This window comes from Archocentrus centrarchus (genome assembly GCF_007364275.1).
Source record: "Archocentrus centrarchus isolate MPI-CPG fArcCen1 chromosome 18 unlocalized genomic scaffold, fArcCen1 scaffold_23_ctg1, whole genome shotgun sequence".
NCBI classification, from domain to species: domain Eukaryota; kingdom Metazoa; phylum Chordata; class Actinopteri; order Cichliformes; family Cichlidae; genus Archocentrus; species Archocentrus centrarchus.
The window spans coordinates 3700542-3772630 of record NW_022060145.1 but is presented as its reverse complement, the minus strand read 5'-3'; the positions used below and the strand labels follow the sequence as shown (position 1 = coordinate 3772630).

Below are 72089 nucleotides of genomic sequence, written 5' to 3'. Positions count from 1 at the left end.
TAGATAGATAGATAGATAGATAGATAGATAGATAGATAGATAGATAGATAGATAGATAGATAGATAGATAGATAGATAGATAGATAGATAGATAGATAGATAGATGTTTATTATACAGACATTTTGGGAGAGAAGTGAAAAGTTTAGTTTTTTAATGTTTTGTCTAAATGGGAGTCCTCTGATGCTTACAATTCCCAAGTGCATCACACAAAGGACTTGTTTCAAGGGCCAAAAACAAGCTTTAATAGCTGATGCAAAATCACATAGCATGGGGTAAATAGCACAGGGAACAGACACAAAGCACAAAAGAAAGGTACCAAAAAAATTTAACAAGACATAATCCAAGATTCAGATGAGGAACACACACATAAAAATGAAAAGAAAGGGAGATTACAATATATACCAAATTCATACACACGTAAATAAAAGAGTTATAGAGAGCAAGACAAAGAAAACAGAGACAAAAAGGGAGACAATAAATAGAACACTGGGCTGATTGGATGACAAGATGCAAGTGAAAGTAATCAAGGCACAGACGACAAACACAAATACAAAAAAACAAACAGATTAGGAATGAAACAAACATTGGCTACATTTACATGAAGCCTAATCTATTTGGTTTTGAAAGACCAAGTAGAATAAAAATAGTCCACACAAAGACCTCAGTCAGAATATAGAGGCTGAAACTGAAGGGTTTCAGAAAAAAAAGGGCAACTGGACTTCTTAAGTTTCATCCAAGAGGCTTCAGTTCTACAACAACTGGTGGAGGGTCCCAGGTAATAAACCTCTAGTGGGGGCTGTCGGCTTGGAGGTGGTCCTGAGGGTTGTTAACCCACTACTGATCATACTAGTCATCACATGAGCCAATGTGCGAAGAAAAACATTGGGGCCAACAGGTGAACCCTCTGTGTGACATTGCCCCCACCCCACCATCATGTGAGCTACTGAGGGCACCAGAGGTAAGATGTGAACGGAGATTAAAACACATTGGCATCCTCGAAAGAGTGGCCTTTGCCCTTTAGGTGCACATGTACAGCCGAGTTTCGTCCTGTTGGGGTGGCTCTCCTATGTTGTGCTATGTGTTTGTGGAATGGTTGTTTTATTTCTCCTAAATAGAGGTCCAAGCACTCCTCACTGCACTGCATAAACTATGCTGTTTGTACACCTGCACTCTTTGCACGATGAGCTGGATGACTGAGAGCCTACTTTGTAAATGATTCAGCCATTCCCTTACTGGCTGCATTCTTTCTTGTAACTGCACATTTTAATGTAAATGCAAGTGGATGTATCCTTCTGTCCTCTTACATCAGGGGAGCTAAATGCACATTTTTAAAATCACTTTTACACACGTCACACTGTTCAGATTAAGCATATGTACATCTGTGCATGTAAACAATAGACTACTATAAATCACGTTCTATGTAAAAGTTTCCCCAAAATCTTCAGCCAGAATAACATCAGTCACAATCAGGAAAATGTGCATGTAAGCACAGTTATAGACACACGAGGAAAGCAAGTGATTCTAAAAACTAATAAAACAGATCACAATGCAAAGAATACCAAACTGAATAATAAGTTTGCCATGCCACTGAGAATAAGTATAATACCTTTGTGGTTGGCCTTAAAGTAACTTATTACCTCAATGTCATTGGAATGAGTCAGTTTTATTTCCTGTGTTAACATGAAAGGCTCTTTGGAGTTAACGGCTGCCAGCTTCAATGGATTATCAGCTGAAGCAGGCAGCCATTGCAGTTGGTACTGAAGAGGCTGTTTGCATGCAGAAAGCTGTTTGTGTCACAACCTCATTTGCATAAGATTCAAAGTGAACACAACCGTGCTCTGTTAGACTTTCATCTCTTGCAGCTGAGGCCGAGGTAAAGCAAACATCACACCTCAAACAACTCCTTTGTGTAGTCAGATGGCTCAGCCTATTTACAGTCAACTATTTCTTCAAAACAAAATCCTCCATGGGTGGACGCCAAGCCTACAAACTGATGCCAATTTACTTCTTTTGAGATTCTATTAACTCTCTCTGACACCACTAATCCATCCTCCTCTGCTTCTTGTTCTGTAGATTTATAAGAGTCAGCCTGGATTTGAAGGGCTAAGTGTGGGTTAAGAACTGCAGAGACAGCAGAGACAGGCAGCTGCTGTGGGCTTAGCAGAGGGTCAGTGCGGGTTTCTCTGAAGCGAAGATGACATTGACAGGGAGGACACGATGTGACTGGCTGGTCATATAAAACACCGACAGTTTAACAGACTGTGGATGTGTGAATGTGCTGATGCTGATAAAGCACAATTTTCCAGATATTCTGAATGGGCAGACAGAGAATTGGGTATTAGTCCCTCCTTCATATCCCTGGATGTTTTCCTAAAACTTCTATTCTCAGCAGGCTGCTGTCATCCATTGCAATCAGTGGTAAAGAGAACACAACACACAGGTTAAGTAGTCATCCAGCAGATGTGTGAAAAAGTGCACAAAAGCCAACCTTGTGATATAAGATTTATGTTGTAAAAGGGTGTATTTTAACTCAAACCACATTGTTGCCTAATTACCTCTTGCCACAGTAAGTAGCTCCTCATGTTTGAGAGGTTTAGACCAGATGCCCTTCCTGACAGAACCAAAGGGGATTTGTGTCTCCAGCTGGAATCAAACCAGTAACCTTTCACTTGCCAAGTAAATGTGTTAACCCCTACACCATCGGAGGCCTAAACCTAGCTAAACTACAAACCCCTAAGGTGACATATCTTAAACACAAAAGATAATTACAGAGCTGTTTGAAGAACTTTATACCTCATATCCTGTATATTATATAGCAGTTTCCACTATAACTGAGCACTCAGTGCTTTTTACTACAAGGCACATTCAGCCACTCACACACATTCACAGTGGTTTGTTTTTTTTCTATTCATGCACATTTTCTTCCGCTTATTCTATTCATGGTCGCAGGAGGGTTGGAGCCTATTCCAGCTGCCACAGAGCGAGAGGCAGGGTACACCCTGAACAGGTCGCCAGTGTGTCGCAGGGCTAACAGAGATACAGACAACCATTCAGATGCATTCAGTGGTATGAATATTTAAATTATAAGACTTTAAGTGCTAAAGTTTAAATTAATTTCTGGATTGACTGAATCAGATTCAGCCTATGGAGTGCAGGATGGAAAGTATGAGACAGAATGGAGGAGCCTAGCTAAGTCTAAAGCTTTTGTGTTTCTTTTCCTGTGTCTGTGTTTACCGATGCACGTGCGCACACACATGCACACAGACACACAGACCCTCTGTAATGATCTAGTGTCTTCATCTGCAGCTGTTTCCTAATTACTCGGCCGCTGGAGAGCACAGAGGATATCGACCCATCTGACACGATAGTGTAACTCAATCATACAAATCTCTAAGGAAACAAAAGGTGGAAGCACATTGAGATTAAAACATCTCTTCAAGGTCTTCTAAGAAACTCTCATAGTGTGTTGGTTTTAAATCATGTGTTCATGTCTTTACTAAGATCAGACCAGAGAACATTAAGAGCAGAAGGGTCTGAAATCAAGTATAAAAAGAATTTTGACATCACATTGCTTCCATAAGTTGATATTTGCACAATCCTAGGGTAAATAAATCAGTTTCTGGTTAATCAAATTTTCATTTATTATTCATTGCATCATCGCTGATTTAACCCTTTATCATTCCGGGTGTTTTGTGTCATAAACGCCTAAAAATGTACTCAAATTTTTAACTTAAAGCTGTTCCTAATTGAATATAGTGGATTGTTTAATAAGTTTAATTCAATTTAAGATCTCCATTTCTACCTCTTAATCTTAAAGGCTGCACACAAATTAGTCATAATATTTCATTCATGAGGATGACTAGAATCAGCAAAATGGGGGATTTAATCATTAACATTAAAAATAATACTTTAAAAACTGAATAATACAATAATTAGAAACTGTTTCTCAGCTGGATCAGTTTGCCCCAAATAGTGAATCTCTTTTCTGTCTATTTGCAAGGGTTTCAGTTGATGGTGCACATTCTGAAGTATCTCAAATTCCTGCAGGCCAGCTGAAGAAAACAATGTCTGATCTCCCCCTACTCTGTCCCCTTAAGTCTTTAATGTCAAAAAGAAAATGAAAACAAAAATATCAGTATACTGTGTCTATCGAGCCATCTTTGAAAACCACAGCACCCAAAGGAAACCCACGCAGGTACAGGGAGAACATGCAAACTCCACACAGAGACCTTCTCTCTGTAAGGCAAGACCAACAAAAATATGTCTTTTAAAGGCTCAGAGAACACAATGAGGCAAACAAGACAGCAGAAAACACACTTGCAGATGCAACACCAATGGCGAAACTGCTGCTTTTCAGCAGTGTTTTCAGACAATATTTCACAGTTTTGCCATCAGAGTTTTGAAGGAAGCATGTTGGTGTGGGTTGGATTGTAAAGGTGCAAGAGTTTTTGCTCCTTTCAAAGTCTTGGAGCTTTGAATCCGGGTTGTAAAGTGATTGTGGTTTGACATCCCATCTTCCACTGGAGGTGCATTTCAGTCACGAAAATATCTCCTGTTATTGTTTACTTCCCTGACGGGCTTTGCAAGAAATGAAAGAAACCATTTTCAAGGCAAGAACATTCTAGCAAATTCACCTCTCAGGATTTGACATGTTTGCCAGATGAATAAAGAGGTTCAAAAAAATAAGAAAATGCGAAGTCAAATTCAGAATTAGACGTGATAGTTTTCTCCCAATCCAGGCTTCAAAACATTTAGGCATTTCAATCTTTATTTGCAGCAGCAGCTCTGAGAAAAGAAGATAAAATGCTGATGTAACATGCGGCCTTTGGGGAAAGGCTCCCCAAACCCCCTGTCAAGCTTTCACTGAAAGCTGCTGTTTTCACATGCTGAGATCAAACAGCTGACATAAACTCAATACAAACTATTTTAAGATCAAGGACTTCATATCAAGGCTTTGAGTTTTAATAGGGTACATAAAACGGCTGGAAATTTTAACAGAACATGAGCGGTTTAAACTGAGCAAATATCTAACAGCGCAGAGAACACATTTTATTGAGTTCTTTGAAAAATAAACTCTTAAATTAAAGATGCATTCTGCCCATGTATTTGTCCCATAAACTACTTTTTTTATTAGCTTCTGAAGTGATAAGAAAACGTCTGCAATACCACCAGTAAAAATAAAATTGTGTGACTATTAAATGATCCTGATCCTCCTGGTTGAGGTCTCTTAGTGCAGTGGCTGAGGTAATTTTAGTGTGTGTTTTATTTGGTTTTATATTTGCATGTTTTTAAATTACATGCTTTTATTTTTGAGGGGTTTTTACTTCCTCCCACATAATCAGGGGTTGGCAACACCTGTTGGTCACCTTTTAAATGATGGACACAGCAGAGAAGAGAGGAGGGAGAGGAAACAAAAAAAGAAAATGGACTGAGGAATTTGAGCTGAGCCAACCTGATCAGAGCTGGTCCAGCAGACTGGACACACAGATGGCCGGGGAGAGGAGACGATGGACTCTGTGGGTTTTGGTGTCAGGGTAGCTGGAGCGAGCCATGGAGCTGTGGTTGAACTGCATGTTTTGACTGATTCTTGGTTGAGTGTACTCCTTGGCTGCCACCTATTTTGGTTTGTTAGGTTTTTTTTTAAGCTGGTCTCCACCTGGTGATTAAGAGAAGCACCCCCTCTTCCACATAACATTGTTCTAACCAATTAAATTATATTGTCAGTTCTACAAAGCATCAAACATTCATGGTGAGGTCAGAGTCCCTTTGATCGGTGTTGTGTTCAAGGGCATGTTATGAGAGAGAGAGAAACTGTATCCACTGTGGGAATTTCAAAGTAAATGGCTACAGTGAGAGCCACCAGGAAGTAAGTGCAAACTCCAGGCTATTTAATGGAAATTATTTTGGAAAAGAGTCAGGCAGCAGAGTCTGGTTTATTTTAGTGGCTGTGATTTTAATCTGGTGATGTGTATTAGAGCTTCATTTTTCTGTAGACACTCAATTTCACCACTAGATAAAATCCAAGAAGGTTTCATTGCTCTTAAGATCAATGTGGTTTTTCATTGTTTTTCTAACCTTTAAGGTTATTTCTTCACAACAAAACTATTGTAAGAGTTGGAACAATTTGATTTAAAAAGAGGCAAGAGTCAAATGAGAAAAATGTTGACACTTGTCTGTATACTGAATCTGGTTTGCAAACTACCCTCACATATAATACAGTCCAAGCTATGAATTGAAGATTTGGATTTTATTTTGTCTCCTGGTGTTGTGCATTTAAGTCCTTATTTCCTGTGAAACTACTATAGAAAATGCATTTTATCATCCCTGAAGTGACTGGGGTTAACCTTTTTTTGGCCAGGTGTTGGTTGGTTTTCAGGCTCCTCAGCTCGTGTTGGGATGGCTGACCTCTGGCAGGGTTGTCTGCCCGTTACCTCCGGTCCTGTGGGGCTCTTGTCCTTTTGCTGTCGGGGCTCCATCTGGGCCCTCCCTCTTCCTTCTGCTGGGGTAGGCATGCAGTTGTCTTTGGGATGTGTGGCCTCAGGTCTTCAGTACTCATGGGCCATTATTGCATCTTTTCACCCTCATTATCAACCTTTCATGACACGCACACACATATCAAGATTTCTTTATAGTCACTCCCTCTTCTCCAATTCTGGCATTGTTAGACAATACATATATTAAAGTGACTAATCAAAAATAATTAAATTAAATTAAATTGACTAGCAAGAGGAACCTAAAGCTGTTCGTGTTCACACAAAATATCCAGCAAATCAATACAGTCTTATGCATAACACACAACTGGTGTACTGCATTCTGCTCAGCAGCTCACAGTTTTCAGGTGGTGAGTCAGAAAGACTCGGCAGTATCCACTTCCATGACGTTTGGTCTCTTTTCCTTGTGTATTAATTTGATTGGATTTATTTTGGATGTCCTCATTTCTGTGTGAGCCAAACAAATTAGCAGCCATGACGAAAGGATCACAAAGGGAAGGCTATTTTTATAATCCTCCTCATAGTTTCCAAACTGGAGTATATTTAGAATAGCTGCACAATCAGTGACCATTTACCACTGTGTTTCAAGGCTGCAGCATACACACATTAACTGCACCCAACCAAGGGGTTATACATTAACACACACGTTTACAGGAACCACTGACAATCAGTAACAAAGCATTCATTTTCAGAATGAAATATATGTGCATCTTACGGATATATAGAAATATTTTTTTGTGGCTTTTAAGCATTACAGATGAATATTTATTTAATGTTATTATGTTTTTCCAAACAAGCTGCAAATGATTTGTTTTCTCCAGAATGTACCACACTTTGTTCACAAACATGGCAGGATTAACTTCTATTAAACCAGCAATGAACAGTATGTTTATAACAGTGGTTAAAAAGGAAAGTAAAAAAAATGAGATAACACAAAAGGGATCAAAGTTATGACATTAAAGACAATTATTTGTGAACCTGAAGGGAATGTGAAACTGAATTGTTCAGAATTCCACTACAGGTATGTACTGCCTGCTCAGTACCAAGATTAAAGTGAGAGAACATGGTGGAGAACATCGCCTTTAGACAAAAGAATCTGATTCATCACAAGACCACAAATGGAGCACAATTTTCTAAGGAAAAAATTATGCTATATAAATGCCATGCTTTCCTAGCTGTTATAGCATGAGAGGCTGGGTACATCCTGGGTGTTTAAAATATTGCAACACTTATGAAAGAGCTAATCATAGATGTACAATATTGCCAAAAATATTCATTCATTCATCCATCCAAATGATTCAGTTCAGGTGTTCCAGTCACTTCCATGGCCACAGGTGCATAAAACCAAGCACCAAGGCATGCAGACTGCTTCTACAAACATTTGTAAGAGAATGAGTTGCTCTCAGGAGCTCAGTGATAGGATGACATGCCACCTATGCAACAAGTCCAGTCATGAAATTTCTTGCTTCTAAATGCCACCACTGGACTCTAGAGCAGTGGAGATGTGTTCTGAGTGATGAATCACGCTTCTCCATCTGGCAGTCCAATGGATGAATCTGGGTTTGGCAGTTGCCAGGAAAATGGTTGTCTGGCTGCATTGTGCCAAGTATAAAATTTGGTGGATGGGGGGATTATGGTGTGGTGCTGTTTTCAGGAGTTGGGCTCGACCCCTTAGTTCCAGTGAAAGGAACTCTTAATGCTTCATCATACCAAGACATTTTGGACAATTTCATGCTCCTAGCATTGTGGGCACAATTTGGGGATGCCCTCTTTCTGTTTCAACACAACCAGTGCACAACACAAGGTCCACAAAGACTTGGATGAGTGAGTTTGATGTGGAAGAACCTGACTGGCCTGCACAGAGTCCTGACTTCAACCAGACATGTTTGGGATGAATTAAAGCAGAGACTGCGAGCCAGGTCTTCTCGTTCAACATCAGTGACTGACCTCACAAATGTGACCCAGAACAGCCTTATATATATACGTAAGAGTATACCAGTGATTCAGTTTGCAAGTGGACAAGGACGACCATCCAACCCAGGCATACAACACACAGTGATGTGTCAAGGTTTTAAAATTGGTGCTAAAATGCAGCGCTCCATGTTAGACAGAGCCCAGTGACTGTAACCACTGAGAAGATGCATGCACACTTACCCATTCATTTGAACGGGTGACTGGTACTGAATAAGACATCATCATAGTCTAGTACTGACGTAAATGTAGATGCAGCAAGTTGTTTATTTGCCTCAAAAGAGAGGCAAGACTTAATTCTAAAATTAAAAACCCAACTTTAATTTGAGTCTTCTAACAAGTATGTGAATATGTTCCAAGACTCATATTTGCACTACATATTCAGTTTGCTGAATATGTAGTGCAAATGAGAGTGCATCATCAATTATAAAACCTAAATATTTATACTGAGATACCTGTTCAATTTTAATGCCTTGAAAAGTGGTGATCGCTGGATCATCAGATTACTTCGTCTTTGAACTGGAGAACAACATCAGCTTGGATTCATCTGCTTTTAAAATAAGGTTTAAACTATTCATGTTTCTCTGAACAATGTCAAAGGCCAATTGTAGGAGGCTTGAATGCTTCGCTCAGAGTAGGAGCAGCACAATAAATAACAGTATCATCAGCGTAAAAATGAAACATTGCATGTGGCACATTATGATCTAAACAATTTATGCAAATAATAAAAACTAGTGAACAAAGTACTGATCCTTGAGGCACACCCTTGTTTATGTTTATGAGAGGTGGAGGTTAGACCTTCAGCTTGAGATCTGTTGGACAGCTAATTTACAAACCAACCAACTGCTTTATCTGACAGCTCTGTGCTCATAATGTTGTGATCAACAGTGTCAAATGCTTTGGACGGATCCATAAAAAGGGCTGCACAATGCTGTCTAATATCTAAAAAGTCAATGAAACCATTTGCTACTTTTAGTGCTGCTGTTGTGGTACTTTGCAGTATTCTAAAACCAGATAAAACCAGTGTTTGAGTGCAGGTAACAGGAGGCAAAAAAGGAAAGGAAAACGGAGCTTCACTCATCACCCAAAGAGCTCTGCATTGGATCTGTCCATCACTCATTCACCAACCTTCTCTAATGTTTTACTCTCCGGTGCTTTTCTTAATAGAATGGGAGGAAGAGGAGTCTATTGCAATGATACCCATGCTTGAGAAGTCAGTGTAATTAAAATACTGCTGTGCATGTGTACTCTAATAAAGTTATATGGGAAACATCTTCACAGAATTGATTAGCTGGGCTGATAAACAATGAAAATTTCATCACTACTTTCTCAGGTCTGCTTATTTTTAGTGTAAAGTCAGGATTATAGGCTTAGAGTGTGAGAGTGCAGGAAGTGTGAATATTTTGCCTTGAATGAAAAATGCAAGAAAGGGTTTTTACGCTCTTGAAATATAAATATGTATTTGTTTTCAGTTTAAGGTCACAGTTGGATCCCAGTGAGCCAAACAAACAACAGAAATAAAATCTTATCAGCTATAGTTTTAATCTTTTTGTATGTGTATATTTATAGACTTAATCAGAAGTTGTCAGAAGTTCCACCAAGAAGCTGAAACAGTTCCCTCTGGCTTTAAAGATGCACTCAGCCACATTGCATTCAAAGTTTGAAACAATGACAATAAAGTCACATAATGTCTCACAAATTTAAATAAACAACATATGCATAATATATAGGGATATAGTAGTGTTGGATTCAGACTTTATTTATGACCAGTCCTCCTCATTCACTGAGACAAAAGTAACTGCATAGGCTAATATAAACATACAGTTTGTTGGTTAGTGCAGTACAGTCACACTCCATAACAAACCAATTCATATTTTATTAGCTTTGCATCTAGCGAGCCAGTTCCCTGAGTGTACTATTTCAATAATATTTTTAGCACTGGAAGGCCTTGAGTGCTGAATTCATGAACTGGAATACTGTTTCTCAGATACTGAGAGAGCAGACACACGTGAGCTATAAATGTCCACTTCCTGATATATGGCACATTTGCCATAGTGCAGTGTATAAGGGCCTGTGTTGCAGCCATCTTTCAACCATCTTCACTTTCTACTTGAATTTAGCCTTTTTTAGACTTTAGGGACTGAGGCTGGGTGAGTGAATGGTCCGGCAAGATCATTTTTATGAGCATTTTTTTCACTAAAAGCTCAGTGAATGCTCTATCTGCAAGTACGGTTTCAATGCTCCACCCTTCTTTTAAAGTAAGCTGTGTACAAACATTTGTAGATTGCAACAGTTTTACAGCTAAAAGGGAGAACTTTAACCCCAGAGTCTCTGCTCCCTTTTTAAATCCATCATGCAGAGCCAAAATGAATACTTTTTGATAGAGCTCAGTGTTTGCCTTGACTCATTTCTGTATATATATATATATATAAATCATATATAAAGTTCTAAAGGTTTTTGCAATTATTTTAGAATCTCAACTTTGCTTGATATGAGATACCTACAGACGTCCAGTAATGCACCAGTGATCCAGGCAGGGAGTGTCTTTGTGGCTCAAATGGTGGTTATGAAGTCCAGTATTTGCTATTTCAGTGTTTTACAGTTAAGTCGGGATGTTTTTCAGCGGTCACCTTGACCCTGAAGCACTCTGAGAAACTGATTAAATTCCCTAGCATCAGGTTAAGCTAAAGTGGCAAAATAAAACCAAATCTGTGCATGTCAGTGTGTGTGTTTCGCAAGCATACACAAGCATACACAGAAAGAGAAGACGATGAAGAACAATGAGGAAAAGTGGCAATCACCATGGTAACAAGGAGAGAAAAAAAAACTGCCCATTTTCCTCTGCTCTCCTCTAATCTTCAGGATAACTCAGTCATCCTATGTCCTTCCTTTTATCAGTGTGTTTCATATGTGCCCTGCTCTCATGTCCCAACTGACTTATGTGGAGATCTAATAATTTATTGTTTAGACAGCTATGAAATGTTAGAATATTCTAAGACAGCCCTTCAGTGGGGCTTCTGGGAAAACTTTGAGGCTAAGCACCATGATGAACAGTATGAACTCTGCATCTTGAAGTCCAGATGGGCTGTAATTTCTGCGCCTCATTTGTGATGTTATCAGGGCCTCATGCTTCATTTGCTTTGGAGATTGGATTCTTTCAGCCACTTCAGTAATTAGGTATTTTAGTGGCTGTAGGGCATTTCTGCAAACTGATTCAAACACTTGCATTAGTTCCGATTGCTATCTTGTTTTTCTTTATTCAAAACCACAGATTAATAACATTAAACTTGCAAAGAACATAGAGCCCTTTTGCTGTGGCAAAGAGGCTCTATGCTTCTGTTTTACTCTGTTTTTGGCTCTTGATGTGACATTAATGCTGTGTAGTTGGAAAAAAATTATTGTAATCATCCACTTTATCACTTAGTTAGTCTAAGAAGACATTAAACTGTGGAAATGTATTGGGTAAGCTCAGACAATATGAATCTAAGTGAGGACTCTGCTGCAGATATCTCTAACTGTATACAAAAGATGGGTATAGCCACCACGATGCTTCACAAGGCAACAAGAAAATTAAACCTAGCAGACAGCTAGCACCACTCACAGTAAAAATGGCCATGCAGTCAGTCATGTATAGCTTTGAATCTTGATACAATTTAAACAAATATGTTAGGATAATGGATGGATGGATGGATGGATGGATGGATGTTACAAAGAGAAAATCACCCTGGTATAGCTATCACAGTCACAGGAGTACAGTATATAAACACACAAGAGTAACAGGTGAGTGAACAGATGATCTGAAAGAAGACAGAAGGAAATATAAGAATAGCCACAGTATACAGAGAGCTGATTGGGAAAACAATCAGCTGGGGACAAGGCCCTTTAAGGTGGTGCAGATAATCGGGAAAGGAGGCAAAAGAAACAAAGGCAGGAAGTAAAAATGACAGTAAGATATGTGCGAAAACTAAACTTCAAAGTAAAACAGGAAGTAACCAAAAGATAAATGATTAGCACTTGGAAATTTGCAGGACAGGAGGAAAAGGAAAAGCACAGAAACACAAAGGATTGCAACAAAACCAGGATAATGACCCATGTCTTCATTTTCTGTCAGTATTCCACACAAATGCTAGAGTGTAACTTTTCAAACTTCACACACTTCCCTGTGTCACTGTGCAAACAGTCAAATAACAGACACCTCTGGTGGAACTATATTTTTCTTCAGAAAGGTCTTTTGGTTGATTCATTCCACATGGGATCCGTTTTCTGTTACTAAACAACACACAAGTAACACATTAGTGCAGATAAGCCCATGATTTATAATTCACTGTAAGGCTCCACCCTCTGAGTATGATGCATTTATGCAGTCAGTGACACCAAAATTAAAACCTAACAAGAACAATGATAACAGTGTCTGCATCGATGCTATAGTGACTTGTCCTTACATGCTACATACCAGTGGCTGCATGAGTCTTTATAAAACCAACACAGTTTGCAGGTCCAGCCTTTTCCTTCCTTTCTCTTATTACAGACCACTGTGATGTGTGTATCCATCTGCAGTTCTCATGGTCTGTGATTGATGGAATGAGCCAAGGAGCAGCGACAAGCAGAGGAAAACGGATGTATTTATTGAAGCAGATAAAAGATGGATAGAGCGTGGGAGACAGGGGAAGCAAGAGAGAAACAAACGAGCTGTCAGGGGTTCTTGAATGGTGCAGCATTTCCCACCTGCAAACACAAAGCTTTTGAATCCTTGCTTTTCTGCCTCAGATGAAGTGAAAAGATTCACTTTTGCCAATAATATCTGCCATTCTGTTGCTGCTTTCACTTGCTCCATTTTGTGCTAATGGACGTGCAACAACTGCCGTGCATGTTCACACACAAGTGCACAATTTCTTTTGCACTCATTACAAAGTCATGTTCTTCGGTTTCTCAAGCTGAAGTGTCAGTCAAAGCATTTTCTTATATTTAGGTCACTCAGTGAGTTGTATGCCACTACAAACCTGGAGACCGCAAGAGGGAGATTTGCAGGTATACACACACTTGAACAGCTATACACAGTTTTCTCTCGACTCAGAGTGCTCTGAAATTAAAGTGGGAACAAAATACCAGGGAAAAAAAGACTTTTCAAGACAGCAGTAGAGTATGGATCTTGTTAAAAAAAACTATGTCAACAGGGAGTCAAAAGCAAAGCATCCTTTTATTCAGAGAAGGCACAGCAGCACAGATATCTGGATTATATACCACACCTTTTGGAAAAATGTCAGATCATATGAGGCACACTAATGGCTTTACAAATGCAGGAAAGACAAACAATCTCACACCATGCAATAAAAAGTGAATGAGTAGCTTAAATGAACAAACAATAGGTGATGAGATGTGAGAGTGAGGCTGACTGAGAAGAGGGAAAAGAGAGGACAGCGGAGCAAGGTGGCAGTGAAGTGTGAAAAACAGATCAGGAGCAAGGGACTGGCCAGTCTTCCTCCACCAGACCAGCGCTGATGTGGTTGGACTTTGTTCTTCTCTGGCACTGTGGTCGAAAGCTGAGTGAATACACCACCCACCAGTTTATAAGTTACCCCCTGAAGCCTCACAGGAAAGGGAAGGGGGAGAGCGGGAGGAGAAGGGGAGAAGAGATGAACCAGAGGGAATGGGAGAAAGACGCAAGAGAAAACCAAACAAAGGCAAGAACATTACAAAAAGAGGTGGAAGTAAAGAAGAACCTCGAGGTATTCCAGCATAATTACAATTTATTTGCCACATTTGTAGTGGTGCGGCCCAGCAGGTGTAGAGATGTGGATGGAAACCAAAACAGAGGTGGAGGAGGCCAGCAGGACTCATGCCAGCTTCAGTCAGCGTATTTTCAGTGGCCTGCTATTGTTCAATGGAGACATGGAGCACTTGGATAAGTACATGGAGGGTAGGAAAACACAATAAAAGTCATCTCGGAACTTTTTCTTTTACTACTAATGTTAATGTAATTAATCACAAAACTTTGCAACTAGAGGAAGTGCTAAATTACCATAATTATGAATAAATGACTCAGAAATGCTTACATCGTCATTAAAATACACAGATGTAATCATCATACGACTCCCACAGAGAATGCTGCCGCGGTTTTTCTCCAACTCGGAACATAATTATCATTAAAGTCCCATCTCAATTCTGTCATAAACCCTGAATCGACATTAAGAAATCCAACTGAGGATTAAATTTTGTGAAAGCTGCTGCTTGCCTCCTTGATTCCACTTTTACATCTGTGAACATCTTGCTGTGAAGCACTGTTTATTTATAGGGACCATTTCTTTCCTTGTGTGTCCTCAGACAAGTCATTTGTGCTGCAGCTGGGGGTGTGGGGCCTGAGAGGGGTGAGCAGAGTAATCCTGGCCAACAACCCGCTGAGCGGTGGTCTCATCCTGGCTGCCCTGTACTGGGCTTCCCCCTGGCAGGGACTGCTGGGAACTATAGGAATTCTGGCCTCCACCCTAACAGCTGTTATCACAGGACAAGACAGGTGGAATGACATAAAAAAACACAAACGCAGACCAAAATATAGAAGCTGAAAACAGTGCAGATTTATGTGCCCATATTTAATGATTTGGTGATTCTAAAAGGACATAAATAAAAAATATCTCCTTTAGCCTTTAACCTTGTAATCTACTCAGGCCTACTACTAAAATTGATTTGGGCTTCTACTTAACATTCATTAGAATAAGAGCTCCATCACTGTAAGCCCTGCATACATGCAAGCTTGCAACTATATTTCTGGATCTAACTCCCAATATTTATGCTGAGAACAGTGAAATATGCTTCTAATGTTTTTTGAAATAATTCCTGTTGAGCTGGAGTTCCGGATATTTTTAATTTTGACATGTTTAGTAAATTTAATGTCATCCTGGGGCCTCAGCTCATTAAAACTGAATATTTTATTTTTCTTAAAAACCCATTAAAAGCCATGCTAATTTGTGCTGTAATCATTAAAGAAGAGCTTTGTATTCTGTGTAGGATAGATACATTACTCTTTTGTTTATTCTCTTTTTTAAATGCAAGATGTAATTGTGACATGCGAAGATGCCTGTTCTGTGTTTGTGTGTATAGAGCTGAGGTGTCAGGAGGTCTTCATGGTTTTAACGGCATGTTGGTGTCTCTGCTGATGGGAGTGTTTAGCTCAGCTGGGGACTGGTACTGGTGGCTGCTGCTGCCTGTCTGCCTGGGGTCAGCGACATGGTAAGAAACACACACGGGGCTCATTGCTTCACATTGCCTTCCTGTGTGTCCATTTCAGAATATTTCTTGAGACTTTTTTCTCAACTCCAAAACTATACAGCCAAACAAGTTATTGTAAGGTTAATGGTTCGTGTAAGGGAATGACTGTCATTCTTTTTGCCAGTTCAGTCAGATCCACTGTAGTGAAAAGTCAGTTTTCCCTTTCATCTGCAGTCTTTAACATTTTATGGCATGATTCTATTCTGGGACTTTCTTGTCTTTCCACATGCACAGTATATGTGAAAATAGCTGTGAACAAATATGTCACTGATTAATCCAGATATGGCATGAAAGGAGGAGCTGAGGTGAAGGTGGGTTGCAAAACAGCTTGCAAATGCTAAGCAGCTGTGGGCAGGCTAAAGCAGCCAAAATAGCATGCTGTAAATGTGATTTGCCAGTTGGGTGCATAAAAAGTGTTTCAGATAAGGCAGCAGGCGATGTGGGTTAGCACTGAGGTCAGCTGATTGGCAGGGATTTTTTATTCATTAGACGATGCTTTACTGCTCAATAATAAATCAGCTACAGTAGTGGGGATTCTTTTCATGGGGTAATTTTAGGTGTCACTCACATACCCACCACCTCAGCCATTTTCCAGACTTTAACAGGAGTTTGGTTTAAGGTCATTCAGAAAAATAGTACTTCATCATAATCTTTTTCTTGTCAAAAATGAACAATGGTGAAGTTAAATTAGTTAATGCAGTAATCCATATTTTGAACAGGTCACACTGGACTAAACCTTCCCCAGTATCATAGGACAGGAGCAGAAATGTTGTCTCTGCTTACATCTAACTGGCTAATAGTCAATCAACAGGATATAAAGAGAAAGAGTATCATTTCACTTTTAAATATAGGGTAAAAAGCCAAATATTAGAGCTTAGTGAAATAATGAATGCATTTGTTACTATTTGCACGGTACAAAACATTTTTAAATGTCTGCATTCTCTATGCGTAAAATAAATCAAACACGTGTACATCTTGAATGCAACCAGTGTAATTTGAACTACAGTACCAGTCAAAAGTATGGACAGACTTAAGTGTGTTGCAGTATTTCATTAAAAACAATTCTATCCACTCTTCTCTTCCTTTTTCTTTTTTCCAGTGTCTTTCTGTTTAGTGGTCTCTCTTCATTTTTGGACCGATGGGACTTGCCTGCTGCTGTGTTTCCCTTTAATATTATTTTGATCCTCTACCTCCTGTGTACTGGCCCAGACAACCCCTATTTTCCACACCACTCAACAACACCACCAGGGCCCTTGGAGCCAAATGCTACTGAACTCATAGCATTACAGGTAAAGAATGGGTAAAAACCTCTGAAGTGTGATTCTGTCTCCTAAATAGAAGTAATTAAGCAAAGGCACAGAGATGCAACTATAATATGGAAATGAATACAGCGCAATATGTTCACCACTGTAACCTTTGGACTAAGAATTACCACTAGATTACATGAAGTTAAAGGTATAATGTGTAAAAACTCACCACTAGATGTCAGTAGACTGAAGATTGCAGAAAACAGTTCTGTTTTCTTACCCCTCCCAATTCAACCACATAATCCTTGCTAGAGTGGCTGCTGTAGGACAAACATGTTTTAGTCAACCAAGAGCGATCAAAAATTCTGACTGCTGGCTTACTTGTGGCTGCTAGGATACTTAAGAGTATCCTTCAGCTTTCAGGCGCCTCTTCTGTGGAACCAGCTCCCAGCTTGGATTCGGGAGACAGACACCCTCTCTATTTTTAAGATTAGGCTTAAAACTTTATTTATGATAAAGCTTATAATAAGGGCTGGATCAGGTGACCCTGAACCATCCCTTAGTTATGCTGCAATAAGCCTAGACTGCTGGGGGGTTCCTATGATGCACTGAGTGTTTCTTTTCATTCACCTTATTTACTCTGTTTATACCCCACTCTGCATTTAATCATTAGTTATTATTAATCTCTGGCTCTCTTCCACAGCAGATCTTTTGTTCTGTCACTCCCCTCAGCCCAACCGGTCGCAGCAGATGACTGCCCCTCCCTGAGCCTGGTTCTGCAGGAGGTTTCTTCCTGTTAAAAGGGAGTTTTTCTTTCCCACTGTTGCCAAGTGCTTGATCATAGGGGAGCGTTTTGACTGTTGGGTTTTCTCTGTAATTATTGTAGGGTCTTTACCTTACAATATAATAACTATATTGTTGTGATTTGGTGCTATATAAATAAAATTGAATTGAACTGAAAAACATTAAATTTAGACCATACCCTATATCAGCTGTGGCCAGCCTGCATGTTTCTACTACTGTTTGTGTCAAAAAAACAAAAAAAATTGTACACATTATGGTTTAACATATTTGAATAAGATCAACAATAAATCAGGAATAATAAACAGAAACATAACAGTTAAATATTTTGCATTATTTTACATTTTTAGGACATTCAAGCCTAACATTAGCTGCAGTAATGCTAGCTTATAACCAGCTGTTGTTGTTTAGCCAGCTCTCTGTCTGGATGTCTAATATGCTTACAATAACTAATTGCTACTATATCAGGAATAAATAAGCACGTTTATGCACATTTTTATGCGTTAGAGCCCTGACTTCAGTTCAGGAGAGTTTTAGTTTGAGGTGAGAGGGAAGAGGAGGACATTTTATGCAGATGCCAGTCCTGTTGTCACCTTCCTTTGTGTTTTTACTTCTTTGGTGAAGGGGAACTCTTCTCATCTGCTGTATTCAAGATGTTGGGGCAACATGACAGCTTCCACAAACAAACTCTCATGTATTTTTATGAGTACAATTTAAAAAAAAAAACAATTGTGGCAGATTTCTTACCTTTCACCCTTTTGACTTTTGAGTCACTATGATTCTGGGACAGAAAGTTGTCCATAAAAACAAAATGAAAATGGATTATTCATTTGTTCTGGCCACTTGCAGGTGTATTGCCTGCCTCAGGCTTTAGATCACTGAAGTTCTCCACGTGTGCTCTGTGAAAATGTGCAGGTTATTGAAACAGATTTCTACATGCCACAGTTCATATAAGTGTTGACGCCTTGGCTTTCAGTCTGACTATGTTGATCTCAGTCCCAGCCAGCATAGTCACCAATTACATCCTGTCTCTACACACGTTTTTAAGCCCTCCTCAGTAAATCTGATGTAACATTTCAGCAATAGATCCCCCCCCCCATTCCCATGAAGTTTTCAGAAAAGTTTTAATTCAAGTCATCACACAGTTCACAATATTTTGAAGGAACAAGTATGTGGTGCTATTTAACAGTATTTCATTATATAAATGAGGTGGGGGGGTTTTCTGGCTGTCCTTAGTGAGTAGGGGTGACTGAGACAGAAAAACAGTTAAAACAGATTATGAAATAAATGTACCTGGAATACAAATAGTACCTATTATTTTTTCAAATAAATTATATAAAAGTACACAAGCAATGTTATATAGGTTTTTTACATTCAAATTTTATATGCAACATCTTGTATGTAATGATGTGACATATTCTTATCCTCGTGAGAGGATTTTCATGCACAACTTTTAATTTTTTCAAGAAACTCAATTAAATCCCATTGTACTCTAAAGATGACATCCTGGGCTTTCTGGGGAAATGTCATATGACAGGCCGGCATTTTGGGAACTTTATTTTGTTCTCAATCCAAAATGGCTGGCATTGCAGCAAGCACATTTTATGAAAATACTTATTAATTACTTACTAAATAATTGCTTTTTTGTTGTTTTAATCATGGTTATCATATATGATTTTTTTTTTTTTTTTTTTTTTTTTTTTTGCAAGGGTTTCATGAAAAGTATTTTCAGTTTTAAATGGAGTTCAATCATTTATGTTCTGAAATAATGGTCTCTGAATAAATGTCAATTGAAATTGATATCAGGACCATCTTACTGTACTTTAATACCTAATCTTTGTAGGCAACAGGACTGACGCAGTCAGGGTTCTGTACAAGATTTTGCACCATCCACTAGGGCTGGCTATGTGCTGGCTGGGCATTGTTTGCCTCCTGGTGTGCAGTCCACCAGACTGGCCCCTCTGAGCCCACAGCCAGGATATCCTGGCAATTTCTGCAGTCCCAGCTGGAGGTGGGCAAATCTGCAGTTACCCTGTGTGGTATGGTGGCAGCGATTTAGGCAGTTCATGTTGTTTGCTCAGCACTCAATCGAGATGAATCATCTCTGATTTCCCAGCTTCTTAAAGGTGCCCACAGGCTTACAGTTCACATGTCTGGACCCTTGGTTCCCCCATGGAATCCCTGTGGTCCTTGGCACTCTTCAGCATCCTCTCTTTGAACCCCTCAACGATGCTAATTTTAAATGCTTTTCCCTTTAAACAGCTTTTCTGATAGCCATAACATTTGCCAGGAGGTTTCACAGCGATTGGTGAAGGTTCAGCCAAACCTAAGACTATCCAAGTCCTCCTGTCCCAGTCTGTCGCACTACAGTCGCTTCCCACTAGTAGCTTAGATCAGGAGGTAGCTCTGTGCCAGGCTGCCCTGTGCCCTGGCTGGATCTTGACAGAGTATATCAGGTGCACACAGACTTTTAGCAAGATGGACCACCATTTGTGCTGCTGCAACATGGTCATGTGAGTCCACATTTTCCAGATTTTACCATCTTAATGTGGCAGCCAGTCCCTTTGGAGGGTGGGTGCTGGGTGCATCTCAGTGGTAGCCAACTGGGCATTGTCTCCATGGTCGATCTAGTGTCCTGTGGACCAATCACAGCACCATTATGGCTTTTCCTCTGCGTCTTTGCAGGGTCTTCTTGGTGCCAGTCTTGCATTTTGCAGACTAATAGCTCCTCTGCCTCTCAGGCATGGCATTCACATCTTGTAAGGTCCTGACCTGGTAACTTTGTATGAGAAACTCTTTTGTTTTAAGGCCACTCAGAGACGCATTCCCATTAAACTCCCAGTAACGTCACACCAGCCCAGCTGTTTCATGGATAAGCTGATTGATTAAGGACCACAATTAGTTAAATTGTTTGCTTTTTTTGGCCACAGCAGCTTTATTGGCAGTAGAGAGTGACAGGAAAGTGGGAGGAAGACACACAGCGAAGAGCAACAGGTTGGCACTCAAACCTGCGCTCCCTACACATCACCTCATGGTCGCCTCATACATGGTGACCTGCTCTTCCACTGAGCCACTGGGTGCCCCTGGCTGTTTATCTTCTATAAACATCATCCTGTTGTCCACTACAGTGGACACGCTGAAAAAATGTATTTAAAAATACATTTTACAAAGTCTGAACTGTGAGATGTTTCTTTGACCCCAAAGATGTAGGAAATTAGAAAGAGAAGCAAATTTGATGACACTTATTTTTCTCGGTTCCCAGGAGGACATTACTGTTTTACAGATATTTAGGGTGCTAGTTATATTTCACTGGTGCTAGTGATATTGTTAACTTTAATTATGATTAACACATGGGAGAGTCAGATTTGCAGCAATATTACTTTGAGATGTGGATAATTTTATGATTCAAAACATGGGTGGGCTGTGCTCAATGCATTTGGGGAATTTTATTACAGCACTTTAAGAGCTCACTGACACCATTTGGAGTTTATTGGAATCCAGCATAGATGAAGTCACACTTTCTTAAAATCTGCTGATAGTTAAATGGCGCTGTGAGACCAGAAGAGAGGAAACTAATATTCTTATCCAGGATGTGCCAGAGGTGTGAAGTATGCTGACAAGGATATCTGAGTTTTTTTGTTTTTTTTAATGGATGGATGATTTGGAGTCCAGTGGTGAAAGCAGTCTCCCTGCACAGTTTTCATGACAGTTAGCTTAGTATGATCCCATTTCCTTCTAGATAGAAAGAAACATACATAATGACAAGTACAATTACAGGATGAAAGTTGTACAGTTTGTACAGTTTCAACTAACTCTTTATTAAGTGCACTTTGCTAGTTACTGGGTTAACCCCCCCTTTATTCCTTCTTTGTGGTGTAGATTCAACAAGGGGTTAGAAACATTCCTCAGAGAATTTGTTAACTCTGACATAACAACATCACACAGTTGCTGCAGGTTTACTGGCTTCACAGTCATGGTGAGAATTTCCCGTTCCATCACATCCCAAAGGTGTTCTGCTGAATTGAGTTCTGGTGACTGGAGGCCGTTTGAGTACAGTGAACTCATTGCCATGTTCAAGAAATCCATTTGATATGATTTGAGCTTTGAGACATGGCTCAGTATCCTGTACACTGCAGTCACAAAGGGATGGACATGGTCAGCAACAACACTCAGTTGGTGCCAAGAAAATATCCCCCACACATTACACTACCATCACCAAGGCAAGATGGTTGCCACTGTTGCCAAGTTGTCTGATTGCTGAGGTTTTCTCTGTATTATTGTTACAATATAAAGCACCTTGAGGTGAATGTTGTTGCAATTTGGTGCTATAAAAAAAATCGAATTGAACTGTAATTAAATGAATTGAAAATCCCGTTAGATCAGCAGTTTCTGTAATACTCAGACCAGCCACTCTGGAACCAACAATCATGCAATGTTCAGAGTCACCTAAATCACCTTTCTTCCCTATTCTGATGCTTGGTCTGAACTTCCATGGGTTGCCTCTTACCCTGTCTACATGCCCAAATGCACTGAGCTCTTGCCATGTTATTGTCTGATTAGATATATGTTTTAAGAAGCAGTTGAACAGGTGTACCTAACGAAGTGGCCAGTGAGTGTATGGCCACACTTTTAGTCTCATCAGCACATTAGCCAGTTGATGGCTTTTATAAAATTTTACCTGAGCAGTAATAAACTATGTGAAGGTAAATTGTTATATATATATATTTTTAACTTGATTTCTTTAAACAAGTGAACTGATATCATGAGAATATCCAACAAAGTCATTTAAAAAGAAGAGGTGCTGCTCCACAAAAAGGAACTATTAGAACTGGCAGGACATATGATGAAGAAGGAAAAAGACCAAAACCAAGCTAAACTAATTCCACGGTTATCCGAAGTGTGAGCATCACGTTGCATCCTGGTCTCCAGAGTGAACAAGTAACTGGGAGCAGTACATGCATACAATCACCCAGCAATGACTCACCAGTTACTTAGCAACAGTGACTGGTGGAGCTCCTGTTTGGAAATTATAATGAGTCAAAACTGTTTCAATTAAAGGTTTTTGCTGAGAGAATATGATAGTACGGGTTAAGCTCTTTATAAAGGTTAAGGCATTAATGATATTTTTTTCGGTTTATATGGGGAGAAAGTGCCTGGACGTGTGATAGATGAATGGTTTAAATATCATGCTTGTCCGGTTCCCAGTAGGGAGAAAAAGACACAACATAGCAGTGAGAATGTAGGGCCTGAATTTTATGCTGAAAGTGTAGCAGACTGTGCACCCTGTAATGAAATTATTTTTCTTTCAGCTAGTGAATTCAAATGAAAGGCACTTACCTTGAGTTGCATCTCATAAGAAAAGAATCCAGACTCTCACCAGCTGCTGTGCTTGGCTTTTGATCTCCATGAGCCAGCTGGCATGTCGATTCTTGAAAGAGCGACTGAATTTTAATTGCAGTACAAAAAAGCTTTGTCTTCTTGCAAATCTAATGATATAGATATTATTAGTTCTTAGCGTGTCTGATTATGCATTATTTACAGTTTGGAAGTTTACACAAATTCCTAAAGACATGTTTTTGTATAGATGCATATAGAGAAACACTAAATATGCTGGGTTGAGATCAGGTGACTGAATATCTTCAGTGTACAGTTTCAACTAACTAACTTTTCACTAACGATATTTGTGGGTCGTTAGTGAGATTAACCTCACAACCAGTCTTGCTATTTGTCAGATAACCAACAACACAAACATGGTCAAAAGGTCCAGGTTAGTGACTCCAGTTATCTGAGATAATGCCTAGAAGATAACCTACCCACCTGTCAAACAGAGATGACAAAGAGGAGTTATGCATCAACAAGTCCATTCCTCTATGCATGATGTCAACTCTTAATACAGTTAAAATGGGTATTTGTATCCCCTGTATAGTTGCCATAAAGGAGAACATTACATATAGATGCCAAAACCATTTTGCATCAGTATAGTATAATATAGTTTTAAATTTGAGCATTTTAACATGGGAGTCAGCTGGGACTGACTGCCTTTGAAGCCAGCCTCAAGTGGCCATTTGAGGAACTTCAGTCTTTGGCTCTTGTGCCTTGACTTAATTTTTCATTCTTTTCAAGACTGGAGATGTTTTTTTGCATGACCTTGTGTCATTATTTATTTAAGGAAAGCCTTCCCTGTAAACAAAACACTGAAGGCAGGGACATGACCTTAGAAGACCAGTAAGCAGGCTTCCTGGTATGAGCTATCTGACTACTGACTGAAGTTGTTAGATTTTTTTTTTTTTAGCACATTGCCTTGAGTGCATTTGTGTACACGATGATATGCAAAGTAACTGTGAAGTTATCTAAACTACATTAGCCACGCTGCCTAAAACCCTACCAGCACTGTAAGGTGTCCTGAATATAGAGTCAAGATTTACACACAGTTCCATTAACAACCCCGTGGCACAGTTTGTTCCCTCACACTAAATAATTACTTTCCACAAGTTTCAGCACCACCTCTGATTCTTTTTCTCTCCCCTTTCGCTACATATCAAAGTCTCGCCATCTTTCCCTCCCTGAGACATATTTTTTTTATCATTTCCTTTCTGTTTCACTCCATCTGTCTGTGTTTCATCTTATAAGAGCTGTTCTTTAGATTCCCTTTTGTTTGTTACTTATGAGATTTGAAACCTCTAAATCATTCTTTTCATCCCTGTGCTTCTCTTCTCTGCAGCACCGCAGAGCAGAGCCTGTTCAGAGTCTACTCTGTGGTGCAAATCTCTTTCCTCTTTCTCCCTTCTTTCTTTCTTTATCAGTTTTTTAAATCACCTGTCATTTTAATCTTTCTTACTCTCCTTCCCTATAGTCCACTTTACAATAAACAAAGTCAACTTTATGTTTTGGTCACTGTGAAGCATTCCCATCCTTTTAATCATTCCTACTTCTTTCTTCTTCCTATTTTTTTCTTTTCTATTGGTCTCTGTTTTACTTTTCTTCCACTCATCTCCTCCGCCCATCTCTCTTTTGCTCATGTTTCCTCTGGCTCTCTCCAGAGATGGCGATGACGTCGATCCTATTTATATTTGATGTCTTCGGCTTCAGTCACTCTGCTGAGGATGGTGCGCTGGCTGCACTTCACTCACAGCGTATTCAATCTTACACAAACGCACATGCATAGACGTGCGAGCATGCAAGAGTTATGGCAATGTAATGAAAGACCATTTATGACTTGTAAATATCAGAGACAGGCAGGTGCGCCCTCACATCACCATGGAAACTAACGGGCTTGGATGCTGCGTGTGTGTGTGTGTGTGTGTGTGTGTGTGTGTGTGTGTGTGTGTGTGTGTGTGTGTGTGTGTGTGTGTGTGTGTGTGTGTGTGTGTGTGTGTGATTGTGGGTAAGAAAAGAATAGCTGATTTCAACTGCAAAGAAAGCCACTGAGTTTATTTGAACCATTTTGCCATTATGTTTTTGTGAGAGTGTTTCTGCTCTTGGAACTTATATAAATCTTGTGTAATCCCTTTGCAGTGTGCTGCATAATAAAACCATTTCCTAAAATAATCTCCTGAGTCCTCTCTTTGTCCAGGTAATATATGGCATCCCTCGTGGCGTGGGTCAGATCTATGCCTGTGGCGACCTTGGACCAGCCCTTCTCATCCTGGGAGCCGTTTTCCTCTACTCCCCGTTGCTCGCTGTCCACGCTCTGCTGGGATCCGCAGTAGGAACACTGGCTGGTTAGTCTCAATCTGTGTGTTCAAGTGGCTGCGTGGGAGGAGTGGGAGAGAGAAAAGTGTTATTCTATCTGTTTGTACATCATGCAAATGCACCATTGACCATGTATCCCAGTTTCACATAATTTAACACAGATTGCACACAGATCTCCTCATATGGTCGGTGATACTGGGATACACCGCTTTAGATATCACCACTTACAGGGAAACTCCTAAACTTCACAGGAAAATGAGGAGGGGAGTATTACTGTGTGAAAATAGTTGTGTAATAATGCCCTCAGTGGCTGTGGGGTACCACTGCCAAGTCTGAGACAATATTTATGACAAAAAGCCAGCAGTACAAACTCTGAGAAAGACACTGATGTTTACAGTGGTGGAAGGGTCTAAGCACAAGACAGTCTTGCTTGCACTATGGTAAGGTAGGAAGATGCTTGTGTTTTGTTTCGTTTTTAGCTTGGCCTACACAAAAGACTTAAAGTCTGCCTTTTTTGGCCATATTAGCCAAAATCTGCCATATGTGATTTATTAAATTGTCTTGATTATCTATAGTTACTCATCTTGTGGAGGGTTACAGGCAGTGGTGAAAAAAAAAAGGTAATCTGATTAGTGATTACTCCTTTAAAAAGTAACTTAGTTACTTTACTGATTACTTTATTAGTTACATTCAAGGTGTTGTGCCAAGAAGTGATTTTCTGTATTTAAATGGCTGTAAATGACTTGTTGGCCTATAATCTGTCAAACATATCTCTCATGAATGATATCAAGTTTTGAGCAAGAACTAGCATTTCTATCAGTTTTTGGGTTTTTTTTTTATTGAGGTAAAAACTGTCATTGACATTAAAAATGTCTTTTTAAACAGAAATCTGGCTAAGAGGGCAACATCACAGTGCTATAAAGATATTTTAAGTGGCCAAAAGCACTGAATTAATTATAATGTAGGTACAATAACACAGACTCCTGAAAATTGTTGAAAAACAGGTTATTTCTTCATTTTATATATAAGCCCTTCATAAATCATGCTGACTGCACTCTATTCACCAATATACGTAAAATCATTACAAATAAAAGCACTTAGAAACATTGAAATCACTTTATGACTGGCGATGACTTTTTGGCACAACACTGGCAGCACCCCACCCCCCCAACATAAAAATGACAACCACGAAACAAGGGCGAGTAAGCCATGTTTAAGGGCAGCATTTCCTCCACTACATACTGTCCGACCAACTTCTTCAGCTCACCCCAACTTACTGGTTTGTACTGAAGTCCAACTTTTGTTGTTTGGGTGCTGGGGGGCCTCCTGCATTAGCAGCAGCTCTCTGCTTCACACCACCTGGTGGGACTCACTCTGTAAGTTAGACTGTGCCGTGCTGCGACTCCAAATGTTTCTTCAAATTTGACGTAGTGTTTTTGAAGCTAGAGAGCACTTTGTCGCCAGCACAGAGTGCACAACTAACCTTGATATTGTCATTTTTAGCTGACACAAACTCAAAATAGTGCCTGTATTTCCAGCTAGAGAACGCGCATCTCTCTCCTCCCTCCATTGTTTATGTTTGTGTCGCTGTGCTGTTATTGTCCTCATGCTCAAAATGGGACTTAATTGGCCAGACATCACTCCCCAAGAAGCAAGAAGAAAACAAAAATATATCTTTGTACTGAGGAAAATGACAAAAATAGTAACGCACAGTGACTTGGATAAGTAACTTTAATTTGATTACTGGATTGCAAATAATAATGCGATAGATTACTCATTACCAAAAAAAGTAGTCAGATTAGAGTAATGCATTACTAAGTAAGTTACTTAGTAATGCGTTACTGACATCACTGGTTACAGGGGGTTGAGCCTGTCCTATTTGATTTCAGGCAACATGCACACATTGGAGAGGTGACAAGTCAATCACAAGGCCTGGACATATATTATTCATAGAATTCACATACATTCACACAGTTAACCTAACCTACATGGCTTTATACTGATAGCTTGGTGAAAGCACAACACCTACTGAAAGCTGTAGCATGCAAAAAAGAAACTGCATTTGCATGATAAATTGTGATCTAATGGAAAGTCATTATCCTTCATGCATAATATACTGGAAAGCTCTGTTTATATTGATGTATTTAACCTAAAAGCAATTAGATTTTGTCCTAAAAGCAATAATTTATCATGCTTTATTGGTTCATGAACCAATTTGTTGCAGTTGGTGTCACACTTGTAATCACACCTGTACCCAGAGCAAAATAGATATTTCAATTCAATTCAATTCAATTCAATTCAATTCAATTCAATTTAATTCAGCTTTATTTATATAGCACCAAATCACAACAACAGTCACCTCAAGGGGCTTTAAACTGTACAGTAAAGACACTACAATAAAACAGAGAAAACGCAACAATCAGACGACAGTATCGTGAACCTCTGGCAGGACCTGAAAAAGACTGCAGGCTTAGCTCCCTGCATGAGAAATGTTCCATAAAAGTGTGTTTTAATGAAGTCAACCTCAGGTTAAGTTTATGCATCTCTCTGAAAATAAGATATGTCAGCAGCAGATGTATAAACAAGAAACTGTTAGCAGCAGCAGCTTGTGTTCACTCAGCTTAATAAAATACAAAGCAATTAGCCAGGGCCCTGATATCGCTGGCTTATATACAAACCCACAGAGCTGTGGCAGTGTGTTCTTCTTACATCTGCTTTACTGTGACTCTGTTTGCACAAAAGGAGAATGAGAAATGTTGGACGTTCCATTTACATCCATGTAACTTTAGTACAGAGTCCTAAAATACTTCAGTGTGTGTGTGTGTGTGTGTGTGTGTGTGTGTGTGTGTGTGTGTGTGTGTGTGTGTACACATCATGTGTGTTTGTAGCTATGAGTCATACAGTATTAAGAAAAAGAGTGGGAGTGAGCTGGTACGCATACACACTTAAACAAACTTGTGGACGCATGTTAGCAGTGGCAGGTACATACACATAAGCGCACACACAGATGCACAAACAAAAACACAGACTTCTGCACTAAAAACAACAGTGTGATGAGAAATTAATCAAAGAGATGTGACTATAATGAGATTGTGTAGGAGACAGAGCCAAGAGGAAGCAGCCTGTGGTAACGTGGCAGCTAAATGCAGATAAACAAAATGCACCCGTCTCTCTTACTGTCATCCGTACAGTCTCTCTTCCTTTTGTGATCATTTCTTCCTTCCTTCATGCTTCATTTACATTTGACTTTTTCCATTTTTTTGTCTTGTGAGTTTTCTTCTTGGTGATGTATAACTTTATCTGGATTAAGTCATTAGAAGCCTTTTGTTGATCTTGAAAGTCAACCACACTTTTGTCATTTCGAAGCAGTCCTCTGAGCTTCCCAAGAATCCAAAACACACTCATGCAGCAGGCAGTCTCATGCCTAATTTTAAATGCTCTTGTTGCTGTAATTGGGTTACGATGTCTCTGACTGGCAACAAATCTCACAAAAAGACCCAAACAAACTTGACCTTAAATGACCTCAGATGAACAGCAGCACATGATATATTTCACCATATTTATTCAACTGAGCCAAAATGTGAGAAGTGTGTAAAACAAAGTACACCCCATGATTCAATAGCTTGCTAAACCAAGAATAACTTGAAATAATCAATTTATTTATGATGTTATCAATCTCTCACATTATTTAGGAGGAATTTTGGCCCACTTTGCTTTACAATGCTGCTTCAGTTCATTGAGGTTTGCTGGCATTCATTCGTGCATGGCTGTCTTGAGGTCCCATCACAATATTTTAATGAGGTTGAGTTCTGGTCTTTGACTGGGCCTTTGGAACAACTTGATTCTTTTCTTTGTCAGTCATTCTGATGTAGATTTATTGGTGTAATATGTCCTGTCTTGTTCTTCATCTGAGGTTGTATGTATGTCCTGATATGTAATGCCTTAAAATGGTAACAGGGCCTACTATTTTTATTTTTATTTTATTTTACTTCTTTTTATTTTACTTTATTTTATAACTTGTAGCTGATTCCTCTGTGTTACAGAGAGATGTAGTTGTTCAGAACTATTATAGCCATGCAGTGGGTGACATGCTGCTTTATAAAGTGTATATACATTATTGCTGATAAAACTCACCAAATGCCAAATGTGTAACAGCCAAGTGAAGAAAGCTCTTGAAATGCACTAATGCACAAATTACTCTCATTATGCTGTTACCCTTTTTCATGTTCTCATAGTTGTTGCACAACTTTGTATGGAAAAGTTCGTTACATTTACTGTGTAATCATAAGCAGCATTTAGCCTTTTAGCATTGTCGGATGCATCTTTATCATGGAGTTTGGTGAACCGGCAGCCCTGAGTAAATGTAAATGGACACCCACACACAGAAACAAATGAAGCTACAGCAGCACAAAATGAGACAGTTAAGAGTGTGAATAAGTGCTAAGAGGTCAGATTCAAGACCTAATCCTTTTCAACAGAGAACCAGAGAAATAAAGAAGGCTCAGTGTCAGGAGACAAAGGAAATGGAGATGGAGAAGTGAGAAAGCGGATAATAAGTTTAGAAGGGAAAATAAGGATAAGCCATGACCTGAGTAAAAGACTGAAAAAAGTGGCAGAGAGAGAGAAGCAACAAAAGATGAATGTGCTTAAAAACGTAGCACAGAAGAGCGATCTTTAAATGATCAAGAGGTTTGAAAATGAGTGCAAATGTGTGTGTGTGTGTGTGTGTGTGTGTGTGTGTGTGTGTGTGTGTGTGTGTGTGTGTGTGTGTGTGTGTGTGTGTGTGTGTGTGGGTGGATGAGTTGGATAGACACCATGTTCTTTAACACTTCAGACACTCTTGCCCCTGGTTCTGTCTTTCTCCTTCTGTCTTACCCCCTGCTTTTCTTTCAAGCCCTCTTGCTGTCTCTTTTAATCCTTTCATCTTATCAGCTTTAAAAACTCATCATTCTTTCCAGTTGCATCAACCTCTACAGTGCTTCTCTGCATTTATTATCCTTCAGCACCTGTAAGATGCTGAGTAAAAAGCCAGTGTGGTTTTGGGAAAGAGAAGTTGAGAGATTACATGTATACGCTCGTATGAAGTCAACATCGACACCAACCAGGTTCAGGTTCCTTTATTGACAGCCTTAGAATTGTTCTGCAGTTAACAGAGTGGGCAATCATCCTACTAGATATCAAACACAGACACTGGACAATATTCATATAGAAAAACAAGAGGGACAAACAAAAGACCCCCCCAAAAAACCCATATATATATATATATATATATATATATATATATATATATATATATATATATATATATATATATATATATTATGGTGTGCATGGCCTTTCAACTATGTGCTACAACATTTGAGAAGCTTATCTCTGTGCAGAAGACACTACAGTTTCCCACACGACATCTCCAGACTTTACAGAGAATGGTCCAAAGTACAGAAAATATTCAGTGAGCGTCAGTTCTCTGGGTGAAAATCCCATGTTGATGTTAGAGGTCAGAGGAGAATGGCCAGATGGCTTCAAGCTGATCTCGTTACAAACACAGTATGCACAAGAGTATCTTTGAATGCCCAATGCAAAGCAGATGGGTTATAGCAGCATAAGATGATACTAGGGGCCAAGAACAGGAAACTGAGGCTACAATTCACATAGACTCACCAACACTGGACAATAGAAGATTAGAAAATGGCCAATGGCTTCCACAGTCACCAGATATCAGTCCAGTAGAGCACCTTTGGGATGTAGTTGAACTCTGTGATGCTATCATGTCAATATGGAGAAAAATCTCTGAGGAATGCTTCCAGCACCTTGTTGAATCTGTGACACAAAGAATTAAGGCCGTTCTGAAGGCAAAACGGGGTCCAACCCAGAACTGGTATGGTGTACCTAATAAAGTGGTTGATGAGTCCATATGTATCACATATGCTTGTGTGTAATTTATAGTGTTTATACTGTATTTCTATTTGTTGCAACCTTACACTTTATATTTGCTTTCAGTTGAAGGGCAGTTTTACTGCTGCCACTGACAGTGTGTGACTGGCTTTGCTCTTTCATACATGAAGTAGGTTGAAAACAATAATGCAATGCTGAACAGTGTTCAGGAAAGTGAGCGATCTAGAGTTGTGACTGGCAAAGTACTAACTTTTGATGAGCTACAGTCTCAGGGGATAGATATATTTCTGGGGAAAGGAGCGGAATTTTGCTATAAATTGGAAACATAGGAAAAAAAAAAAAAAAAAAAAAACAGTGGGAAAATATATTCTACAGGACACCAACACAAAGCACTTTTTTACCAAAGAATTATGTTGGTGGAGGTCTTCTGGTAAAAAGAATGCATATCATTTTCTTATGTTCTGGACATGCCCATTACTCCAGGAATACTGGTCTAAGGTAAGCCTGTATTCAGGTTTGAGAAACAGTGCAAGATTCATTTGTTCAATATTTTATTGATAGTAAGTAAGACAGCGGTTGGCAGTCTCCTTCAGTCGAGGACTGGATTAAAGTAATTCATGATATTTATGTGATGGAGAAGCTGGTATTTATTTTATTTTTTTTGTTTGTTTGTTTAGCTTTTTTTTTCCTTTTTTTTTTGGCTGGCATTTATTTTAAGACAGGAAGCGGACAATCAGACTTCAAGTAAATCTTTCATGATAATCTTTCATGACATTTCCACACCCTAGTTGGTAAACTACTCAATGTTCAGATGTCATTAAGCTCCTTCATTAGTTGCACAGGTTTTGATCAGAATGGAATGTGAAGCTGGACTTTTGATTTGTGACACACAATGTGCATTTCTAGTGCCAAATAAAATGCATATTAAAAATTTTTAAACACTAAAGGTTTTGAAGAGAAAATGTTCTAAATGAAACTTTTGTTACATTTAAAATGTTAAGGTTAATCACCTATACCCTGAAATTCTGTTCCTTTAATATCTGTAAATATATGAATTAGAAACTGTTTTGCAATCTTCTTTTATAACTAATTACCTGTAAATATGAAATTGATGACCCATAGATAGAAAAAAAAATGACTGTAGGCATAAATGTGTAACAATCAAAAGGCAGGAAGGTGGCAGATGTGTAGAGATGTGTGGATTTTTATTGACAGGCAGGTTAAATCATTGATGCTTTCTCAGTCTAACAGCTCCATCACCTTTTAATGTATTCAGAAAGAGGGAGAAACAGAAGCATGGTTCAGGCTTGGAGAGCAGAGAGGCCTGAAGCTCGCCTGGGACAGGCAGAGTGTGAGGCCATTTTTAGAGCTGTCATTCAAAGCATTGTGCTGTAAACTATTCCCATGAGGGGGTTGGAGGCTGTATGTAGGCCACAGTCTGTCTACCTTCTGCTGCATTCATGTTGTGGGATCAGGTAGAGGAGGTAAGAAAAAGTGAGGCACTGAGACAAGTCAGCTAGGGTTCACTCTTAACTCTGAGTTCTTTAATGAATTTTTAGCAAACGTAGCCTATTTTGGAGTGAAATTTTCACGTCTGCCATTTGTGGTTTTACATAATGTAGCTCAGCAGCATCAGGAGAACAGAAGAAAGGAGGAAGAAGCAGATATATTGGAGAAGGATATTTATTTGTGGCAAGTGGGGTAATGTTGTAATGCACAGGGATCTTTAAAATATCTCAAACTAGAGTGCAAAGTAAATGCTAAATCCTGCTTTTGCAATTTTATTTAAGCTCTTGGTAGAATTGTGGTCAAACTGTACACTAAAGGTCCTGAATCAGACCTTTTGGGTATTATATAAGAAGCCTAAGGGCATGACTGAAGTATTTACTGCAAATGACTGAGATGAACAATTTGAAGTTTCTATTTAGACAGTCAGCCATACTAGATGCATGCCTCTGAGGCAGTTATGTTTTTGGATCATTTAGCTCCAACACTAAGGGTCAATGTCAATAACTTTCCAGCTAATTAGCAACAGTGTAAAATATTTGCAATGTCATTAGCAAATGGTTCAAACACAGCTATACTTCCACTGCTGTAGCCTAGCCAAAGAATTCAATATTCAACTTCAAAGAAAAAAAATGTGTAAAAATATCCAATGGCTCTATCTGACAGAAGGCTTAGATGGACAGATGTTGGTGGAGATTGAAGCTATGCACACAAGCAGTGTTGTAAAGCACTTTACAGCTCTGTAAAAACATGCAGTAACAATGTGGAAATAAGGAGACAAAAACATGTAATACCACTTAATTACATGGAATGCAATGTAATAACTCCATAATGGTAACAACCATGGAACCATGGTTTTTAGCTGAGTAATGTTAGTCTGAAATTTATATTATGGAGTAATAACAACAGGAACACTAATGTGGAAACAAATGTAACAAGGCCTGTGAGATAAGACCAGTTGTATCATATATATATATATATATATATATATATATACTAAAATACTATAATCATATACTAAGAGTTTAGTAACAGCATGACAACCTTTCAGCAATAAGATGCAAACTTCTGTGCTGTATTTAATGTCTTTAATGTGATAGTAACCTCATAATAATAAGGTAATATTAGTTGATAATTTTATATATAGGGCACTATTACCAAAGGATAATGTACAAATTAATCCTACCTCATATTCTGAAAATTATATTTCATTTAAATGTATAATGATGTAATTATTATACCTTTGCTGCCGTGCTTTATTATTTTTGAAACATTTCTGGTAGTTTCTGTGTAATAACCATGGATCAGGCCAGCAAGAAGCAAACTGCCTGTTTCCATTACATGGTAATAGTTTGTATAATTGAAAACTGAGGGCTGTAATTGCAATGTTTAATGTTTCATTTCCCCATTAGTACTCCTGTTTTTCACCTCATTATATAAACGTTAGTATAATATTACTCAACTAAAAACCACAGTTGAGTTCAAGTTATTCCTTTTTTTATTGCCCTGTATTTACAGTGTAATTAAATGACGTTATGGGGATATTACTTCTTTATTTCCACATAATTACCCTATTATTACCATGTTATTGATTAGCTGCACTGCAAAGTACTACTACTAGTTCCTCTGCATCTTATGCTGCTTATACCTGGACAATGTTCACAACTGAGCCCACATTCATAGCAATCCATTTATTTGCATCATCAAACAGTTTTCCCTTCAAAGGGATCAAAGGACACAATGATGGGTTTGCCAGATGAATGAAGCACAAAGGCCAAAATGCAAAGTTAGCCATTATGCACTTACACCAGAAAACAAGGCATTATGTACAGTTCATATCAGTTCATTCCAATTAAATTGCCCTCCATTTACTCTGCAGCTATTCACTGTGACAATGCAGGAAGGTGGAAAAGAAAAAAGAGAAGAGGAGAAACGAAGAGGAGGGACATACTTGGGTTAATATGATAAGGATACTCATACTAGCTCATTGTGTTAGCACAGATGACATCAGAGAGTTAATTGCTTGCACACACAGAAACGCACACATAAAAAAGTGGAAACAGTAAAAAAAAAATTTAGCAGCCTCCAGGGCCTTTCTCCTACATAGCCATTAGTCTTTAATGGTGTGGGAAGAGAACAAGCGAGAAAAGGAGGAGTGGTGAAGGAAACAAAGGGAATGAGAAAAGTACATTGTGTGAGAAACAAAAGAAAATGGTGGGAATAAAAAGACAGCGCGTGGAATGAGGCAGAGACAAGATGAGAGCAGAAGGAACTGAAGCGTTTAACGACCAACTGCCGAAGGAGGTGGCTGTAAAAGAGAAAATGCAAACAGAGAGGACAAGGGGAGTGGATGCCAGAGTAGTCTAGCAGACACACAGAGTGAAGAGGCACCACAGGGGTGTGGTCAGTCTGCTTCAGAACTAGACTGCCAAACTGCTGCTTCCAGTGCCTGGTAATAAGGAAATCAATCACAGCACTGCCTGAAGGTTATTAATCTACAGGGAAGCCACCAAAATTTATAGTTCCTTGGAAAATCCTGCGGTTGTTAGAGCAACCATGTAGAGCAACTAACATTTAGATTTTATATTATCTTTATCCTTTATCTTAGGCACCACAAATTCTCATGCATTAAAGAGTTTCTGCTGGGTCTGAAGGAGCTCCTTTTTTTTAAGTGAAATGTTTGTACTTATCAAAGTGGAGCTCATCCAGCTTAGTGCACATGTGTGTAAATGATTTATAACAGGAGCAAATGGAGGATTAAATCATCTCTCTTCTTCACAGTCAGCCAGTATTCAGTCATTTATTTGATAATGTTACATTTTCCCAGAAAGTGAAAAATCCATCATTTCTACTACGGGGCTCATGCTGAATATAACAAGCTATGTTATTTGCTAATAGCTCTGCAATGTGTACACTTTTGGTAAAGCTTATACAATAACTTGCATTAGATTTGAGGAAAGGCAGTGGGGGTTTAGGCACAATAGTGCGGCAGCTCTTTCAAAAACGCCATGGATTATCACACCAATATTCGCACTCATGCGCCCCCTAATGTGCCCTAATGACTTTTAGTCAAGTTTGTTGTTAACAACTACATAATGGATTGCAGTGAAAATTGATATTGACAATGAAATTAATATTAATCATTTTGATTGTACCCTAACTATTAATCTGCAACCTACACCAAGTCAAAATTTTAATATATCCAATACTGTGATTAGAAAACCTCCTGACATATTAATTAGCAGTCATTGGCATGCTGCTGATGGATTGCGAAGCATTACATTAAAAAGTGTTACTGTGTTTACCCACATGAGGTGAGTGAATGTCCAGCCATTACCAGTGGCGGTTTCTGATATGGGCGACATGGGCAGCCGCCCAGGGCGGCATTTCATCTAGGGCGGCATGACGCCCCCCTCCCCCCAACGCATTGCGATCGCCGCAGCAACGCCTACCGCACTGCTCCACTTGTGGGATAATGGGCGCCCTCTGCTTGCTGTGTATTGCATGTAGCTTTCTGCCATGGTCAGACAGGTTGTAACAGAAGAAAAAGGGCAGGCGGGGGATTCTCTCTCTGTCTCGCTGTCACTGCTTCACTAGATCGTCACACACACAGCGCTGCCCCGCCCCCTTCTCCTCTCAGCCTGGGGTGCGAGTCGAGTGAAGCAGTGATGGCGTGAGAGTGAGACTGTCAGCCGGGTTCATTTATTCATGCCTGTACAGTTTGGGCCTGGTTACAGCCAACAGTAACCGCTGAATTATAAATAAAGGCGACTTTTGCTGGCAGTCTCTCGCCAAACCTTTCATCCTCACGGACACTGCCATATCAAGATTAACGCGAAGTGTATGTCCTAATATTGAAAAGTTTTGCGAGATCTCGCAAAAGTAACTCAGGATCTCGCAAAACTTTTGCGAGATATGCAAAACTGACTCTTTTTTTTTTTTTTTACACCAATGTTCCACAGAATGAAACTGTGCGTCTAATAAAATTAGATGCACACAACTGATAGAACACAAAGCCAATTTCATTTATAATACTGTAAATATGGTCATTAAATCACAGTATTTGTGTGAACCCGAATCCTGATAAAAAAATAACACAAATACGAATCTAGACAGTTTGGACAAATGTTGGTGGATGGCGCAGTGTTGCCAGATTGGGCAGCTTGTGAACACATTGGGGTGGAATATTATATAGATATTTCTATATAATTATAAAATTATATAGATATATAATTTTACAATAAAAACTTCCTAAAAACCTACCAAATATGGTGAAAAGCAGCCAAAATTTTAACAAGTTACCCAAAGCTTGTATATTTAAATATATATCACACCTGGTGCTATTAACATGAGTTTCAGTGGAGGTTTTGTTGTGTTGGGCTGGCAACTGTCAGTCAGATCTGACAACCCTGGGGATGGGCGGTGGTGGTGGCGAATTGTGGCAGATGGAAAGGAAAAGGTCAAAGCCATCAGGTGCACAGTTTAGGAAAAAGAGAAAAGAAGAAGAGGAGAAACAAGCAAAGATAAAGGTAAGCAGAAGCTGTGTAATATTTCAGTTTCTTCCATGTTTTTTCAAATAAAAATTTAAAAGAAATTCTGAGTGTGCCTGTGATGGTGGGGGGACCTTCTGTTAAAGCCTGTCTGTCAGACCATGGCAGAAAGCTACATACACCACACAGCAGTCGCTCATTACCCCCCCAAGTGTAGTAGTGCGGCGATCGCTATTGTGTGTGTGTGTGTGTGGGGGGGGCGCCGGCGGGGATGCTCGCCCAGGGCGCCAAACAGGCTAGGACCGCCACTGGCCATTACAAATGAAATCAGAAAAAAAATGTATGTGACCTATTTACTAAGAGAAAGAAAATGGAGAAAAGGTTAAATAATAATAAATAATTAATTGATTAAATAATTTACCCTACCACACCACCATGTTGCACCACCATTTTTTTTTTTTCATTTCAACAAAGGTTAAATATTTCAGAGAAATGTTAACTGTCACACCCACTGATTCTGGATAAAACTTGCTGGCCTTTACAGACGAACTCAGTAACTCTACTTTTTCTGCATTGTGTTATAATTGTTATTCTCCCCTGTGTAGGCTGAAAGACATGTTGCAGCTGGTGCTGAAGGCCAGAGGAGAAAATGTCAGTGCTTTTGGCCTTGCAGAGATTTATCTGGGTCAGCATGCCCCCTGTGCAGTTTGCTTGTAGTTTCAGCATCGCACTCTTGTGTATGTCTCATGTGCACGTGAGTCAGAGGCAAGGCATTGACCTTGTCTTAATTCGCCTGCCTCTTAGACTGAATGATAAAACAAGAGTTGAAATATGACATTAAATTGCTGGATTTGAATGTTATTTACTGCATTCCAGATCTAAAATGAAATGTCACTATAGGGCAAAATAAAATAGCAATAAAATACCAATAGGTTAAGTGTCCTTTGAGTTGTCTGAAAGAAACTGCAACAGGCACTTTGGTGATGGTCCAATCAAACCTGCAATAATCTGAAATACAAGACAAAGATGAAAGGCAAAGCAGGCAGATTGGCAGTGGTTACCTAAACGATGCATCATTTTCTGTAAATACAGTCGCACAAGATTGAAAGGTAATAACTGCTCTCATCATCCTGGTAGTTAAATGATGTTTTGAGCAGTTAGATCTTTCATTCTGGACCAGTTTTTGTCTCTTCTTCTGTGTTGATTTGGGGCATCAACTAGGAAGATTAAAAATGTCCTTATTAGGTTACACGCAAATTAAATGTTGCACTGAATGCAGCCACGCAATAATGTGCATGTAGCACCACCACATGGACAAAGTTAGTACTTGAGTATGTCAACAATACATAATTATGATGTCACACTGTATTCGTGTGTATTTTAATATTACCATATTTGTCAACAAATGTGACACATTCTTTTGTGCAATCAGTGTTGTAAAGATTTAGCTCTTGTTGTTATTGTGTGTGTGTGTGTGTGTGTGTGTGTGTGTGTGTGTGTGTGTGTGTGTGTGTGTGTGTGTGTGTGTGTGTGTGTGTGTGTGTGTGTGTGTGGCAGGTTTATCCATGGCAGTGCGTCATGAATCTCTGTACTCAGGTCTGTCAGGGTTTAATGGAGCTTTAGGCTGCATGGCTGTTGGAGGACTCTTCTTCACCTTCAGCTTGAGGACCCACCTCTTTGCTATTGCCAGTGGTAACACTAACACACACAGAAACACATAGACAGTGACTATCTGTTGTCCCAAGTATCTAATTAGTTAAATGACGCAACAGTTACATAACAAGTGATGTAAAAGCATTTAAGTATATATATATACTTATATATATATATATATATATATATATATATATATATATATATATATATATATATATATATATATATATATATATATATATATATATATATATATATATATTGGGCTTATTACTCTAATACGCCACTGGGGGGCAACAAAGCAATTAATCTCATTGCCTCTGTCCTTGGTGCTAATGCATTAAACCTGACTGTGTGTTAGACAATATTGGTGAGATTTATAATAATTAAATATTGAGTATTTACAAGATTTATGCTTTTTTTTTATATTCATCTTGATGGGTGATAATTTACCCCCCGCTCTCATGAAACCTTTTCAGAAATTCACTGGGGGCAAACATAGAGTGAAACACAACACTCGGCAAATACTGAACTGAAATCTATGGAGGAATTCCACAACAGCAAAGGTGGCAGAAGAAGTATAAATATTTTTGTCAAAGTCAAACATTTTAAGCATTAAAAAAATAATAAAGACAGGTGACAGCCTGAAGACAGCCTGGAGGTGCAATCAAGATGGCTGAGTGGTGAGACCTGCTTGTTGAGGTACTTGAGTTCAAATATCCATCCACCCATTTTCTTCATCTTATCTGGGGCTGGATCATGGGGGCAGCAGCCAAGCAGAAACCCAGGCCTCCCTCTCCCCAGCGGGACCCAGATCAAAAGCTTAAAATCGACAGCTTTGATTTTTACTCTCAGCTCTCTCCACCACAATGGACTGGTGCGCCCCTCCCTCATGAACAATACCCCCAAGACACGTACACTCCTCCACCTGGGGCAGCAACCCATTCCTGACTGGGAAGGGACACTCCACCCTTTTCCAACTGAGAGCCATAGCCTCAGATTTGGAGGTGCTAATTCTCATACCCATGGCTTCACATTCACCTGTGAACAGTTCCAGTGCAAGCTGGAGGTCACCACCTAATGAAGCCAACCTGTGGGAAAGAGCCAGAGATTAATAATAACCAATGATTCAATGGAGAGAACACAAAGAGAGTGAAAAGAGGTGAGTTAAGAAGAAACACTCAGTGCATCATGGGAAACCTCCCCACCCCACCCCCAGCAGCCTAGGCCTATTGCACCATAACCAAGGGAGGGTCACCTGATCCAGCCCTAACTATAAGCTTTATCAAAAAGGAAAGTTTTAAGCCTAATCTTAAAAATAGAGAGGGTGTCTGTCTCCCGAATCCAAACTGGAAGCTGGTTCCACAGAAGAGGGGCCTGAAAGCTGAAGGCTCTGCCTCCCATTCTACTCTTAAGTATCCGAGGAACCACAAGTAAGCCAGCAGTCTGAGAGCAAAGTGCTCTGTTAAGGTGATATGGTACTATGAGGTCTTTAAGATAAGATGGGGCCTGATTATTCAAGACCTTTTATTTTAAATTCAATTCAGGGTTTAACAGGGAGCTAATGAAGAAGTCAATATGGGAGAAATCTGCTCTCGCTTTCTAGTCCCTGTCAGTACTGTAGTTGCAACATTTTGAATCAGCTGAAGGCTTTTCAGGGAACTTTTAAGACAAACTGATAGTAATGAATTTCAATAGTCCAGCCTAGAACTAATAAATGCATGAATTAGTTTTTCACTATCACTCTGAGACAGGATGTTTTAAAAATATTGCACAAATGCAAAAAAGAGGTCCTTTGCATTGAAGGACATATTCCTCACAGCGTTTCTGGAGGCCACGGTAATGTCCAATAGGACCACATCATCTGCAAAAAGCAGAGATGAGATTCTGAGGCCACCAAGACCTACCACCACTTGGCTATTTCTAGAAATTCTGTCCATAAAAATTATGAACAGAATTGGTGACAAAGGGCAGCCCTGGAGGAGTCCAACACTGACTAGAAATGAATCTATTGCAGGCAACGTGGACCCAGCTGTTGCTACATTTGTACTGGGACTGAATGGCTTCCCGGGATGTGGTCAAATGCCTCAAAACATATGTAGGCTGGATGGAAAAACTCCTACGTACACTCAAATATCCTTGAGCCGAGCTGGTCCAGTGTTCGGGTCCCCCTTCTTGAAGAACCACCAATCTAGAGGCACCGTCCCAGATTTACATAAGAGGCAACATCATGTGTAGTAGATACATAGTACCAAGACAACCCTACAACATCCAGAGCTTTCAGGAACAAAAGTTCATCCACACTACCTCAGTGACCTCACCCACAGCAATGGGCGAGTTGTCCCCCTCATCCCCAGACTCTGTTTCCATTACAGTGGGATTTAGGAGGTCCTCGAAGTATTCCTTCCACCATCCGACTCTATCCTCAGTTGAAGTCAGCAGCGCCCCACCTGCACAATACTCTGTATGAGTAGAGCATTGCTTTCTCCTCCTGAGGCAGTCCGAAAGTCTCGCAGGCAGTCTTAAAGGGACTCTGACAGGGTCACCTAGTTGTATGGAAAGCCTCTTTTTTATTCATTCATATAATTTGCTGGTGTCCTTTGACTCATCAAAATGTCACTTACTGCATCACAGCTCCTCTCAGTGAATCGTGACTGAATGTATTCTTCTGTTGATCATTCTGATGCTGAATCATGCCTTAAGAAGAATATGGCAGGTGTCCATCAATGACCACAGATCCAGTTACATCTTTTCTGTACATGCAGTAGTTTTGCTTCCCATTTAATTCAGCTTATTTCCCATTTCTTCTACTTTATCCGATGGACTTATTACAATTCCACTCTTTTTCTTCTATTTTCCTCTTTCCCTTGTGCTGAATAGCTGTAATTACACTGAATGATTATTTCTAATTGTGTCAATTCAAAGCTTGAAAGGCATTCTGAATAGATAGATTATCTATCTATTCAGAATGCTTTCATTTTTTAACTCATGAATACAGAATCAAATTGCAGCTCTGGCAACATAAACAGCAGTACTGACCCCTTTGATAAGGGACCTAATCTGCTCATATTATGGAGCTTCTCATGTGTCTAATGTCAGAAGAAAATGCAGTCAAATGCCACTGTACAGTATGAGAGCCACAGAAACCTGGAGAGTGATGGGAAGTGAATATGTGGAGGATATATTTAGCCTAATCTTTTTTCTTCTGCCCGCAGCCTTCTTCTCTGCATATGCTGACATTGCTCTGAGCAATTTAATGGGAACTGTGAGTATGCACAGAGGCCTTTCGCAACCTTTTTCACATTTCTGATGCCACGTGTGACTCCATGTTAGCTCTGCCTTGCATTTTGTCTGTAGAACAGTATTCTTAGAAAATAGGATCAAGCTTCCAAACTGATGGGAACTAGATTTGGAAAAGAGTGATGAAACAAGCACTGACCCCTGAAACTTTCTATCCTAACCTACATAAAAATGTAGTAGTGATGTATAAACATGTTAACATGAAGGAGAGCTGTGTTCTGCACATTTTGATCATTTTGATTATTGACCAAATATATCTGTCTTCAGATAAACATGCTTACTGCAGCTCCGGAGTTTTTCTCTGTGCACAGATGCTTTTTGTTTTGAACATGCGCAACGATTTTAGGGGGTTGTTTGTGTTTGAATGTAAGGAGCAGAGCAAAGAGAGAGTCCTTTTAAACTGTAATTTACTTTAGTTGGACAGAAAACCAATTATTAGACTGGCAGGCATAAAAGTCATGTTAAAGTCACATATGTTCCTCATCATGGAAATATATCTTATCTGTTACAGTTGTTTCCAGTTTGTATATGTTGATTGATGCTCATTAATTATTCCCCACTTTTTTTCTGCTGTCTGCAATGAAATAAGCTTCACCTCCCTAACGTCCCTCAGCCTTAGATGTGTTTACAGGAGCAAATCTCCATTTATTACATGCTTATGTTCATCACTCAAAGTCTGGGACTCTGGGTCTTTGTTGAGCTTACTGAGGTTTGATCCAGAAAATCACATGAGCAAAAGTCACACCATCCAATCAAAATGCCTGTAATGTACAAATAAATAGTTAAACTAGATGTAAGTGTCTTGACCTTAAAATCTTAAACACCAAAGATTCAGTGTGCTACAACCCTACATATATACAGAAAGAGCATTTACAAAATCAGTGGACATGAATGTTGTCTCACTTCACTCATTATTCATTATTAAAGAGCATCTCTCTCTGCCAAGGTGGGTCTCCCAGCATGCAGCTGGGCAGCTACTCTGGTGGCCACACTGATGTTGCTGTTGACCGGCAGTTTAGCAGCATACCGCATCCCTATTGGTCAAGTGAGGGCTCCTGAATGCAACCTGCGCTTGCACAGCCAATGGGAAGCTGGGAATGTCGAAGAAAGGGAGAGCACAGATGTGTAAAGTGAGGACACACGTGCACAGATGTGCATACTACTGTGTCCCAACCATCATGCTCTTAGTTTGATGGACTGGATCATACATTTTTTTAGGTAAACATTTCAGCATAGCCTTGTGAATGACAGTGGACAGTTGACTGGACACTTTAAGGAGGACCTTACTCTATATTTTGTCCACAGGGTTGTGATACGTGTACAGCAATGAAATGTTCATCAGTCTTTATGTAAGTCTCTGTATTCAGACCCAGCCATTTCTATTAAATTAGTTGAACATTCCACTGTGTATAGCCCTGTGTATTATTTTCCTCAAATGACACATACAAAACTGACAAGCAGGCAATCTAAAGGGAAAGAATACTTCTTTTAATAAGCATGAAAATCAACAAGTCAATAAAATCATTGTTTTTCAAAATGACAGTGTTACTGTTATTGTCAATAAAAACACAGACTGAATTCTACAGATTTTTTTTTTTCTCAACTCGTTCATTATCCTGCATAGACGTACAACAGCACTCCACTGGAACTCACTGTAAACACAGACCATACATGTTGATCAGTGCAGGCAGGAAATGACATAATGAGACACTGAATTTAACTGTGGTCAGCTGCTTAGGCCTGGAATTTAAAGGCAACTGTTTTTATTATTACTTTGATCATTATTATTGTCATAATAGTTGTTAAAAATGATCTCAAATTAAAAAAAAACAATGCTGTGGTTTACTACACTTTCTATTTTCACAGTGCTTCATGTTGCCTGTGTAGATTGTTCACGTACATATATTTGCCATCATCACTCCAAACACACACACCTACATTCACACACATTTTTAAATTAGAAAAAAAAGAATAACAATAATAAATTCCCATAAAGGTGAGGTGACAACTTTCTGGAACAAACAATGACATCATGCATTGCTATTTTGGGGCCCTTATTTTTTTTTTCTTTTCTTATACGCAATTTCCAGATCTCAGACTACGAAGTTTTTCATGGACAATGGTGATGAAGCCGGTAACAAGAAGAAACATACAAAAGTGTCTTTCAGTCTGTGAATGATCAAGCATAATAGTAAAAAAAAAAAAAAAAAAGTATAAATATAAATACCTGCACAAACAGTAGTTGCATCTTCTTAAGCTGCATTACAAAAAAAGAACATTCATAGTTCTACATACTTTAAGTTGAAGATTTGATTGTGGGTGCTGTTGTGCTTCTTTTAGAGTGTTTGTGTGTGTGTGTGTGTGTGTGTGTGTGTGTGTGTGTGTGTGTGTGTGTGTGTGTGTGTGTGTGTGTGTGTGTGTGTGTGTGTGTGTGTGTGTGTTAATCACATCGTTGGAAATCACCATGTTGGTGTTGTACTTGGTTATAAGTGTTGATGCTCCAGGCCATCTCTGCTGACCAATCACATTCTTGTGATGTTATAACTGTAGGGTCTTTACCGGCAATACAAAGCGCCTTGAGGCGACTGTTTGTTGTGATTTGGCCCTATATAAATAAAATTGAACTGAACTGAATTGAATAACTTTGTGACATGGGTAAAAGAGCGCCTGTGTGAAGTTTGCCTTCAGGGCTTTTTGAAAGACTTTCAATTAAATAGTTTTATTGTATAATTCTAACTTTGAAAGCTGAGAAGAAGAAAAAACAATGATGAGTTAACACTGGCTTTTGGTTTGGTAAAGCACCACAGCGTACCCCTTCCCTCGACTTTTTCTGTCTCTTTCTGTGATCTCATCTGACTTCCTGAATCCTTTTCACAAGTCCTAAAGCTATGACATCACAACCACATGACTGGTCAGCTGCAGTCCTGGAGGAACAATTGTGTTTTATTGATTATGTTGTAGAAACAACACCTACATAGTGATAACAGATTGACCTGCGTTCATTATTGTTGTTTAGAATAAAGGCAGAGATCACAAAGCTGTCTTGGTTTGTATTTTTTGGCACACACTCACACATGCGTACATCTCATACAAAATACACACACATACCACCAAGGCCAGTGTGTAGCACACACTTTGATGTCTGTAAGAGCCGACGGCTGTGGAAATTATGCGAAATGAAGCAGAGGTATCAGTTATAACCAACTCAATTACATGTAAACTTGTGTTTGTGTGTGTGAGTGTGTTATTGTGTTGCAGATGGAATTTGAGCATGCATGCGTTTGCATTTTCTTGTTGTGTTCCTACGTCTTTACAGCTACTATGGCTGTCCAATAAAAATCATGTATGTTGCTATGTTAGAGCATGCCAGTACAATGACATTTGTTTGTGTCCCTATTTTCTGAACAGCCACACGATTTTTTTTGTTCTTCATGCATGTAAACATTCATCTAAACTAAGCAAGTGTAAACAGTGATGCCAGGCCTAGTTCTGATCTGATGTTAGCAGACTTTTTATCCAACAGGATAGGCACTGGAAAACATCCTAACCCTTAAGAGAAAAAAAAAAAAATCATTTATAAACAAAGCAGACATAGAAGAGCACGGGATCAACCACAGAGGCGTTTCTGTGGTCATGTTTTGGACAGGATTATTCCATGTTGGCTTAGAAGAAGTTTGATACTTTAGCAGGAAGATTGACAACACTCTCTGTGTGGTTAATATGAAGCTACAGCCAGGTTAGCACAGTGGAAACGGGGAGACAGACAATCTAGCTCAGTCCAAAGCTGACAATATCTGCCTACCAGCACCAAGCTTCGTCATTACAGCATCATATATCATCTCAGTCGGGACCACTTTATACAAAAGAAGACTGTTTTTTTCTTTTTTCTTTTCTGTGACTTTCTTGCCTTTTCATATGTACACATGGAACATTTGATGCAGGCAAATCATCAGCAAGACCCCAGTACAGGACAGAGCAGGCATCAGTGACAACAGATATGGTACTGATTATGTCAGAGCTGGGATGGAGAGAGTGTGCAAAGCAGTTTGTATGCACAGTGACTCTGGGCAGGCTAAAGAAGCTTGAATAGCATGCCCTGTATGAGATTTGCTAATTAGATGTGTAGATGGATCGTATCAGCTAATATTGGGCTGTTAATGAGATCAGCTGATGCGATTGACTTTGTGGCCTGCTTAAACTAAAGCTCGATTTGTGTAATCCGTGCACTAATAAAGGCAAGGCTTTAAAAATTTACTATGGCTATGTAAGAACTAGTCTGACACATCATCCTTAGTAAGATAGGCTTTAAGAGGAAGATCTCTGAGAGGTCAGAGGTCAGGCCAGTTGGAAACAATAATGCCTTCCTTAGGGACACTTCAGCAGTGTCTGTGTCTGTGTGTGTGTGTGTCTGCAGCTTGATAGAGAGCAGGTAGTGCACAAAGATGTTTCTCTTTTTGTTGATAATGGCAGCCTGCTGTTTCTGAAAGTTAACCCAATGAAAGCAGTGCAAATGAACCAAACTAGCTTGACACCTGACCCAAAAAAACAAGTAAACAAGAAAAAATGATAAAAAGCTCCATAACACTGATTATTCCAGCTTGGAAAAGACACATCTGATGAAATGACCTACGGCCCCACAGAGCTGCTTGGATCGAGCACGCCACTCCGACCGCAACCTATTCTGTTGCTGACTTTCTCTGAGAAATCTTGTAATCCTCAGTCGGGGTGGAATCTGAGAAAGATTAACACAGCTCTGCTAAAGGTTTAAACTTTAAGCTTATTTTATATTTTGTAAATCCCTCCAAAAACTCTGGGTTCATCCCCATTACTGCCACACAGACTCAAAGGAATCCAGAACTGTCACTCAAAATAAGGTCTCCTCTCTTGATGGAGAAAAATATGGACCCCACTTCTTTGCAAAGCTCAGTTGTCTATCTCCTACCATGCTGTACACACTGTATTTCTAACACCTTTTCAGTGTGCATAAGTGCCTCGGTGTATCTACCACATCAGTGCAAATGCCTCTGTTATTTGTCGTGGTGCGTATGTATGTGATCGTGTGAATGCTTGTGTGAGTGTTTGTGTGTGTTTATGTTCATAGCAGCCTCCCCAGCACCACCCCCTCTCTGCTCCTGGCTTCTCCTCTGAGGATCTCCAGGAAGCCCAGTTTTGTCAAGAACTCCAGCCTCTGACGGTCTGTAGGCTGCACCTCACAGAACACACCCTGAGAACCTAAACACACGTACAGCACAAAAATCGCAAAGCGAAGAGGCGGTCATAAACCAGATCAGTTTTTTTCCCCTAGACTGTTGATTGAACATCATGAGTTATGCAAATATACATGCACCATATAAAGCAAAAGTATTAGATAACATAATTCCTTTATATAGTCTACAGTAGTTAGTCAGCTAGCAGCATTCATAATCAGCTATTACAAACAGTAACTTAAATTTAATGGTGTGAAAATGACCACAAGCAGATTTTCACTTGAACCCTTGCTTGCATTATTGGAGTATGTGAAGTGGTGTTATGATATTTTTCCGCTTATCTCTCATCCTCTAATCCTTTTATTTAGCCGTAAGGTTATTAGCGCATACAGACTGACGCTAATATCCACAGCAGAATTTTATTTAACAAAACATACGCTCACACACACACACACTGTGAGCTTACCATTGGCCTTAAGCGCAGTGAGGAGGGCAGTGAGCAGGGTGCGGCTGACGCTGATGTCCACCAGCTCGGGCAGGGCATCCAGTCTCAGCTGCGAGGGAAAGTGATAGAGCAGCGAGTCTGGGTACTCGCCCTGATCCTCCTCCATCAGCTGGATCAAGTCCTGCACAAAGGAAAGCAGAGACGCAGATGCATTCTCACAAAATGTTGCAGAAGATTGTTTTTCCTACAGCTGCCACTAGATGTTACCAATTTGACATATTTGGCACCAGAATAATTTCCAGTTACCCAGCAACCCAACAACCAAATTAATACAAACACACAGTTAACCACCAATCACCATTACAAATTCAAACTTGCTGACATTACATTTTGAGTGTATGGCCACTGCCTGGCGACACTGCTGTATCATCAGTTTTTTTTTTTTTTTATATATGCAAAGACTTCTGGGATTAGTCTAACGGACATCCTCACTAAGAAGCCAGTGAGCATTTTTCTTGGAATGGAGTTAAGTGGCAGTGATGGGTTTTCCTAAATTTCAAGTAATGTAATGCATATGAGCAGCTAATTAAACAGTATTTTGTGGAAAATACCAGTAATAGGTTAATATGTGCAACAAAGCAGGAACAAAAATAAAAATAATTCAATATTCTCCATAAATGGATCTATGCATATGAATATGTAGAATCAGTGGAGACCATTTTTGGAAGATCCACTTACAGTCACTTGGAGGAGAGGGGTTTGACATTTTTTTTCTTTCTTTCTAAATTTGGCTGCATTTGTAAATAATGACCAGCAGGTGGAACCGGAGGCGCTGGCATGGATCTCTGCTGGAAGCCTTAAAAAACTGCCAGCACTCTCAACTCAGTGGACTAGTCAATGGATTCCCAAATTAAACATTCTTGTACTCTAGCCCATTTGAATGTGACGAAAACTGGTAAATATTTATGCTTTTGCACCTGCGGCTGCAGACTGAAGTGTGAATGATCCAAAGCATTACTGTCAGCGTTCTCCATGACGCACAGGGTGGCCAAATAACTCCTCCGCGGATGTCAGAGTTTGACTCTGTCTGCTGCTCACCACCAGCTCTGTTTGGCTCTTTGGCTGAGATCACTGACGTGTTTGTCATGATGGGTAAAAACAACACGGTGACCATACTGTCACAGCACTGTGCCTTACAGTATATCCTTCAATTTTCAATAAACATTCTGTATTTTAAGGCACTTAAATTCTTACCTCCACCATATTTGCCATATTGCTGTATTTCTCCTTGTATTAACAAATAGTCACTTTCCCATGGCAGCAGCTGTTAAAATCTGGTTGCATTTTGTGTGTGTGTGTGTGTGTGTGTGTGTGTGTGTGTGTGTGTGTGTGTGTGTGTGTGTGTGTGTGTGTGTGTGTGTGTGTGTGTGTGTGTGTGTGTGTGTGTGTGTGTGTTTGTGTGCGTCATTTTCTGTGTTTAGCTATGTGCACCACCAACCTCCCAGGAAGTTATTAATCCGTCACAGAGGAATCCAGATGGTCTAACAGCAGGTACTGATAAGTCTAAGTTTTGTGTTCATATTTTAAACTGGTATGTTGGGTATGTCCATATCCCTGTGCACTCTGTGAACATGTATGATTCAGCTTTACATGGTAGGTTCTCAATCAAAAAGAGATGTTTAACTGACTTCTTGTGAGAGGGCAGTGCCCATGTGTTCACCTGTGTGTTTGAGTGTGTGCCGTTGTTTTTTGGTGGGTATTTGTCTCTCATGGCAGGTATCCAGCTGGCCTGGCACCGCTTGGCAAAGGAGCGAACATCCAAGATGCCTAACACACAGCCGCAAACACCCAGCTCATCCTCCAAGATGAAGCTGTACTCAGGGCACAATGCCAGGCATGGTCCAAGACACCTAGGAGAATGAAATTAAGCATTATTAATTATACCGGTGGAACTTTTTCAAAGTCTTCATTCCATATTTAGTGGTGACTCAAACAAAATTCTGTCATGGCTACAAATTTTGGTGAGTGTTAAGTTGCATACAGGCGACGTATGGTGAACAAACACACGGAGAGTGTAACATCGCATTCGCAGAGGTATGATGAAACTAACATAATATATCTGAAAATCCAAAGAATTGGCATTTATAATAGTTTTCGAAAAGCATCAATGTTAGTAATCCCTGTATGCATGATGATGTACGTGTGAACTTTTGTTCAGATTGGCCCACCTGTTAGGGAAGAGATGGGGTACATCCAGACATACAGTATATACATTAATACGCTACAATCATTATAGTAAGATGATAGTCTATTAATTCTATTCATTCGACACTGATGACAGTTAATGATGGAAATCTTGATTAGTGATTTTTTTCTCTCTCACACACAGACACACCTGTCTCCTATTACATCCGGATGAGCAGCGCTGGACTCTGGGCCACCCTGCGTCCTCAGGTGAAATTGGCGGACCATTCGATATAGCTCCACCTTAAATACGAACACAGATGTTTGTGATTTATTAAACCAAGTGTTTCTTTTAACAATTTGTTTAAATTTGCTACTTTTCTCCATTTCTTTATTTAATACCATGACTGTTTACTGCAACTGTAAAAGCTAACATATGACTTTCCATTTCCCCTTTTGTGCACATTCTTTCTCTGTGATATTTTGAGTTTCTGTGGGTGGGTGAGACTACCTTGTCTTTGCTGTGGTAGGGCCTGATGTTGTAGAGGCGAGAGGTAGGGAAGAGAGGAGGAGGATGAGTGAAAAGTTCACTGCTGTTGCCTATCGGGAGAAGCATCTGCACACCACATGAAAAAAACACACACACACATCAGACAGTTTTAGGGATTCAACTTGACAGGGCTGAGTAAAATATTATCAAGAATCTAAGAACAGATGCATCATAAATGGCAACTGAAAAAAAAAAAAAGCATCTAATTACCTGCACCTCCCCAGACACGCCCCCTTTGAACACCCATGGCTCAGACTCTACTCCCAATAGGTCCGCTCCTGTAGTTTTCCCACACCCTAACACAGAAAACAATCACATGTGACTGGTTACATCACATGCTTAGGGCCAGTGAAATGCCAGGAAAGTTACCAGTGCATATGCAGAATGATCACCCAGCTTGAAAAATTTATGTCAAGCATAAAAGTTCAGAGGTTTATAGCATTACAGCTCTACAAGAGATATTTGCTGAAATTAACTTTTTTTTTTTGTGCATCATAAATATTTCAGTCCTCCCTGCACCACTATCAGCTGGGCTCCACTGAGCACGAGCTGAGAAGTAATGACTGAATTTTGTAGTAAGTTATTTCAGGCATAGGTAAGGACATGAAAAGTTTAAAGTTTAAAGACCTTCACAGATCAGGCTTACTCACATTGGAAGCAGTTCTTCCAGGACCCGAGGGCAGAGCTGTCACTCAGCACTCGTCCATCTGAGTGAGCAAGTGAGCACGTTAGAGTGTAAGAGGAAAATGAGACATCGACACTGCAATAATCTACAGAACCTCTTCAGTGATTCCTCCAGTGTCCTCTCTTCACAGAAGTACTAAATACTATACTTTGTTAAGTATATAGTAGAACAGAGACTATACAGCATACTACTAGAACAGTAAGTATACTACTATTATGCAGACAGAATAGCGACCTGTCCAGAGTATACCCTGCCTCTCACCCTGTGGCATCTGGGATAGACTCCAGCTGCCCCGCGACCCTAAATTGGATAAGTGGAAGAAAATGGATAGATGTCTATACAAAACAGTAACACTTTATATTGTGCTATGTTATTTTTTACTACTGCAGAGTTTTGTGCTGGACTCTTACAGTATAATACTATAATACTACACAATATCTTAGTATAACATTAGTTAAATAACATGGTAAACTGTATGCTGCAGCATGTTTCTAGTATACTTGGACCAAGTATTATAGGGCAGTGTAGTGTGGTATACTACTACTATGCTATTATGCTCTGCTCTGTTATAGTAATAGCAAAAGAAAGCAACAAACATTTTTGTTTGTTTTTGCTAAACTGTGTCAGTTATCATGTCCAGGTGAAACATTTTACAAGTAAATTAGTGGACACGTCTACACTTGCTTTGAAGTTCAAGTGAAATATGTTTTTTTAACAACTGTACCTCAGGTGTGGTACAATCGCTGTGGGACAGGTGTTAAATGGTAAAGGTAAATGGACTAGTTCTTATATAGCGCTTTTCTACTCAGTATGATTACTCAAAGCGCTTATACAACACGTTTTTTACATTTACCCACACACTCCCATTCATACAAGCACTTCCATGTTTACTAAGCTAAGTGATTTTAATTATCTAACATTCACACACATTCATACTCTGACGGTCGTGTCGGAGAGCAACTTGGGGTTAAGTATCTTGCCCAAGGATACACTGGCATGTAGCCTGGAGTAGCCAGGAATTGAACCGCTGGCCTTCCGATCAGTAAGTGACCTGCTTTACCTACTGAGCTACAGCCAACCACAACTGCACAAACATGCAGAAGGAACTTGCTTGAATGTGTAACAAATAACTTCCTCCTGCAACCCCTTACATCAGGGGTCCTCAAATCCAGGCCTCGAGCACCGATGTCCTGCAACTTTTAGATGTGTCTCTGCTTCAACACACCTGAGTCAAATATAGAAGTCATTAGCAGGACTCTGGAGGACTTGACTGCATACTGAGGAGGTAATCAGCCATTTGATTCAGGTGCTAGCAGGCAGGGCATACATGGAACGCCATAACCAAGTGGCTGGCATAGTATACAGAAACATCTGTCGAGTATGACCTGGAAGTCCCGAGGACAAATTGGGATATGCCCCCATGGGTGATAGAGAATGACTGAGCTAAGATCCTTTGGGATTTCCAGATACAGACAGACAAATCTCTGATAGCTAACCAGCCAGACATAGTAGTGGTGGACAAGAAGAGGAAGAAGGCTGTAGTGATAGAGGGAGCAATACCTAGTTAGGGAAACATCGAGAAGAAGGAACACGAGAAGCTTGGTAAATACCAAGGGCTCAGAGAAGAGCTAGAGAGGATGTGGAAGGTGAAGCTAACAGTGGTCCCTGTGGTAATCAGAACACTCGGGGCAGTGACCCCCCAATTTTCCAATATAAGTACAGCACTATAATACTATACTCTATTCTAATAGTACTATACTGCTAATATGTTAATATACTATATACTGTATTAAACACAGAAAAGTATAGCATAGCACTTTCTAGTACAGCACATAAGATCAAAGCAGAGCATAGCTCAATACATCATACAAATAGTATGGCAGTATATTGCATCTGTCACTGTCTCCTTACCAAGCCAGCAGATAAATGCCTTTGCCACCAGAGCTGTGTTCCTCAGGTCCCACACATAAGGGTAAAGGTCATAGAGCACAGCCCTGTTGTTCCCGCCCACGACACTGCAGTGGAGCTGTGCTATGTCTTCACACAGAGAAAGAAACCTGGAGGCCCGCCCACGCCATTCATCAACCTGAGGACATAAAACCAACTACATTATGTTGTTCTTATTCATAAATCAAAGTACCTCAACAAAGCTCCTGACAAAAACCTCACTGACCTTCTGAGGTGCTGCCTTCTTGCTGTTAGCGCTGACCAGGTGGCAGTTTGTTTTCAGCCAGGTCAGATCCTGCAGCAGTTTCTGGGCTGACGGGCCATGTTCATGAGGGAGATAATGAAGACCAACCAGCAGCCGCACCTGGGACTCACTTAACTGACCTTTCCCACTGCAGAGCCCACGACCCTGGGCCTTCTGTCCCCGGCCTCCAGCTGCAGGTACTCCAGGCTTAGATCCTGGAGGTTGCTGGTTCGGTTGGCAAGACTGGTTTGACTTCCTTTTCTCTCCTTCTCGTCCTTCCCTCTCCCCACTCACCTTAGTGGGTGAGGACGGAGGGGAGCTGGAATTCAGGGGGAAGACTGGGAGTCTGGCCACAGCAGAGGTTCCTCTGAAGGTGGAGGGACAGTCAGATCTGTCAGGAGTTTTACAGTGAGATGCTGGGACAGAGGAACGCTGGTCCGTCCTTGCGTTCTGCCGGCCTACAACCATCATGAAAACCCCCCCCCACACACACACACAGTTTGTGTTTTTGAGTAAAAATACAAGTCTGAACATAAACAACAATAAATCATCAATGTTCATATGTAAATATATATATTTTTTACCAGCTTGTAAAGGTTGGTTGAGTTCTTCCATCCAGTCTTTCAGCGCAGCAGACAGAGCTCTATCAGGACAGTAATCACGCTCCTCATCTGGAGCACGCATAACAATGAAGGGACCGTGAGGATTTTCATACAATATTTCACAACCAAAAACAGCCACATTTTGCAGCGTCATTTTGTGACGCTTACTGGCTTCCACTATAAGCTATTACAGACTTGCACAGCACAGGCTTGCGTAATAATTAAAATTTCTCACAATGGGCCCCAGCCCACCCTTCATCTTTCTTCTCATCTCCTCCATTGAAAGCCTCTTTGTTCTCCAGCCTACCGCCTTGCTCTTCCCCCACAGAGGGACCTGGCTCTTTTCTCATTTCTTCCTTCATCACGCTGTGCAATTATTCCTCCATCACTTCTCCCCCACCCAGTCTTCAGAACATCACACGCTACACCGCTTCTCTGTTTCTGCAATTTTACATCCAATTCCCCGGTTTCACCTTACTCTGTCTGCCCGTGTTCTCATATATTTTACTGTCACGGTAAATGAGATGCAATGAACATGAACAAAATGTCAAATTAATGAGGTGCCGCACCTCCACTTGTGCAGAGATGTGATAGGAATTCTTACATTATACTTCAAATATAAAATTTATTATACTCTGTGGAAAAAAATACTAATGGAATGACTTAATGCTGCCAACTTAAAGCCACAGTGTTTTTAACAGCTTTTTCAACAACAGATGGAGCTTTAACTTTGTTTGTATGTTAGATAATATCAGACACAATGTTTGTCTGGTGGTCAAAACGGTGCTAGTTGCCAAGCAACACTGGCTTATTAAACATTTCTCCTTAAGCAACGGGACTAACTGTACATGCATGTGGTCTGGCAGAGCCAATATTAGTTTATTAACTCTGGATGTCTCATCATATCCTGCTACTTCCTCCCTCCATCTGCCTTCCCTCTGTTCAGTCCCTCACCTTTCATATCCTCTTTTTCAGCTCTGTGCCAGCTTCCCAGCGTGTGCAGTGGGATGTAGTTGGCTTCAAACTCGCAGTTGGGGTTGAGGAGAAGGCCCCTGAGATGGTTCCTCAGCTGAGGCTCTCGACCCTTAAAGGGCCCCAAAAAGAGGCGTCTGGAGTCATAGTCATTGGCATGCAGATTGTCCCAGATAAGTGGGGGGCGCTGGAGGACAGACTCCACCTCAGCCAGGGAGTCTAGTGACAGTTTCCTGGAAATGACCTTACTGCCTGTGGGACAGGATGAAGGGAAATGTTACGAGGAAGCCTAAAAATTTAAGAAACAAGCTTGCTCACAACTTCATATGAGGGAGACTGGAATCAAGCTCCTTTCTCCCCGTTTGAGAGCAATTAGTGTATTTGAATGTTACATTTTCGCAACTCAAAACTTAACCAGTACTCAAAATGTAAAATTCAGTAAATCTCACAGCCATCATCCACTTAAGAAGTCTACTGTAGCGTGGCTAAACAAACTACAGTTTGACAACAATCTTACTATGAAGATGTTTGAAAAACTGGAATCCCAAGGTGCTTATGTTTGAATGACACAACCACCTAGAATATTTCGACTAGCTTTGGTGCACATTTGGCATGCAGAGCAATGTCCTTGTTCTTCTGGGCCTCCTGGAGGGACTTCTTGTTTCTTATTCAAACAAGGGCAGCTGCTCCAAAATCACAGAGAATGAGCATCTCACACAAACCTTCTGTTTCTGTTACAACTAATGTACGTCTTGGGCTTTGTAATGAGCTATTTCTTTCTCTTTTTGAAGGTTTTTTCCCTGTTCTATTTGTCCTCTGCTCCTTCTGACTTTGTCTTCCAGTATCTGTGAGTTTGTTCTGAGTATATTCTCAGTCTCCCTGTCAATTTGCTTCCTCTTTTACTTTGAAGCTTAATTTCTCCTGTGGGTTTCTGCATTTTTACTGTTCCTGTTTTATTCTTCTCCCACCTTCCTAACTGCCTGACTGAAATCACCTGCACGTTACAGTTCTTCCCTCCCTGTTTTCTAATCCCTCATGCTCTGAGACTATCATCTGAGTTTGGTTTCTTTGTACCCTGTTTAGACTTTTGATTTTCATTTTTGAACAATGCACTTTCTGCCCTGAATTTCATGCACTGTCTGTTTAGCAGGACTGGATTTTGTAGCTGCAGTTTTCTCATCTTTTCGGGTCCCCCTTTTATTAAATTGTGACAATTTCCTAAAGGATAATGTTCTCATACTCAAGTCTAATATTAGATAAGCAGTTAAGAAAATTGATGGATAAAAGCAAGTAAACCACACTCATATTTTGTCCAATTAAAACAATGCCAGAGCACTATATTAAGCATATATAAACCTCTTTATATTCTTTAAATATGGCAGGTTTCACGAGTGAAACAAAAGCCATTGTTATGAAAAATGAAAATTATATCTGCAATATGCAAGTGGCATAGAATGAGTAAAACCTGTCATGGCTGAACACATTCAGTGCTTCAACCATCTTGTAATGTTGATGGAGTACTAAAAATATAACACAATATAAATGCAGCCATAAAGCAGTGGTGCACAGTGTAATGTTGCAATAAAAAAATAAATATAACAGTACCCTGGTAAAGTGGCTGCTATAGAACAGCTTCTGAAGTAGAAATATAGAGACAAGCAGTAAAATTCAACAAATGAACTAAGGGTGGGCGATAATGTGCGTACATGTGCGCGCTCTACTGTACTTCCATATGCATGTGGGTGGATGTGCACCTTATTTTCTGGTTCATGGGGGAGGTTGTGTGGACTGTTGCCTGCACTCATTTGCATGTGTGTGAGCTGAGCTGTGTATGTGTGCTGTTATTAGAATTTTGCAGGCCAACTAATGAAGCACACATAAAACAAGAAGCCGTACTTCAAGATTCTGGTTTGGGTCTGTGGGAATGCAGCCAAATTATACTGTGTAGTAAAGACAGGTCTTTGATGTTTGCACCTTACCTGTCCATATTACTGTTATGTTAGGCAGCAGGTCCTCTCCGACAGTTTGCAGGTAGGGAGACTTGGATACGCTGGGAGAACACAGGGAACCACAGTACTCTACAGAGAGAGAGAGAGAGAAAAGCAATGAGAAGTAATGTTTCACAAACACAAAGAGGCAAAAGTAAAAAGTGTTCATGTTAAATTCCTTTGTTTCATTTTTAGTCCTGGTAACAAGTCCTCATTCTACAAGCCTACCTGTTGGGCAGAATAGGAAGACAGGTGGTTCCCCCAAGAACCGATAAATCTCATTGGTTACTGTGACCTGAGCGTGGGCGAATGAAGTGAAGGCCTCGCTGTCGGCTTGACACATGGAGTGATCAATGTCATCAAACAGAATGGCAAATGCCTGGCAACCCAGGTCTGATACCTGGACAGAGTGATGAGGTCGTGTTCAAAGAAGCGGAGGCAAATGAATCTTCTGTAGTAGCTGACTTTGTGTGGCATACCTGTCTTAGCTTGCGTTTAAGTAGAGTCAAGTCACAGGAAGAGGAGAAGACAATGTCCTGACCAGGAGAGAGCGCGTAAACAAACCTGAGGCCTCTTGACTGGGCCTCTACTATGAGAGTACGCAGCTGACCTGGGAGGAAGGCAGAAGTAAAAATCCTAAATAAGAATTTTAAAATAGGAAAAAATATATTTTAAACACTGATTGAAAAAGTCTGGAAATTTTATCAGTACCTTTTTTTTTATATAACAAAATTACACTCTAAATCCTGAGCTGTGTTATAATGTGTTAATGATATTTCATTTCTCTCCTTTTTATGTATTTCTGAGGAAAGTTCAGCTTAATGCAGGGAATAAAAAGTACAACCAAAAATATAATGGATGTCATGAAAACTGTAGACGCCTTTATGATTATAATGAAAAACATTTAATGTCATAAGGGAATTCTCCGAATGTACCCGAGAAGTCCTGCTGTGCCCTTTAAATAAAGCTGGTTTTACCATATGAGCAAAAAAGGGGCCTGACAAATTAACAGATGGAACAAATGATGATTAGAGGTCCTTACCCTCCTCTTCAGGAGAATAGACTTCTCTCCACAGCAGTCTGTGTTTCAGGTCGTCTTTCGGACCATACAGGTAGGTGTTCAACCCCCAGTGCTGCATCCTTATGGAGAAAGACATGACCGGATGGGTCACAGGGAGGTAACACGAAGACTTTTCCTAATGCTGATAATACATACCAAGGAAAAGGAAAAGCTGCAGAAAAATCACAGCTGCTGTGATTCATAATGAGATGGTAAATGTACTGTAACTGCCTTTTTTAACCATATAATGATTTATTTTATACACTTAAAGCACTTTATCTACCTCGCATCCATGGTCAGTTTAGAATCACAAGGTAGCCTAACATGCATGTGTGTTAGGCATATTTTGTTAATAGGGCAAAGCCATGTTTATCAGCATCCAATTAGACATGCAAGACGTGATGACGTCAGTGTCCTTGCAGTTCCCCATGCGCACCACTAGTTTTACATATGTTTTTTTTTTTGAATAAACGGCTGAGTCCACAGTGTGTGTGAAGAATGCCAGCCAACGGAGAAAATGTTGTCGAGTGTTTCTCTTATGCTAAGTTAGTCGTATAAAGTTCACTGTGTAACCTAAGTAAAACGCAAGTGCTGCTGCGCAGGGATGGCGAATATCCCCACAGGTTATGGGCCCAGTCACTTGGGGCACAGGTGGAGCAGACTTTTGTTCGACGGCGAAGAGAAAAGTTACGAACTTTGGGAAGCAAGGTTCCTCGCGCACATGGAGCTTCGTAATCTCAGGGAAACCATTACAGAGATGCCTGAAATCGACGAGGAGGACGAAGTAGCTCTCGCCGAGGACGAGGCAAAGAATGGTGAGGCTTACGCGGAACTTGTGCAAGTATTGGACAACAAAAGTTTATCGTTAGTCATGAGAGAGGCTGAACGAGACGGAAGAAAGGCGCTGGAGATTCTGCGAAAGCATTACGTTGGCAAAGACAAACCACGGGTCGTGAGTCTTTACTGTGAACTGTCCTCACTCTGTAAAGTTAGCGATGAGACAATTACCGAATACATAATTCGAGCAGAGACTATCTTCACGTCATTAAGGAGAGCAGACGAACAAATTAGTGATGGACTTATGATTGCAATGGTGGTGAAAGGGCTACCAGAGTCCTACAAACCATTCGTTGTGCACGTGACACAGTCAGATGAAGCCGTGACTTTTGGCGAGTTTAAAAGTAAACTACGCAGTTATGAAAGTACAGAGAAATATGGAATAGGAGACGTGACCGAGGACAATGTGATGAGAACAAGCGGGGCAACGAAAGCGCGCGGCAGAGGCCGAGGAAAGAAGGTGGACATGGCCGAGGTGGAGTGCTACGCGTGCGGGAAACGAGGACACATGGCCCGAGCATGCCCCAACGACGTGCAACAGAGGAGAGAGGATCGAGCATGGGACACACCACAGCGTGGAAAAAGGCGCGGACGCGGCCGAGGCCGTGACCAACTCAAGAAAGCGGATGAACCGACAGATGCACAGTCGTCATTTTTCTTTAAGATGAGTGACTGTCGAGTGCAAGGAGAAAACAAGAAAGGGCTCATGGTCGACTGCGGAGCCACATCGCACATGATCAACGACGCCACCAAGTTCAAAACGGTGGACAAGAGCTTCAGACCAGAGGACCACATGATCGAGCTGGCCGACGGAACCAAGGTGAGCGGCATGGCGAAGATGAGGGGAGACGCCGAGGTCTACTTGCTGGACAGCGAGGGGCGACGAGTGAGAACGAGACTCAAGCGGGCGCTCTACATCCCATCGTTCCCGCAGAACATCTTTTCCGTCAAGGCAGCGACAGGCAACGGCGCAGAGATCCGATTCAAAGACGGCGATGACTGGCTGGTCAACAGGGACGGTACAAAGTTCAAAATGGATGTGTATGGTAGGCTGTATTACCTTAGCACAGTTGAAAGTGAAAACATTGATGAAGTGTATGGTTGTCATGATATGCAAACGTGGCACAAAATACTAGGTCATTGTAATTTTGATGACATTGTAAAGTTAGAGAGTGTTGTTGAAGGGATGTCTATTAAGGGCAAAAATAAGTCAAACCAAAATTGTGAAATATGCACGCAGGGCAAATTCACACAAAGCAGAAACAGACAGGCAGATGCAAAGGCAACATCCATACTTGAGCTAGTGCACACAGACTTGTGCGGCCCAATAGAACCAGCAGATAAAGATGGGTACAAGTATGCAATAGCATTTACAGATGATTACAGTGGGATGATTTTTCCATACTTTCTGAAGGCAAAAAGCTATGCAGCGCAAGCTACAGAAAAATTCATGGCTGATGTAGCTCCATATGGAAAGATTAAGTGTATAAGGAGTGATAACGGAACGGAATTTACAGGGCAAGAGTTCCAGTCCTTACTTAGGAGTAATCGGATAAGGCACGAGACAAGTGCACCCTACTCACCCCATCAGAACGGAACGGCCGAAAGAGGATGGAGAACCTTATTCGAGATGGCAAGATGCATGCTGTTGGAGAGTAAACTCCCAAAGCAGTTGTGGACATACGCAGTGCAAACAGCAGCTCAGATTCGCAACAGGTGTTACAGTAAGCGTCTAGAGCAGACACCTTACTATGTTTTTACAGGGAAAGCACCCAACCTGTCTAACATGAAGGTATTCGGATCTGAATGTTACGCGTATAAGCAGGATAAAAAGAAGCTGGATGCTAGGAGTGACAAAGGAATCTTTGTAGGCTACGATAAGTATAGCCCAGCTTACAACATCTACTATCCGGACACAGGAAAAGTCCTAAAACATAGACTGGTGAAAGCAATCACTAAAAGCAGTGCAGATAGCCAGACACAGACCAGTTATGATTTGGAGGATGATACAGAGAGCTATGGAGATGCAACACCAAAGGTAGAGAGTCAGGATCAGGGACAGTCTGAGGAGACTAGAGAGCCTAGTGTGGAGACAACTGAGGCAGGTCCAACCCAGACAGATGGTACAGAGAATGAGCAGGTAGAACAGAGGTATCCTGTGAGGGAGAGAAAGGCTCCTGATTACCTAAAAGAGTATCAATGTAAGGCAGAGTGTGATGAAACAGAAAATTTGGATTATTTCTACAGAGTGACCTATGGTGTACCTAAAACGTTTAGTGAGGCAATGAATTCAGGAAAATCAAAACTGTGGAGCGATGCGATGAAAGAAGAGATGCAATCCTTAACTGAGAATAAAACTTTCACATTAACACCACTGCCACGGGGTAAACAAGCAGTGGGAGGTCGCTGGGTATATGCAGTAAAAGAAAGTCCAGATGGGTCTGAGACTTGTAAAGCCAGATATGTGGCAAAGGGGTACGGTCAGGTGGAAGGGATTGACTACAAAGAGACATTTTCACCCACTGCCAATATGACCTCAGTCCGAGCATTGATGCAGGTTGCCGTGCAGGAGGATCTTATCCTTCACCAAATGGATGTAAAGACTGCTTACTTGCATGCTCCCATGGACTGTGAGGTATATATGGAGCAACCCGAAGGTTTTGAGGTCAAGTCAAAAACAGGAGAAAATCTTGTGTGTAAACTCAACAAGTCATTGTATGGGTTAAAACAGTCCGGTCGCAACTGGAATATGTTACTGCATGAACACCTTACAGGGAATGGTTTTGTGCAAAATGATGCTGATCATTGTGTCTACACCAGGGAATCTGGGAATGAGAAAGTCATGCTGTTAGTGTGGGTTGATGACTTAATCATAGCAGCCAGTGACAACACCATATTGAGAGATGTGAAAGAAATGCTGAAGAGAAGGTTTAAGATGAAAGATATGGGTCCACTTAAACACTTCCTAGGTATTGATTTTAACTACAGTGATGGAGAAATCAAAATGACACAGAAGAGACACATTGAGAAAATGTTAGCCAGATTTGGAATGTGTGAATGCAAACCGAGAGCCACCCCATCTGAGCAAAAATTACATTTTGACAATGATGGTGATGTAATTGATTCATCAGGCTACAGAGAGATAGTGGGCAGCTTGATATACATTATGACATGTACTAGGCCCGACTTAAGTTGGATAGTTAGCAAACTATCACAACACTTGGCAGAGCCAAAGCAACAGCATTGGACTGCTGCAAAACATTTACTGAGGTACTTAAAGGGTACTATGGATCAGGAATTACACTACAGGAAATGTGACAAAAACCTACAGCTTGAGGCGTATAGTGACGCTGATTGGGCAGCTGACAAAAATGACAGGAGAAGCACCACTGGACATTGTTTCAGCTTAGCTGAGACCGGTGCAGTAATCTCATGGAAAAGCAGGAAGCAGCCAACAGTGGCGCTATCTAGCTGTGAAGCAGAGTACATGGCTCTAGCAGCCGCTACTCAGGAGAGCATGTACCTTGTTCAATTACTGAAAGGGATGGATGGTAATAACAAACATCTACCAGTCAAAATTTATGAGGATAACCAGGGGGCAATAGCATCATCGAAGAACCCAGTATGCAGGCAGAGAAGCAAACATGTGGATATAAAATATCACTTTGTACGGTCTGCACACACAGAGGGGAAAATCAATGTTGTTTACTGTCCTACTGCAGATATGATAGCTGATGTATTTACCAAACCAGTGTCAAAGGTCAAATTTGAAAAATTCATGGGTTATTTGTTTGGAGAGTAATGGAAGCTGACAGTGCAAATAACGTAATGAAGAAGAATGTTTTTTTCTTTTAATTAGTTTTTTTTTTTTGAACTGTCAGTATGTGAAATGTTTTGTTTTCCACTTTACAGTAGAGAGAGCTGTAAACATGTTTTTGAGTGGGAGTGTTAGGCATATTTTGTTAATAGGGCAAAGCCATGTTTATCAGCATCCAATTAGACATGCAAGACGTGATGACGTCAGTGTCCTTGCAGTTCCCCATGCGCACCACTAGTTTTACATATGTTTTTTTTTTGAATAAACGGCTGAGTCCACAGTGTGTGTGAAGAATGCCAGCCAACGGAGAAAATGTTGTCGAGTGTTTCTCTTATGCTAAGTTAGTCGTATAAAGTTCACTGTGTAACCTAAGTAAAACGCAAGTGCTGCTGCGCAGGGATGGCGAATATCCCCACAATGTGTCTGGACTATGGGAGGAAGCTGGAGCACCCAAAGGAAACCTACACAGTCGTGCAGTGGACGTGCAAAGCCGTATAGAGAGGTCCCCGCTAGGGTTTGAATCAGGAACCTTCTTGCTGTGAGGCGACAATGCAAACCACTGCACCAGCATGCTGCCCAGTGGGCTGTAGTTAGTTTTTTATTTTTTCCTCCTTACAGTCAATATTTGACTCATGTACAGTATCTGCTTCACACTGGAGCTCAGACTTTGATTAGAATTCGGTTTGATTCTGCTGAGGTGGACCTGCAAATATCCAGGACAACATATGGCAGCTCTCCTTTTCTCTCTCTCTCTCTCAGCAGTGCTTGCTGACATTTAAAGATGCAAACTTAGATCATGAGCTTAGATCTACTTCACCCGATGAAGAACCTGCTCAGAAGAAGAAAAAACACTGGACTGTAAAAAGACTAGCTCAAACAAAAACGTCCCAGTGAAGTTAATGACAAATGTTACTAAGGTAAAGCTACAGCCAAATCTCAGGGTAAGTAGCTCAGACTACAGCCATGGCTCAAACTAATAATCTGAATTTGTAGAAAAGAGAAAAGACAAACAGAGAACAGCGAGGCTGTGGCTGTAGGACAGTGACAAAACAATGAGGCAAGAACTCATCTGCAGCTATTTTTCACAAATTGTGCATATTAATTGTGCATAGGTGCGTGTGTCTGTAAACAGAAAAGAACACATGATACCATTAGGAAATGCAAGCTCCATAAAATCAGCTGCTTTGGTTTATTTTCAGTTGTGTCCTGCCCTATTTCTCATCTCCACTTTAACATATCACGCTTGACTTGCTCTAAAAAAATGTGTGTATAGATGGTTTGAAGCATGCATGAGCTCTATGTATGTGTGATTTTCGTGTATACATTCAAGCATTCAAGCGTCCAACCGAGAAGGAAAAACAGAGAGAGACAGAATTGGATTTAAGGGTGAGGACAGAAGGAGGGAAAAACAAAAAGAATGGATCTAGCTGCAAGAAAAAGAGGCGCTGTATTGATCGAGAGTCTCCAAGGCTGTCTCAGTTACAGGAAATGACCTCCTGAATTATAAATAGAGCATAGTACTAGGACAGCATCATTCATACACATACAGTATCCATCTATACAAACATTAATATTGCTTTGTCTCTGTACACAGACCAGCTCTTGTCTTTCTTATCATTTGTGGCTGTGCTCTCTCTCTCTCTCTCTCTCTCTCTCTGCTTCACTTCCTGCACAGATGGTAAGTCGCCTCCACAAAGCTGCAGCCTACCTCCCTCAAACACGCAGTCGCACACACACACACAATTGCATACTGTAGACGCAACCACGGCCCTATGCTGCCAATCTTATGCAACACTCAGTGTATGAATTTTGCCTGCACCCCACGCCGGACTCTAAAAAAGCCCCTCTATAAATAAATCCGGAGCCTACACACTCAGCTGCAACTACGCAAAAGTTTTGGAAAATTAATTCATTTTCTCTATAAAGCATCCAGCACTTCTTTCTTCAGTCTTCTGCACCCTCCCAGAGCATTTGCCTGGAAAACACTGCAACTTTAAAGATAAGTTTCAGTAACGTCTAAAACTGCTTATCATGGGCTTTTATTACAAAATCCAAGCACAAACAATGCGTTTTAAAAATCTGGAAAAATATTATGCGCATATGTTTAAAGGCAGTGGAAAGAAGAGAGCAGCGGGACCCACCCTCTCTGGGGATGCAGACGGCTGTGACTATTGGCTGCTGAGCTGCACAACTGTGTCACAGCTCCCAACAGGGATTTATGCTGTTCCACTTGTATGTATGATCAAGAATTAATTGCTTTTATGAGTTGGGCGAATGTGAACATACATGGAAAGGGAACGTCGCATTCTTAATTAGCGCACTCATTTGTATTGTTGTTCCTTTACTGTTGTGTTCCTGATGGATTCTTCCTGAATGGACGAGAAAATGCAGCTTTGAATGTGTGCTGGAAAATAGTCTATTAGTATTCTGCCTCTGCTGTCATGAAAATCACTGGGAGCTGATTCATGCTGAAAGAGCTCGTCTCTCTTTGTGAGCTGATGAAACTGTTAATGAAAACTGCTGTGGCATACTCAATAAGCTTGTTTCATTTAGTTAAGATTTGAACCCCCAACAGTGCTGCCTTTAAATTAGATCACTGCCTCTCAGAGCAGCCTTACTCTTAAGAACATTCGATTATCTAGATTGTTGATGTTTCTGGCTTAAATAGCTTTGGTCCACCATTTTTTAAGTTGTCGTCTTGCTTAATTCTCAAAGCCTGGCACTGAGTTGGTATCACTCCAGGCTCCAACCGGCTAAAGAGTGTGATGGTGCTGAGCAGCTCCCTCATTACAGAGCTTCATGCTCGGCAAAACACAGTTAAGGTGGGGACACTTAAAGGGGAGCTAATTTGTTCATTTCCAGCTCCGTATTCTAATTTGTGGTCTCTGCTGGACTCACTTTGCATGATTTACTGTTCAAATGAATCCTTATTTATCTTGTACTGGGCCTTGGTGCAGCCCACCAGCTGATCCACTTTCTGAAAAAAGGTTGTTTTAGCTCATCTATCCTTATGGCTGCCCAATTACTCAGCCAGCTTTCTTCTCATTGGCTGCCCCTTTGAAAGAGAAGGTGTGAATAGAAGGTGGGTGGGGCTTCTGCAGATCACTTGGACCTACACTGGAGTATGTAACAGGAAATGAAGAAGAGCTTAAAAGGTCGACCTTAAATGATCAGGCACTTTAATTATCTGATATCAACTGGAAATGCCTTGACATCCAAAACATAACACTCACTAAAATATTGAATTTCTAACATCAAATATGGACTGTGTTCCACATGCCATCTTTGAGTCGCTTCCGCTGTCCTTTCACTATAATAAGATAATAAAATAAGCCTCTCCTTTCCCTCTCCTGTCACCCATGGCTGAGCCCCAGTACTGAGGATGAAGCTGCCCTTCGCTTTGCTGCCTCAGTAATTTCTCTCTGAAGCAATGCTTGGCACTGAAATAGAGCCTTTTGTCTGGGTTTAGCCTAAAGGCATCAGGTCAGCAGCTCCTGAGCCCACACTGTTTTGGGGAAAAGAAGAGCAACGACACAGAAGCATCCCCTCTGACCAGGTTTAGGAGACATATGCATGCTCGCCTGTGCTCACAGACTGTGCATACAGAAGAGTGCATGCAGGCCTGCAGACAAGCAAAGCACAAATATCCCAGTGTTGGCAGACTTACCATTGGAAGAGTACTTTCCTCTGATCCATAGACCAAGGCCTCCCATAAAAACCTGGAATGGAAAAATAAAAAATGAGCACGACAGGTTATTGAATCAGTTGTAACGATTACTGTGTCAATCCACACACAAATGGAGATCTTCAGTGGCTTCTCTACTTGCTATCACATTATCAGACATTTTATGGAAAATATTTTCTGTGCAGTCTCACGTTTACACGTGGAAGCAAATATGCTGCGAAACCTCTACAACAGTCTTTCACTGTGACACTTCTGCAAATGTTACTGTAATTTAAAACAATGTGTTATTCTGTTCAATAATCTGCAGCATTTATTCACAAATTAGACAGTTACTGGACACAATTAGCTGGCATTACAGCTACAGAGGAGTAAGTATAGCTACACAAATCTTTTTTCAAAATCTCCCAAAGCTTACGTGGTCACATCCCTGCTGCATTTGGCAGAGGCATAATTCATTTCCAGCTACACTCTCCATCACAGTTTCTATTCTTAGAAATGGGAGCATCTCCAGCGTCCCTCTCCCTCCTTTGTGTTTCGAATAAGTCTGCAATCTGTGTGTGTGTGCGAATATCTGTGTACAGTAAGTGGGTCAGAGTAAAAATTAAATCAAATACACTTACAATTTAAACTGCTTTTCTCCTGCTAAATACCTGTGGGGAATTAGTTTTATATTATTGTGCACAGGTATGGCATGTCTGTATATGTGTGTGTGTGGAACGCTGCACACTGAGCCAAACCCAATTACTACCTCTGCTGGATGCCACCACAGGGTTTGAGCATGCACAAGAATCAGCAAAGTGTGTGCAGCACCAGCTTGGTGGAGATTCACAGAGCTATGAAGCTGAGGCGGTGGACAAACCAAAAAGTGCGGGGAAAAAAATGAATCTGCAACACTTTTAATAATCAATGATGATTTCAAACATTCACTGAGCAAAAACTGCTCCAGTTTAGGGATTTGTTGCTGCTTTTCCCTGTTTTATATCCCTGTGAACTGTGTGTTTTGAAGTTTGGATGCGTGTTAAGATAAAACAAATCATTTCAAAACGCTGCTTGAGTTGGAATTTTTGCATCTTTTTTATTCTGTTGTTCTGTTGTGATAATTTATAGATTGTGACTACTGAAAAAGATTAATTAGCCAATTAACAGTTTAACTGAACATTAAATCTAATTTGCATAATTTAAGATAACAGATGTTCTCATCATTTTCTGAACTTGCTGAAGTTCAAATTGAGCATCAGAATGGGAAAGAAAAGTGATTTAAGTGACTCTGAATGTGGCATGATTGTATTTCAGAAACTGCTCATCTATTGGAATTTTCCCACACAATCATTTCTAGGGTTTACAGAGAACTGTCTGAAGAAGAGGAAATATCCAGTGAGCCAGAGGTCAGAGCCAATGTAAGCAGAAGAACCTTGAAACAGATGAGCTTCAGCAGCAGAAGAGCACACCAGGTGCCATTCTTGACAGCTGGAGCAGGAAAACAAGTCTACAGTTCACACAGGCTCGCCAAAATTATTTAAGTAGAATATTGGAAAAATGTTGCATGGTCTGATGAGTCTTGACTTCTGCAGATGGTAGTTTGTCAGTATATTTGGCATAAACAACATGAAAGCATGGATCCATCCTGCTTTGTATCAACAGTTCAGGCTGATGGTGGATATTGTCTTGGCACACTTTGAGCCCCTTAGTTCCAACTGAGCATCATTTAAATGCCACATCCTACCCGAGCATTGTTGCTGACCATCCCTTTATCACCACAGTGTGCCCATCTTCTGATGGCTGCTTCCAGCAGGATAATACACCGTATCACAAAGCTTAAATGATCTCAAACTGGTTCTGTGACCATGACAATGAGTTCACTCTACTCAAACAGCATCCACAGTCACCAGATTCCAAATCAGTAGAGCACCTTTGGGACGTGGTGGAGCATGTGTCACGGATGTGCAGCTGACAAATCTGCAGCAACTGTGTGACGCGATCACCAAAATCTCCGAGAAACTGTGAGGAATGTTCCCAGCACCTTGTTGAAATCTATGCCATGAACCCGACCTGGTACAAGCAAACTGCAGCCATTAAAGTGGCTGGTGAGTGTGTGTAGTATACAAAACAAAACAAACTGTGGATTTGTGACATCAAAGGTATAAAAAGTCACACATAGTTTTACGTGTATTTTGTGCAAACACTGAATGACAAAAACAGCCTTTTGCAGTGTATAACAAATATGTAACAAAAAAAAACAGTTGGGACAACTTTGTTTAATAGGTTGTTGTTTCCTTCTCAATAATTACACCCTGACGATTAAAAATAATCACATATCGGGCAATACACGTATTTTGGCATTTGCATCTATGTTGTACAGTACACACATTTTTCCTCTACATGATGTAAAAAAATTTGAATTTAGAATTGGTCTCTGCATCTTCTGCACATGTAGCAGAGTAGCGTTACAGTGCAGATAATGTGCGCAGTCAAGCAGTTATCTCCGCAGCAAGCTGCTGACTACCTTTCAAAAAAACTTTTGCTGAACTTCACCTTTCACATCTCTTGCAGTTGCTCCTCCAGCCCCTGGTACAGCTCAGTTCACACCATGCCACCCTGTTCATTTAGTGTGAGTGTGGTTATGGAATGATATGATGGGACAGGTGTCCTTTTGCAGTATCCTCGTCAGCTGAGGAACTCCAGTTCTTCGCTTCTTTCTTGATTTCTTTCAATGTCTCGTCATCATCAGTACTACCATCATCATTACATCTCACATCATCCGCAGCATCCCCATCATCATTTTACTGTCATAATAACAAACCTCATCACAATCTCCAAGTCATTACCTTCCCCATCATCAGCATCACATTCCTGTCATTATCATCATAATTTACATCACTTTCAACTTCACTGTCTTCCCTTGGGCAGCAACCTTTCAACCAGACCTTAGTGAACGATTTTCATCGCCTGCTTTGTCATCTCCACTTCATGCCTGACTGGTCACCACTAGATCTTTCATAAAACCTTTTCATCCCAGCTAGGCCTGTCTTCTTAAACATAACCCCCACCCCGCCCCCAAACACACACACACACACACACACACACACACACACACACACACACACACACACACACACACACACACACACACACACACACACACGTACGTAGGTGTAGTGTGTGTGAGTAGGTAACAAATGTTCGCTTGTAAATATAGGTCAAATGGTTGTCTGTTTAAGAGCAGCCCCCCGAGGTGAAAAGAAAAAAGAAAAAAAAAATCACATGATCTGTCAGGTCGATTTGGAAGTCGGGTGCTCTTACCTTCCACCACCCCACAAAGAAACTGCTTCTTCTCCTCCATCCTGGCCTCCCTCCGCTTCCCCTGAAGAGCGAGGGCAGACAAGATGCTGTCCCTATCTGTCAGCTTAGATCCCAGGGATACTCTTCATGCCTCTCCTCGATCTGATTCCACCTCCTCCTCTTCTCCTTCTCTCCACAGCGCCGATGCTCCCGTGCTGCATTCAGGTGCTCAAGCGAAGCTCGTACTTTTAAGCAGCAGAATAATTTCAGAGAAATTTCATGATTCATGCTGATCACTAACATAAACCAATAGAACATAAACGTAAATGTGTCAAATGTTTAAAAATAAGAAATGTACCTCTTTAAGAAAAATATTGTCTCATTTTGAATTTCATGCCAGCAGCACAACTCAAAAAGTGGTGCTAAAAAGAAACAAGTGGAGAAACATTTTGCAACTAATTAGGTTAACTGTCTGTGAATACAGTTCAGATGCAGGTTAAAGCTCTATCATCTCTGTTTAGCAAAGATGAAGTCATATGTGAACATGATCCACAAACACGTGTCTTTTCTGTGTTAAAACTAACTTAAAAATGGACTGAGACAAAATGGAAAATTGTCAGATTAATTTTTTATTTAGCTTGTTTTATTTTGAAAACTTGGACGCCACATCCTCTGGACTAAAGAGGAATGAGACCATCCTGCTTGTTGCCTATGAAATTAGCAGCTTACAAATCTGGAAAGGAAAAACGAACGCTGAAAGGGATATACAGGTTTAGACCATCCAGACCTTGAAACGATATATTTTAACAGTTTATATGCGGCATTTTTAATACTTTCTCTTTTCTTTCCTGAGAAAGTAGCAAAGGAGAAGGGATATAGTTTCTCGTTGCAAATACAACAGATACAAACATTCATTCTAACCCTTATCAATTAAGCTAATCAACGAGAAAACGTGAAGTGTACATATGGTAAATTGTATAGTTTCTTATATATTGTATACTGGCTCCAACGCCCCCCCCCCCCCCCCCCGCGCGACCCCGAACAGGATAAGCGGAAGCGAATGGATGGATGGATGGATGGACAAATAAAGAATCTTGATCTTGATCTTTACATTCACAAAATATATGTGTAATAAATACTGGCACAAAATGTTGCTTACACCGTCACATTTAAAATTCTATACCCTTATAATTTATTTTATTTTATTTAACGCTGTAGAAATTTCTCGAAACATTGAACGCAGCATCACCCAACTGTCTCTTCCACTCTCCGACCGCACAGGCGCAATGGCCCCTTGAAAGGACGATGGGAAAGTGTGTGGATGTTTGTGAGTAAGTTAACGAGCAGCTTAACAGTCAAACACAGCAGCTATTTTGTTACAGCGTAAATTTATTTTTTTGTACACAGTCCTTCCTGCATTACTGACATAAGTGAGCTTGTGGCATAACAGATATTTATCTACTCTGCAGATGCTTGAAAAGTTCACTGTGGAAAGTATTTACTTCCATGATCTTGATACTACAGCATTTTCTGAACTGATTTGTATAATACAACGTTTATTACTGTGAATAAATAGGCTAATGTATAAATTTGACTTTGAGCTCCCCTTGCTGGAAATAAATGCAATTACACCAGTGCGGCATCCATAGCAGGGATGAGAATGCTCTGACTATGTAAAGCCAATCACTTGTGATCTGTGATGCCTTATTTTATTTTATTTTATTTTAACTTCATTTAGCCTGCCATGTGTGGGAGTTTTTGCAAATTGAATCGTGATCAGAATGTATTATTGTGGAAGGGAAGGCAGGTCCAGGGTCTGAAGTGGCCAGACCCCAGAGCACCGCACTCCAGGCCAGCACCCCCCCACCCACACCGCAGACAAACATGACACAAATATCACACGCACGCACACACACACACACACACACACACACCCCAGGATCAGTGACACACACACATAGCGCAGGAAGTGACCCCACCGGGAAACGAGCGACCCTGGGCGCCAGGTCCCAGACCCTGCACCCCGACTTGTGCAGAGGAGGACAGCCACACAGACCGGGGCCAGCACCCACCACCACGTGCACCCCAGCCCCCACAACCCAGACCATAAGAGCATCTACCCAAGCCCCTATCACCAACACCCAGGGCCCGCCCACAGACACCACAAAACAGCAGCCACAGTTCCCCAATCCAAGAGCCATCAGACACCTGAATCCCCAGCCCGCCCACAGCCATCTGCCAGGCACATGGCGAGACGAGACTACAGCTGATCAC

General features: G+C 40.5%; 2 protein-coding genes across 2 annotated transcripts; one reads left to right on the top strand and one right to left on the bottom strand.

Moving 5' to 3' along the window:
• Nucleotides 1–14095: 14095 nt before the first annotated feature.
• On the top strand, nucleotides 14096–43661 carry LOC115775231 (urea transporter 2-like). Its single transcript, XM_030722804.1, has 8 exons — nucleotides 14096–14380; nucleotides 14785–14974; nucleotides 15559–15687; nucleotides 16826–17015; nucleotides 25348–25495; nucleotides 38915–39049; nucleotides 42229–42278; nucleotides 43260–43661. The coding sequence occupies exons 1-8, from the start codon at nucleotides 14254–14256 to the stop codon at nucleotides 43440–43442; spliced, it is 1152 nt and encodes a 383-aa protein (XP_030578664.1). The 5' UTR covers nucleotides 14096–14253; the 3' UTR covers nucleotides 43443–43661.
• Nucleotides 43662–44170: 509 nt separating this feature from the next.
• Nucleotides 44171–69991, bottom strand: LOC115775050 (protein O-GlcNAcase). Its single transcript, XM_030722494.1, has 17 exons — nucleotides 69837–69991; nucleotides 66519–66570; nucleotides 58180–58277; nucleotides 57617–57747; nucleotides 57366–57537; nucleotides 57129–57227; nucleotides 55132–55401; nucleotides 54160–54246; nucleotides 53558–54033; nucleotides 53296–53470; nucleotides 51350–51406; nucleotides 50910–50995; nucleotides 50661–50765; nucleotides 50361–50452; nucleotides 49686–49875; nucleotides 47987–48146; nucleotides 44171–47545 (listed from the first exon to the last, which is right to left on the bottom strand). The coding sequence occupies exons 1-17, from the start codon at nucleotides 69874–69876 to the stop codon at nucleotides 47409–47411; spliced, it is 2427 nt and encodes an 808-aa protein (XP_030578354.1). The 5' UTR covers nucleotides 69877–69991; the 3' UTR covers nucleotides 44171–47408.
• Nucleotides 69992–72089: the final 2098 nt, after the last annotated feature.

Excerpts from the sequence above, each read along its gene's own strand:
- LOC115775231 (XM_030722804.1), top strand. The coding sequence starts at position 14,254 with ATGTGGATGGAAACCAAAACAGAGGTGGAGGAGGCCAGCAGGACTCAT. Across the intron at positions 14,381-14,784 it reads CTTGGATAAGTACATGGAGG|ACAAGTCATTTGTGCTGCAG; the intron begins GTAGGAAAACAC and ends GTGTGTCCTCAG. Across the intron at positions 25,496-38,914 it reads CGCAGTAGGAACACTGGCTG|GTTTATCCATGGCAGTGCGT; the intron begins GTTAGTCTCAAT and ends TGTGTGTGGCAG.
- LOC115775050 (XM_030722494.1), bottom strand. The coding sequence starts at position 69,876 with ATGGAGGAGAAGAAGCAGTTTCTTTGTGGGGTGGTGGAAG. Across the intron at positions 57,228-57,365 it reads CTTCCTATTCTGCCCAACAG|AGTACTGTGGTTCCCTGTGT; the intron begins GTAGGCTTGTAG and ends CTCTCTCTGTAG. Across the intron at positions 50,996-51,349 it reads CTGGAAGAACTGCTTCCAAT|GGTGTGGGAAAACTACAGGA; the intron begins GTGAGTAAGCCT and ends TTTCTGTGTTAG.